The sequence below is a fragment of the Pinus tabuliformis genome, chromosome Q (assembly GCF_031772625.1).
Source record: "Pinus tabuliformis cultivar Carrire ecotype Pingquan chromosome Q, CPIR1, whole genome shotgun sequence".
Classification (NCBI taxonomy): domain Eukaryota; kingdom Viridiplantae; phylum Streptophyta; class Pinopsida; order Pinales; family Pinaceae; genus Pinus; species Pinus tabuliformis.
The window spans coordinates 467,929,312-468,001,400 of record NC_142296.1 but is presented as its reverse complement, the minus strand read 5'-3'; the positions used below and the strand labels follow the sequence as shown (position 1 = coordinate 468,001,400).

Sequence of the window (72,089 nt, the reverse complement as noted above, 5' to 3'; positions counted from 1 at the left end):
TCCGGGTCACAATTTTCTCAAAAATTCACAGTTTTTGCTCAAATCAGAAGCTATCAGTCAAGTACACACTAAGGGATGACAAGGAAGATGAAAAGCTATCACTAAGAGCTTACAAGGATCGTTGTAGATCAGCTCTTCAAATCATGAACATGCTCAGAAATGAGTTAGAGTAGCTGCCCTCTACTTCGCTTTTGATATAGTCAAAAGCTTTTCGATTTGGTACTCTTTTGTTCAGGAAATGAATAGCAAAATACTACAAACAATCAAACAGATACGATCCCCAGCGGAGTCGCCAGTTTGTTGTAGGGAAAAGTATCCGATTCGGATGACCCTATCCCACTCTAAGGGTGATAGTACCTCAGCAACAACTGAAAATAAAACTACTTAAGGTTTACTTCTTTATGAAAGCAAGAGAGAATGAAGAAATGCACTAGCCGTTGCCTTGCGCTTAATATTTGCTCCAATCTCTTCTCTTTGCTGCTTGCTCCTAGCTCTTTGCTCTTTTGCTGACCCAGCTACAATGAGATCCTGCAAAATAACAAAGAAGGAAACTACAAGAAGCATGCATTCATAACTGATTCAAGGATTAGCATAAATCAAATATACAATCATCACAATACATCATTGAAACAAATGCATATAGAAGAACCTCAATAGCTTTTATTAATGGAAGAAGTAAAATTCTGAGAAGGTTACAACCATTGAAGGCCCCAATCCAGCAACACCTCCCAGCAGAAAGAATTTCTCCTCTTCACCTCCTTCAAGCAATCACCCAATAGTTCTATAATGAAACCAACAGCATATCATTACTTTGCACAAAATTCCAGCCTCCTGAGCTCATAGGAGAGAGCTCAATATATAGATGAATTGAGAAAGGATGAGTCAGCTTGCAACTGATGTGTAGCTGCCTTGTGTCCTCTCTCTCTTCAGTTGATCTTCAGTTCTTGAGTCCACTTGGAGAACCTTGCTTCCACTTGGAGAAACAGAGCCTCTGACTCATCACAAGGCGAAATCCCTGATCCAAGTGTCATTTTTGGAAGATTCCAGAGCAATGACTCAGTGTGCCACTTGTCCCATCTCGCTCAGCGCAGGTGGCCTTTGTTCTACCTGCTTTGCAACGCAGGTACACCATGGAGGAGTTGAGTTTCAGTGCAGAAGCCTAGTGGAGCACCTGCTTTGATTTCAGGATTGCTTGTTTTTGAGTGTTTTCAGGTGGAGAACTGATCTGAGAGCTGTTGGTTTGCTGACCTTGTTCCTCTAGGGGTAGGAACATCATGTTTAGGGACTTTGGATCCCTTGGATTATTGACAATTCATGCCTGATGCTGTAAGGCACAAAATTGTCTATAACAGATATCCACGGCTCCATGAGCGACAACCTCAAAGGCCAAAGAAGGCTTTTCTTCTCTCTGCACAAAAGAAGCGAGACATGTGCTTGTTGTGAAACACATTACCGTGAGGGCTTGGTATAGCTAACCAGCGGCTTCTGTGAGATTATCAGTTTCGCTAAAAAGCCACTTATAGAATAACAAAGGTTTTTCATAACTGAGTGTAAAGAAACCCCTTCGAGATGCAAGCCAATACTATCAATCGACTTGAAGCATCATAGGTCCTGACATAAAACAACAATAAGATATCATGGAAATTTGCAAGTCTAAACAACCCTCGAATAAGTTATTAAACTCTAAATTGCTGGGACTACTGAAAACAGGTCGAAAGTAGCACCTGGAGGAAACAAGCACTGTGTATAAGCATGAGAGGCCCTCGAGAAGATTAGAAAACTCGCCCAAGAACCAGTCAGGAAATTTACCTGCAGAAAAATATTCACCGAATCACCACACTGATGGAATCAATTAGTTTGTTCTAGGCATGCAACTAAAAAAAACATTTGCTAGAGTTAATTTTGTAAACAAAAAGCCCCGCTTACTTATGTCAGACCTCCCATCGCCGTGTTGGTCTGCATGTAGCAAAGGGTGTCAGTGTACTGCAGTCACCCTCAACACAACCACCGAAGACTTTAACTGAAAAGAAGGTAGTGTGTCCGCTCATGGAGAGGCAAAGACCATAACTAGAATTAACAACAGAACTTGAGGGAGTTTGACTGTAAGATTCCCTAGAAAGCCTGTGCGGTTGATGGTCCTGCAGTCACTGCCTTCAATTCCGTTAAATGTCCAAGCAATAAACATGGAAGAACTGAATGGTTGAACAAATTTCGGAATAGGAAAACTCACCGTGGTGTAGCGACTAAATGGCAACCTCTAGTGTTGAACTCACAGTGAAGGAAAGTGTTTGAATACAAAACCTTAACGCAAGTTGCAGAGCTAACCTTCCAAACGATATGCATACTTCAACGATATCCAAACATCTGGCACACTTCAACCATATGCAAATATCTGTCCTGCATGCAGGACACGCAGCAGGTACCAAAAAGTTAGGACAAACTAAGTTGTGCTTAAAATGTTCAGCTCGGAATGTCCTGAAACCTGCGAACTTTGAGACAAGTGGCATATCAACCGTACTTTGGATAACATCATATTGCCCCCAATATTTTTGCGTCGGACAACGTGAAGCCTGTAATAAGACCCCAATTATTTTCCGAACCAAAACTTTGGTTAAAAGTTTGTTGAATGAAATTCCAAGCATTATTAAATGAAATTCCGAAAATTAAACTTAGGTTAAAATGCCAAAACACTGAAATAAAAACGGTCAAACTATGAACTAATGCTCGGTCAGCGATCAATCGATCGCTAATAGTCCCAGCCAGGGACTAATAATATTTATATTACTTATTATATTTTAAATTTATATAATTCTGCAGATAAATTTATTTATTTTAGAATAATATTTTTACCCATTTTATTAAAATATTTATAATTATTAAATAAATAATTAAAATTTAACTTCCACGAAATATCTTAAATTTTTATTTTAGCAATTTTCTCATTTCTAATTTTACACTTCTTAATTTTCAATTTATATAAAAAAAATAAAATTCAATTTTGTTTTGGTTTCATTACCCCATGAGAAGTAATAATGCACTTGATACATGGTAGAACTAAAACATCTTTTAAGTTTTAGTTTTGTTTTTTTTAAAAGATAATTGAAAATTATTTATTTGATAGAAAAACAACATTATTTCTCTTCATATATTTTAAAATAAAAATATATGATACGTTTAAATTATTATTTTGTTATTTAGTCCGTATTATGTTAAAATATGTATTCAACATAAACTTAGATTATTTACTTTATTTGCGAAAGATGTGTATTTTAACTCAATTATACAGTGGTGAAGAAAGTTTGGCTTATCATTAAAATTAACGGAAGAAAATAAAAATTATCAATAATAATAAAAAAAATGAAGTCATTTATATAATTTATTAATATAAATTTATATCATTTATAATATAATTTTAGTTTTATATAAGGTTTTTTTTTTGTCAAGTTGTCTGTGATTTTTTAGGTCTCACCTGTGGCTTGAGGGGTTGTGACCTAGCAACATCGAAATCGTTAGTCACTCGACGATCGCACTCGTCCTTAGCCATACTAGCACTTAGTTTGTTAGATCAGAGCATACATCACACACAACAGATTTATACTCAGAGATTTAGACGGCAATAGCAAAGAATAATTCCAGAGACAGACAAATGGAGAAACAATAAGATTACTCAATCAGAAACAACGGAATAGATAAAACAATCACTAGAGAACATAAATCACTTTGCATTACATAATGGGCTTAGGCCTTGGCTTGCTTTCCTTGGCTAGAGAAATTACAAATTTATAGAGGCAGAAGAAGGATCTAGAATCCTGCATCTGAGTTAGATGGAGATCTAGAAACTAATGGCGATGTAGAAGGATCTAGAATCTTGCATGTGATTTAGATGGAGATCTAGAAACTAATGGTGGTGTAGAAGGATCTAGAATCCTACATGTGATTTAGATGAAGATCTAGAATCTAATGGCAGTGTAGAAGGATTTAGAATCCTGCATGAATTTGGCTTCACACTTAACATTCTCCCACTTGAAGCCAAATAAGAGTCATGAAGTCACACCGAGTCCTACCATGCCTGTACATAACTCATGTTTATTGCGTGGTAGAATCTTAGTGAGCATATCGGCAGTGTTCCTATCTGTATGGATCTTTTCCAAGGATAGTTGTTCTTCCTCCAACACATGACAGATCCAATGGTACCTTAAGTAAATGTGCTTGGTTTTTGAATGAAATGCTGGGTTTTTCGCCAAGTGAATGGCACTCTAACTATCACAATATAACACATACTTGTCCTGCTTTATTCCTATCTCTCCTAGGAATCACTGCATCCACAACATCTCTTTACAAGCTTCTATTGCAGCTATGTACTCTGCTTTTGTTGTAGAGAGGGCCACTACTGTTGCACCTGCAAATATATACAAATAACCTGTAGTGGAATTTCTAGTATCCATATCTCCAACCATATCCGCATCTATAAATCCTTCAAGCACAGTCTCATCATGACCAAAACATAAACAATAATGACTAGTACCCTTGAGATACCTCAAAATCCATTTTACTGCTTGCCAATGTTGTTTCCCTGGATTGGCAAGGAATCTACTCACTACTCCTACTGAATATGCAATGTCTAGTCATGTGTATACCATGGCATACATCAAACTGCCAACTGCTGAAGCATAAGGAATTCTGCTCATCTCTTCTTTCTCTTTGTCATTACTAGGACATAATTCAGTACTCAGCTTGAAGTGGGCTGCAAGGGGTGTACCAACTGGCTTGGCATCCTTCATATTAAACCTGTCAAGCACCTTCTTGATATATTTTTCTTGTGATAGCCACAACCTTTTGTTTTTCCTGTCATGCATAATCTGCATGCCCAATATCTGTTGTGCTGGTCCCAAATCTTTCATTGCAAATTTGCTACCCAAATCTTTCTTCAATCTATTAATCTTATTCTTATCATGCCCAACAATCAACATGTCATCCACATATAACAATAATATGATATACTTTCCTTGATCATACCTCTTGATATAGACACAATGGTCAGCTTCCAACCTCTGAAAACCATGTTCCAACATGAATGAATCAAATATCTTGTACCATTGTCGAGGTGCTTGTTTCAACCCATAGAGACTCTTCTTCAACCTACAAACAAGGCCTTCTTTGCCTTTTTCTATGAAGCCTTCTAGCTGCTCCATATAAATTTCTTCCTCTAATTCACCATGAAGGAATGCAGTTTTTACATCTAACTGTTCACATTCTAGGTCTAAAGCAGCAACTAGACCAAGAATGACTCTAATGGATGACATTTTAATAATAGGCAAGAAAATTTCAGTGAAGTCAATACCTTCTTTTTGGGCAAAACCTTTCACCACCAGCCTTGCTTTATACCTCTCCTCCTTTTCGTCACATTCATGCTTAATCCTGTAAACCCATTTGTTTTGTAGAGCCTTTCTACCTTTTGGGAGGTTTACCAACTCCCAAGTTTTATTTTCCTGTAAAGAGTTCATTTCTTCTTCCGTTGCTTTCTTCCATTCTTTATTGTACTCGACTTTACAAGCTTCTTGAAAACAATTAGGTTCACCTTCATCAGTCAACAAAATATAGTTTGAAGGAGGATATCTTTGTGAAGGCTTATGAGGTCTAAAAGATATGCGAACCAACTGTGATGGTGCATTATTAGGTTGAATCTCTTGTAAAGGTTCCTACAAGATTCCTTCTTCTTGTTGTTCATCATTTTCCACTTGTTGTTCTTCATGCTCCTGAATTTGCTGTTCAGTTTCTTGTATTGGTGGAATGTTTTCCTGTCGCTCTTCAAACTTGTCAATAACCTTCTTGACCTCCAACTCACCTACAGTCCTCTTGAACATTTCTGACTCATTAAATATAACATCCCTGCTTCTAATAATTTTATGTTTGACTAGATCCCATAGACGATAACCAAAATCTTCATCCGCATATCCCAAAAAAATTCATTTCATATATTTATCATCTAGCTTAGTTCTATTTTCTTTGGGAATATGTACGAATGCTTCACATCCAAAGATTTTCAAGTGCGATAATTCAAATTCTTACCAGTCCAAACTTCTTCAAGGATACCGCCATCCAAGGCTGTAGTTGGAGATCTATTTATCAGGTAGCAAGTGGTCCTGTCTACTTCAGCCCAAAAATTCTTCTCCAAACCAGAATTGGACAACATACTTTACACCTTTTCCATAATGGTGCGATTCATCCTTTCTGCGACACCATTTTGTTGAGGAGTACTAGGCACAGTCTTCTCATGCTTTATGCCAAACCTGTTACATTATTCCTTAAATGAATTTCAGCAATATTCTCCACCATTATCTGTTCTTAAACACTTCAGCAATTTGTTAGTCTCTCTTTCAACTACAACATGGAATTTTTGAAATATTCCAAACACTTCACTTTTATTTTTCATAGGATATGCTCAAACCTTTCTGGATGCATCATCTATAAATGTTACAAAATATGATGCTCCTCTTAATGATTTGATGTTAACAGACCCAAACACATCTGAGTGTACCAATTCTAACACATTTTTCTCCCTGTCATGGCCACCTCTAAGGAATGAAACCCTTCTTTGTCTACCATATATACAATGCTCACAAAGTTCAAGATTGTAGGATTTTAAACCTGGCAATAGATTTTTACCAACAAGGACTTTTAAGCCCTTCTCGCTCATGTGACCCAAACGCTTATTCCACAGATCTACTGAATTTCCTTCTTTTGTGATAGCAGCCAAATCTGATTTTCCTATCAGTGTCTTCAATGTGTATAATGTCCATGTCTTGGGTCCTTTGGCCACGACCAATGCACCTTTGCTAATTTTCCAACCTCCTTTTCCAAAGCTCATCGAATAGCCTTCATCATCCAGTCATCCCATAGAGATTAAACTCGTGCGCATTTCTCGTACATGCCTGACCTGTTTTAACAATATATCTTGTCCATATTTCATCTTGATCTAGACATTTCCCACTCCAACAATACTACAAAAATGATTATTCCCCAAATGCACTCTACCATAATCACCAAGATTATATGAAACAAAACTATCTTTGCATTGGGTTACATGGTGAGATGCCCCAGAGTTAAGGATCCAATCAAAGATACTGCTAGATGTATATACACATGCATCATCTACTGAAACAGTAAACAACACATCACCATCTGTGGGTACAGCAGTAGTCTCACCTTCATTTGTGTTGGATGACTTGTGATTTGTATTGGACAGTCTTTGATCCTTTTATCCTTTATTCCAAAATCGACATTCTTTCTTCATGTGCCCTAGTTTTCCACAATGAGAGCAGATGATCCTGCCTCTCCTTGATTTTGATTGGCCTCTCGATCTTGATCGCCCTTGCTGGCCTCGATCCATTCTCCTACCACGAGCAGCTAGAGCTAGAGCTTCTGCTCCCTGGCTTTCTACAATTGACTTGCGTTGCAGTTCCTCATTCATTAAACTATCGCTGACATCATCAAACTTCAGGGTCCGTACTCCACGTTTTAGGATTCATGGCACATTTCACCATATGGCCACATCCTTTTTATTTCTTGCAATGACTGTCTTAACGTTCCTCAGCTATTTCCTGAATAGATCCTTTTCCTGGACTCTCTTCTTTGCAGGGATTTCCAATTTTCTGGACAGATCCTTCAACAACTCTAGAGGTAACAACCAATGTTTTAACGAATGCTCCCAGAGCAAGGCAATGGCACTAAGCAGCTTGCACAGTGGATATTCAACGTCCCTCTGACACCAGTTGTTAGATCAGAGCATACATCACACACAACAGATTTATACTCAAAGATTTAGATGGAAATAGCAAAGAACAATTTCAGAGACGGACAAATGGAGAAACAATAAGATTACTTAATCAGAAACAACAGAATAGATAAAACAATCACTGGAGGACAGAAATCACTTTGCATTACATAACAGGCTTGGGCCTTGGCTTGCTTTCCTTGGCTAGAGAAATTACAAATTTATAGAGATAGAAGAAGGATCTAGAATCATGCATCTGATTTAGATGGAGATCTAGAAACTAATGGCAGTGTAGAAGAATCTAGAATCTTGCATGTGATTTAGATGGAGATCTAGAAACTAATGGCGGTGTAGAAGGATCTATAATCCTGGATGAATTTGGCTTCACACTTAACATAGTTGACTAGATTTTTTAGCATGTCTCCTCCCCCTAGTAGAGGGCACAACCACCCCTTTGAGGTTTGATCTGGGGTCGTTTTCATGAACTCATTGAAGTGGAGAAATTTGTGTGAATTGTTGGAGAGGTGAGAGTTGTATTATCTTATTTAAAATTATTTGGGGATGTCATTAAATGAGCATTGGCTATCATGAATAAAACTTTGGTTATGAGCATTCTTTGCATATGGTTAACGTTGCATACTTAGCTTGGTCATATATTAAGTTAAGATTATAGGTGCATGGAAGTGGACATTGAAGGAAGAGATGAATTTTCCTGCATCAAGTGGTACCAAAGATGCTTAGCTCTTGCGACAAGAGAGTCAGAGAAGAGAGAGGAGAGTTGCGTAGCTAAAGAAGACTGGTGAATTGCAATAGTGAAATAGGTAAGATGGCCCTTATATTTTTGAATTGATTTATGCAAAGGAATTGATTTTTGTAAGTAGGAACTGGAGGAGAGTGATAGTGGATTTGACAGAGAGAACAAGTTAAGAAAGAATTGTGGTAGAAGAAGCTTGTAGTAGAGGAAGAAGGGAACAAGTAGAAGTTCTCAATAGAAGTAAACCGACTAAGTGAAATAACCAAAGGAGTAGAGGAGTGCTCAAGAATGTTCTAAGGAGAGAACCAAAGAAAATACCAAAAGGTAAATCTAGTGAAGAAAGCTTGATGAGGTATTTAGTAGTAAGAAGAGGAGACTTGCTACAAAGGAGAGGCTTGGTTGCAGTTCACAGGTGAACAAGGAGAGTTCGGGAAAGGAGGAAGTGAAAACGACTATTTATAGTCATGTCAACGGTTCAATGAGAAGTCACATCCAGATGAAAGAAAACACCAAAGCAATTGGCATGGGTAATATGAAGGATGAGGAATTTGAGAAAGAGATGACTAAGATGAAGGCACAGTTGAATGTGATTATGGAGATACTACAACAATATATTGAAGACCGTCGATGCGGATGGGTGCTACAGAAAAAGGTGAAGTGACACAAGTTGCAGGTGAAGCTGAAGCACAAGTTGAACATTCAATAGAGGGAAGAAGAGCACAGGGTGGCAAAGGTAGAGGTTTGCATTTGTGAACCAGAGCAAGGACCATTGCTTGGTGAAAATTAAGATGAGGGACTTTGAAAGTCTCATGAACTACTCTGATAGTTCAAATCAACATGTGGATGTTTTGATAGAGATAAAAGAGGTTGAAAATCCAAATAATTTTGAAACTGATATTTTTTGTATGGTTGCAGGTTATTTTGTGGATGATGATGGATAGTCACCTATAACTATCATGAAGGTGAAGGAAGAGAAAGAAATTTCTTGTCAAGGCATAAAAGGAAGACAAACTCAAAAATTTTATTCTGATTGAGGATGAAGTAGCATTCTCTAATGATGAAAACCATACATTAATGAATATATATATTGTTGATATATAGTTAAATAAACTTGTTGTTGCAGAGGAAAAGAAGAAATGGCTCATGGAGAAAGTGAAAGGAAGTATAAAGAGGAAGAGAAGCATTTGGAACTAATGCTAACAAATTTTGAAGAAGAGCTAAGGATGTTGGAAGAATGGTTGATTAATACAAGGATTAATGGAGAATATTGCATGAAAGTTGCAGGCATAGAAGGAGTGCTTAAGACATGAGATGAAGGGAAGAGTAAGAATTATGAAAATATCAAAGAAGAGAAAATGCAACAACAACCAATGAGGAGAAATAACAACAAAGTTCAACAAACAAGGAGCAACATGTACCAACTAGGAGATAAACTACACATTGAAATTGGTAGGACGAGAATATTGATGATGAAAGTGCATGAGAAATTGGACACTAATGTAAGAAGCGTAGTCAATCACTAAAGGAAAATGAATGTACAAGGGTACATTATCAAATAGAGCGGACAAACACAACATAAAATTTGGAAACTTGGAAGGTTGAAGAAGACAACGATAGCAAAAACCAAGAAGCAAAATAGAAAAGGAGGTGATCAATTACAACATAAAGTTTGCGATCCAAGAGGATTCGACAATTAATGACACATGACCAGGAGGTTATGAATTATTTTTTACCTTGGGAGTTTGATGCAAGAGCATTAGAGTTTCCAAGCCATAAAACTTTTTGAATAAAATCCCCAAAAGGGGTTTCAAAATTGCAAAGGAATTCTAATTCCTTAATTTTAAATATTCTTAGTTTCTTTTAATTATCATAGGATAGTTTTATAAAATCTATGTATAGGAGATATTTTTTCCATAAGGAAAAAGCAAAGTTTACTTCAAAAGTATGAGATATTTATGGTATAAATCATGAGAGCATTAGTGAATACATCATGAGAGCTTTAAGGAATAAATCAGGGAGCAATTTATGGATTTAGAAAAATATACTTTTCTTATAACTTTGTAATTAATCATTGTAAGCCTAAGGGGAAAACTAATGGCCAAATGAATGTGGGATGAGGCCAAGAGAGAAATGTATGATTGTGAGGTTATGCATCTACAACTTTTCTTTATTAATGGAAATGAAAATTTTCCAAAGGCTCTGTGTATGGCTCCTTGTATTATATTGTGTTATGTTAAATGCTTTGATTTTGCATGAAAACATTAATTTGAGTTTACATGAACTCATTGAAGTGCAGCAATTTGTGTGAATTGTTGGAGAGGTGAGAGTTGTATTATCTTATTTAAAAGTATTTGGGGATGTCATTAAATGAACATTGTGTATGAAGAATAAAACTTTGGTTATGAGCATTTTTTTCATATGAGTAATGTTGCATACATAGCTTGGTCATATATTAGATTAAGATTGTAGGTGCGTAGAAGTGGACATTGCTGGAAGAGATGAATTTTCCTACATCACATCCCAAAACTAAACTTTGTCCATGCAAACTAATAAATGAACCAATTCATAGCTCTCGGTGGTTATCCTTTCGGATCTCATGTGGTTGTGGATTAGAATCAATGGCTTAGCCCAATGGTGTTAAGGAATTTTGTTTATGTTATTCAACATTTTCTTGTTGTATCTAAAATCACTAAACTGCAAATTTCTCGTGACCGAAACACTTATCCTAAAGGAACTTAAACTCTTGCATATATTTGGGATCTATATGGAGCCACATATGTTCGTACTGAATCTAGTGATCTAGATGCATTCAGATCTACAACAATCCTACCATGCTTATGTGTTTTTAAAGACAAAAACAACTTTTTCACCTTGATGTGGGGTCAATGCCAGATACATGCTTCGACCCACTTGTCCCAAATATCCGCTCGAATATGGATTCATTGAGTCCTAAATGAACTTCATAGTCTCATTTTCTGAGGATGTGGATCCACATTAGTTTTTTCTTGGTTTGGAACAATCTGGTGATCCAGGGTTTTTGATAGGGAGTGATTCAACAAAGGGCCCAAATTTTGCCAAGTTCGGTTATTCTCTTTGCTAGGTCCCATGCTAGTTTTGTGTCTAGGACGTTTTACCTTGGGATATTTTCGATATCCATCAGACTATCAAAGGCCCAAATTTCTTCATCCAACAAACTTCATAATAGAATCTACCTTGATTTGTTTATTAACAGACTTTTTGCAAACTTTGAACATTAGACTAGATCCACAGTTTAAAACACTTCTTCCAGAAAACGATAAAGAGTTATGCAAGCGGAACTTAGGACTATTTTGCAAATCTAACACTTCAATCTAAGTTCATTGTAGCATAGAGGCATCTATAAAATTATACACTCAATACACAGGGCTCCTAAATGAACCAAAATTTCTGATTAGAAGAACATCACAAATATTTTTCTCGCTTACTGACCACGACACATTCCCTTCGTTGTCTCTTCTCCCGCATCTAAGAGGCTTTCTCTCCCGCAAACTTTTCACATGCACACTCTGTGATTCGAGCATATCCTAGAGCATTCAGATGATCACAAGGGAATAGAAATTAAGCTAACTCTATTGAACAAAACAAAGTAATTAAAGAGAATTTTACAAGTTCTTGTTGTCTGAGCATTATGAGCTACTAGAGTTATTCTCCTTGAACTCTTCTCTCCCTTATTTCCCCAATCTCTCTCTGGCTCTAACTATATATACATAATATTCTATTAACTACAAAATATCCTAACATGATAAAATATAGTTTTAACATATGTCCCAACAACCTAAGCCTCAACTTGACAATTGTCAAATTCAGAAAGACTCACTTGACCTTAATTTTCAACTCATAAAACAACCTAACAACCTAGATTCTTTTAGAATATGGATGCTTGTAATTACATCAAATTTCCTATTTTCACAAATTACATTTGAGGGAAATTCCTTTCCCTTTTCTAAATTTTCATGATTCCCCTGGGTCTAATAAAAATGGGTTTCCTAGAGTTGATGCTCCTATATCAAACACCCCAGGTTGAAAATTTTCATTACCTCCTATCCATGTGATTTGATTGTTGGATCGTCTAAGATCCCAAAAATTAAGTTGTTGCTGGTTATTGGCTTTCTTTCTCAGTTGTATTGAAATTGTCCTTGTCCTTAATATAAAGTTTTATTCGGATGTTTCCTTCCAATTGTTATGTCGATGTAGCCTTTTACAGTCAACCAAATTCAGTAGCTGACTATTTTTTCCTCTTTATTGTACCCTCTCTTAGGTACCTTCAACCTCCACAATTTCACAATTTTAGTGGCTAGCTCCTTTTCTTGTTGGGCCAAAATACTCTCACTAAGTATTTGCAGCAATAACCCCAAAAGCTCCATGGGTTCAATTGCACTTCTTTACTGCCATGGCCTTACTGCTTCCACTCTCCATTACAATGTATCGTTTTAAAGGAGGCTATAAGTTTTTCCCATGGCTTCTTCATGAAGGATGTACCCCTAGATTTTGCTCAAGATATGGGCTTATTAAAATAATTCTTCTGTTCATTTATGGCTAGTTCATATCCATTTATGCCCTAAAAAAATATGTAATGATACTATTTGCAGGTCGTTGGCTATCCAGAACAAGTTTCTGTTGAAGATGAAATAAATTGTCAATTTCATGAGATATATTGTCTCGTGTTCCCTTTTTTCTCCACCTCCTAACAAAATTTTCCATCCTTCTCTTACACACCTAATTATAATCCCAATAGTATATTCATCATGTAATTTATCAAAGAAAAATGATTCTTTAAGAACCTTGGCCTCTTCCTGTTTCTTGGATGCATCCTTCATGCAAGCTCCTTCAGGCCGTAAACTATCCAATTAGTCTTTCATGATTTTCAACAACATTTAATTCGAATGTTATTCCTCCCCATTTATGGGGTTATTCTCATAATGCAGTCCTTCATCCTTGCTTCCTTGTATAAAAATCATCGGTAGCTATTGATCTCCACCACTTGCGTGGTTTCCCTCCTCATCATTATTCTATTTTATAACAACTTTCCATGGTTTTCCATTACAAACTCTTATGAACTGTTTACAAGAATTTTCTTCATTTATTTTTCGAAACAATATTATTTCTCCTTACCACGGCTTTTGCAAAGTAGTCCCATAACTTTTTCCTTTTTTGGGACAATCTTTAAAGAATTTCCACCCTCGGCTAAATCCTTTTCTTCTTGGTATCCTCTAAGAAATTTTTTCTTATCCCATTCCTTTTGGAAAATATTCCCATACTCTAAACCTCTAAATTCTACAAATATTTGATTAGTTTAAAAAACATGAGGCCTTCCCGCCTCCTTCGATTTTCCATTAAAAAATCTTCCTTTTGTGTATGGGTCTCCTTCTGGTGGCGTTTATGAGACAATGTTGTCTCATCTTCCATTTCAAAAGATTTTGGATTATGTCCCCCATTCAATGTTTTGAAAAATCATTCTTCCATTTTCATTTATTCTTCTGACAATTCTAGATGACTCTTATTCTTTTTCACCCTCATGACCTGCAACCATACAAAAGTTGTTAGAATTAAAATGATGGGGATTTATAGCCCCATTTGGTGTCTACACCACCCCATATTCTATTATAAACTCCTTTTGTTGGTATGTAATCTTTATGTAGTCCATGAGACTCTCAACCGGTCTCTCTTCAACATCTTTATCATCCTCCTCTCCAAGGAGTTATTCTTGCTTTGGTTCACAATAGTTAACTTCCTCATACTCAGTTGCTTTGAGTTCTCCATTTCACAATTGAGCATTCAATAGGTGCATCAGTTTGCTCACATATAAATGTGTAATAGACTATTGGATCTTATTCTTCATATACTTCGAAATTGTAATTCCTACTTGTGTCAGTTGTGATTAATTCTATCTACAGGAGTCTGTTCGTATTCCTTAGGGTTGTTATATCTAGATTTTTCCTAGATTGGTGTGTGGTTGAGATATCCTCTCAACTAAGTGGTTGTGTGTCCAAGATAGTCTACATATCTTGAGACAACACTAAATGTATTTATATGTAATATTATTTGATGTGAAAGAATATAATGTGCATGGTAAAGACTTAATTTCGTATCAGAGCCCATATGGGCCTGGGGCTTGGCCCCTCTTGGGTCGAGGGAAATAAAATAGTGTATTATTTTTAGTTTTTGTTTGTCCATTCATTTAAGCGGAGCTTGGCGAAGTGTGGACGAGAAAGAACGATGTGAGAAACCAATGTGTTCGAAAGAATGGTGAGTGACCTGTTGGAGTTGGCTTTGTTGGAGTTGTGAGCTTGATGAGCTAGGGAGTGGTGTTTTGTCCGCGTCCTACCCCAGCTGCAAATCTATGACTTTGGTAATTCGAACTAGTCTAACCTACCTCTCTCGACCTCCGGTTTAGAGTTTTTTTTATATTTGATACGTTGTTTAGAGAAATACACTGTATCGGTGGCACCCACCGTGGGGCATGAACCGTTGATATCTATTGAGAGCTGCAAGTCTGGAGTGGAAGAGTTGTTCCAGTTTGTGTAGGAGGAATTTCGAAGGACAACTGTGCTTGGTACATCCCTGTGTGTGTGGCTGCTTGAGAACCTACGTAATCTTGTGGGTATGACACACGGGAGAATGCTCAATTAGCAGTGTTGGAAGTTTTGAGAATTGTACTGGAGCCTTATTTCACATCTACTTCCTGTATTGCCATTGACACTGTCCATGGAAATGGAGAGGATGAGTTTCATCTCCCACTGGTAGCAACTATTATGGAAGTCTAGCGGGCTGAGGACAATGTCAGTGAAGAAGATCATGGGACTCATAAGCATCCTGCCCACAAATGGAGGCATGCTTTGCAAATTCAACACGATGACTCAAGGAACATTTAATCCATGTCATCCCTGTTGATTTAAAGGAGATCGATTTGTGATGAGCGATGTTCGTGGAGTTTATTGAAGTAAGTCGCAGATTGGTGGGTGGCCTCAGTTAATAGTCTTATAGAGTTAAGTCTCTGTGGCATTGTCTCGGTGGAGCCTTTATCCAGGTGGAAAATCTACTCTACCAATTAGAAACGTGTCTTGTAAAAAGACTCGCGACCATGAGGAGATGTGTATTGCATGGAAGATGCTCGAGTGCTTGCGATTCTCTATTCCTTTGCACCCTAGTCACTAGAACAGGTAGCAAAGGCAATTGAATAGCGGAAGCCTAGTGTGATTTAGATATTGTTGTAGGGGAATATGGGGTCTTCATGGTAACCCTAAAGGAGAAGTGATTTGAACGTGTGAGCCTATGTTGATGTGGCATTCTCCAGGTTAGATTAAAGATGCATGTTGTCTATTCAAAAGTAAGTTTCCTCTAGAAAATAATGGTGCGGTGAGCGTGGAATGTCATTGGCTAGATTATATTGAAGATGTTCCAAATATATTGGGTGCCAAATCTTAACTACCGTCCATTAGGTTTTTGAGTTGGTATTATAGAAAGGTGTTTTCCAGTGGAAATTAATGGTGTAGATATATAGGAGTGCACTAACAAGGAAGACAGAGCCCACATGGGTGAATATTTAGAAGCCAACTTTTCCACAACAATGCCAGATACTAGTCTATGTGTTCTTGAATTTTGAGTTTTGTAAGTGAAGCTTGTTGAGCCTGATCAACTCAACATGTAAATGCAATTGGTTAGAATTGTTCACTCTAGCAATTACTAATTGAAGTTAGAAAAATTCAAGATGAAAGAACTAAGTATGATTATAGAAGAAGTTGGTTGATGTAGTAATAGATGGACAAACAAGGTAAGAGATTGTATGTTGAAATAAACCAGACTCAATATTATGTTGTATTATGAGTGACACATCTTAAGTGGAAGCAAGTCTAGGATGTTTTTTAGTAGTCTTTGTAAAGTATGTACCTTGTAACTCCAAGAATTGGAGTGTGAAACGTAAGCTTGATGAGGCATGTGTATCCCCATAAATTTTGTGGTAACATTAAAACCACTTTGTATTTGCAGTGTTGGAAGTGGATAGGGACTCCTGTAGGCATGGTTTAGGGTTAGTTGGCAAAACCCTTGGCATGGTTGAGGGTGAGCTAAGAAAACCGTGGGCCTAGTTAAGTTGGCTGAATTGAGTGCCTTGGTGGCAGAGTTGAGCCTTTGTGGCTGTGTTGAGCATTCATAGCTGAATTGACTACCTTGGTGGTAGAGTTGAGCCTCCGTGACTGTGTTGAGCCTTCATGGCTGAATTGACTGCCTTGGTGGCAGAGTTGAGCCTTGGTGGCTAAGAGCCCTTGTTGGCATGGTTGAGGATAATCCTATAAAACCCAGAGCATGCTTATGGGTAATCTGATAACACCCACGGTGATGATGATGGAGGGGGATTTTCAAGTACATGTAAATATATGCAATTATAATGGTTGACAAAACCATGTATGTGAAGGGCATCCTTGTAGACTAGTGGTTGCAGCGGTTGGGCACCCATGCATTCTGGTGGATGGTTTCTCCTTTTTATGGATTTCGACATATTCTTTTGTTATGTTTGACCACAACTAGACTTTGCAGATTGAGATCGAGACAAGTAGTCATTAAGGGGGTGAATTAGAAATTGTAATTCCTACTTGTCTTAGTTGTGATTCATTCTATCTGAAAGAGTTTGTTCCTATTCCTTAGGGTTGTTATATGTAGATGTTTCCTAGATTGGTGTGTGGTTGAGATATTTTATCAACTAAGTGATTGTGTGTCCAAGATAGTCTACCTATCTTGAGACAACACTAAATGTATTTATATGTAATATTATTTTATGTGAAAGAATATAGTGTGCATGCTCAAAACTTCTCATCCACATATCTAGTCTTCCTTCTCCCTCTCTTGCAACTGCATGCATATTACATTGAGTATCTCTGTCAACTTATTTGTCTCATTGTTAAACTCCTCTTGATTCATCTTTCTTCTCCTGATGCCATTTGATTTGGAATCCTTCTCCAGTTTCTTTTGGATTTCACTCGAACTGTTAACATGACCATAAGTGGTCATCTCCTTCTCTCTAAGCTTCTCCACACTCACTGTGATCTACAAATAAGCCTCCACATGACATCTCATAGAGCTTCCCTCCCCTGGCTTAGCCTTTTGGTATCACAAGTTCACCTCCTATGAATCCTCTCGAGCTTCCTCTGCTCCTCTAGTTGTTGCGCTCTTCTAACTTCTCGAGAAATTCACATGTTCTCTTCTCCTCTATTGAGGACTTCCTCTATCTGTTACTCTCTTCCAACCTTAGTTAGAACACTTCTTTATGCAACCTCTTTGCTACCAAGGTTTTTTTTTCATGATCCTTAAGAAAACTATTAGTTCTCTATTATAGCTCCCTTAGTTGTAATCAATGCCACCATATCGGTACTACCTCTGTAATTATTAGCTTCTTGCAAAAATTAATATAAATTTTGAAGTCAAACTACTTTCTACATTTCCTGACTATTGAGATCTCAAAATCTCTATTCTCTGAGCTCCATTTCATGGCCAACACTTCTTCAATATTCTCCAAATCCTCTACTCTATTCTAAGTCTTGGTGTCTCGATTTCCCCTACATTTTTTGCTTAGGTTTCTCACCTAAAATTCTTCATAGGTTTCTCTGCTAGTCTGTTATTCCTCTATCACCTGTTATTCTTGGACAATTCTCTCCGTGTCTCTCTCCTTGACAAGTAATCTTTTTAATTTTCTCCACCTGATACAAACTTCCTTTAATCACTTTTCAATCCTCAAGGAGTGTATTGTCACTCTGACACCACTTGACACAACCCTTCAAGTTTCTCTTGATTTTCTTCTTTATCTTTCTCTTTATGTACCCAACATTCTAGAAATACCAATCGTCCTTCATAGAAATTATGGGCATAATTATTCCATCCCAAAACTAAAATTCCATTAAATGACCTAGTTATTAGTTCTTGATGGTCATACTTTCATATATCGTGTGTGTGTTGACTGGAAACAATGGTTTTCTTCTTTATCTTTCTCTTGATGTAGCCAACATTCTAGATATACCACTCGTCCTTCATAGAAATTCTTGGCATGATTATTCCATCCCAAAACTAAACTTCCATTAAATGACCTAGTTATTAGTTCTTAATGGTCATACTTTCATATATCATGTGTTTGTTGAGTGGAAACAATGTTCGTAGAAAAAGTGATAAACCCAAAGTTCTCTTGACTGAATCACTTACCCTAAAGGCACTTAAGCTCTCACATATATCCATGACCCAGATGGATCTAAATATGTTCACATTAGATGCAATGATCTATATGGATCTACACCTACCACATTCTTGATGTGCTTGGATGTTTTGGAAGTCAGATATACATTTTTTCACCTTGGTCTGGGGTCCATGATGAATATAGGCTTCGACCCACTAGTCTCGGATATCCATTCGAATCCAAATTTTTTGAGGCCTAGATGACTTTAGTCATCCCATTTTCAATGTTCTAGGGTCCACATTGGTTTCATCTCGGTTGAGAACAATTGAGTGATTTAGGTGTTTTAATAGTGAATGATTCTACAAAGGGCCCAAATTCTACCATGCTCAAATCTACCATTTACTATGTCCCACGCTAGTCCAGATTTTGGGATGTTTTACCTTGGGATATTTTTGATATCTGTCAAATTGTCAAAGGCCCAAATTTCTTCAACTAACAGACTTGATAATAGAATCTACCTCGGTCTGTTTATTGAAGAACTTCCTATAAACTTCAAATTTCGATCCAAATCTGCAATTTAAACATTTCTTCCAGAAAACAATAAAGACTTATGCATGGGGAACTTAGGATTGTTCTGCAACTTGAACACTTCAATCCAATTTCATTGTAACAATCTTGAATCTATAAAAGGATATGCTCAAACATAAGGATCCTAAATGAACCACAATTTATGATTAGGAGAACATTACAAAGATTTTCCCTGCTTACGAACTAGCGCACATTCCCTTATTTATCTCTTCTCTCTCACCTAAGAGGCTTTCTTCTCTCGATAAATTCACACACGCACATTATGATTCAAGCATATCCCAGAGCATTCAGATGATTACAAGGGAACACAAATTAAACTCATTCTATTGACCAGAATAGAATAATTACAAAGAATTTCATATGGGCTTGTTTCTTAAGCTCTCTAAGCAACTTGAGTTATGATCCTTGAACTCTACTCTCCCTTATTTCCCCAAGCTCTCTTTGGCTCTAATTGTACATACTATTAACTAGAAAATATTCTAATAGAAGAAAAGACAATGTGGACATTTGTCCCAACAACCTACACCTCAACCCAACACTAGTTAAATTTACAAAGGCCCACATGGCCCAAAACACTACCTCATTAAGCAACCTAACAAACCTAGATTCCTCTATAATTTGCACACTTGTAATTACATCAATTTTCTTAATTTCGTAAACTACATTAGAGGGAAATGTATTTCCCTTTTGGAGATTTTCATGACCCCTTGGGGTCTAATTAAAATGGGTTACTTAGGGTTGATGTGCCTACATCACGAATACAAAATGACATCACAATGTGTCACACAACAAATACCATCACAATGTGATTCACAATAAACATTGTCACAATGTCATGAATAATAAACAACTTAGCAATGTGGTGAATAATAAACATCATCACAATGTGACACAAAACAAATGAGATCACAATGTCATGAATATCAAATGTTATCACAATTGGAGAAAAACATGATGTCGCAATGTGACTAAAACCATTAAAAACCATTGTCAACAATGTTTAACCAAGTCAATCATTGTCACATGTGGTCAAGAATAATCAATTATAAACAATAAGGCCAACAATCGTCAACATGGTCAAGATAGCCAACAATGGTCTACATTATTAACATGGTTAATGATGGTTAACCATGGTTAATGATGGTTAACCATGGTTAACAATGGTTAACATGGACTTCATGGTTAGTCGTATTCAACCAAAGTCCTATATAAGTAAGTGCCCAAAATTAGTTTCTACTATGTTTGGGCATCCTTATGTTGATTATAGATTCTCGGAATATCTTAGAATTTGATGGTTAGGAGAGAGGTCAGTTATTTGACCTATCTCTTGTCCATCAAATTCCAGGATATTCCTAGATTTGTAATTGACATATGTTTAGGAACTATGTTTAACCATGGTCAACCTTAGTTGAATAAGCTCAACCATGGTCAACCATCTTCATCCATGCCCAACCACATCCAACCATGGACAACATGCTCAACCATGTTGAACCATGGTCAACATCATTAAAAACCATTAACAATGATGATCAACATATGTAACCACATTCATGGTCAATTGTAACTCGACCATATTTAACCTTAATCAACCATGGTCAACTCTTGTCAATTATTTTTATCTATAGTCAAACAATGTCAGCCATAGTCAATCATGGTCTTCTAATCCACCCCATGCACATTGACCATAAACTAGCACAAACACTTCAATAAAGTGGTCAATATATGTCAATCAATGTCACTTTCCACCTTTTTAACTTATTTACATTGAAAAGCATATGTGAAAAGTGGAAAATAGTGTCAATTTGCCTCTCTCTACCACTTTTTTTTTTTTTTCTCAATTAGTCTACTCCTATATTCATACAAAAAAGTTACAGCGAGGCTGGCCTCGAAAATTCATGCCATGAGGTTGGCATTTAGCAGAAAAACTTGACATCCTGACTGTAGAACCGTCAAAATGACTTACATCAGAGAGAATAATTTCCAGGAACATTGAACAAACCAGACAGACTCCAAAAACTGACCCAAACAGCGATACCGGACTGAGTGAAACACTGTTGTATCGAGGACCAATTTTTACATAAACATAAACATAAATAGACCCTGACCTGTATCATGAACAAAATCCTGATACAGGCATGAACCCTGTGAATCAAAAAGGAGGTGAGCTTTATCTTCGGAGGCAAAACCATAAAACCAGAGGCACTGACTGACTCAATCTTCATCTGAAGTAGACGGTTGTTCCTCTATAACTCGGCACCCAAATTGACCGGAGTCCATGGAGTCAGAAGAGTGGACCGCAGAGCTTGAAGGCCCTCCTCTCGTGCTTGGGCCGACATTGGCCTCAGAGTGCATAGCAGGCATGCTTCCGGTACCTTGGCGCGGGGTGGCAATTTGACTTGCCAACCTCTGTTCCTCCGTAGCCCTCTGATGAACTGCTCCCGGACTCGAGTTGTGCTCACACCTTTCGATAGTCACAGATACGATGAAGGAGGAATTGGCCAGTGAACAGGGAATGCGGTAGCGGGCAGTGGGATGCACGTGATGCATACAGGCATCGCCTCTATCATGCCCTCGACCCCGGCCTCTGCCACTTCTGGTGGCTGGATAGACCGACGCATCTTCAGGGGGGTCCAGAGTGGTGGAGGAGTGCTGGGCGGTGGCTCGACCACGTGAACCGCCGCGCCTGCTGATCATTCTCAGCCTTTCTTTCGGCATTTTTATGAGATGGGAACTGTTAAACGGAGGAGGGAAGGCGGATAAACGACTGAGGGGCGAATGCACAGAGAGAGCCGGAGACTGAGCCCGTGAAAAGCAGTGAGCGTTAGGAACTGGAGCTAAAGGGAGACCGGAGAGGGTGAAGACGTATATAGCCCTGCAGAGCAAGTCCAACAGTGAAGAATTCTCAGCATGCACCAGTGCCGAAAGGAAGCAGGTAGGCGGACTGTCTCTCGGGGAATCGCCCAGGACTGCGACCTGGATGGAGCCGAAAGCGAACAAAAGAACAGCAACAATGAGAATGAAACGGAGCGCCATCGTGCCTATGACCAGAAGCAGGGAAGGCAGAGTTAATGCTGCCATTAATGTATATGTGCGAGGCCAGTTATCCAGGCCATGACTCATACCCTTGACGTAGATGGGCTGCCACTTGCCCATCTTGCGCGCCTCCAACGTACCCTTATAGCTGTCAATCACCCGCATCTGGGAGCGAGTAGTCTTGTTGCACTAGAGTAGTGCATTCCTGTTTCAGTTGTTCATCATCTGAGTCGCCTAGAGGTCCTGAGAAATAGGGAATCTGCTGGTTAACCCCTTGATTGGCCAGTCTATCTGCTACTTTGTTGGCATTGCGTCTTACATGCTTGAAGGTAATGCTTTCGGGATTTTGTAGCCGATCCTCCAAAAGTTCCAATCTACTGAGCAGCCTCCAACTAGAAGCTATCTTGGCTGCCGAGGTACCTGCTTGAATCCTGGTGGCTACTGTTATTAGGATAAGGGAGTCTCCCTCGACCTCTAAAGGGAAGAAGTTTTTTTGATCTGCAATGCAAATCCCCTTCCACAGTCCTTCCAATTCAGCAGCGTTGTTGGTATCTTTGCCAATGGTTCCATAGTAGACATGCAATGCTGCGCCCACATCGTTTCTGAAGACCCCCCCAAAGCCCGTCTGCCCAGGATTGCCCTTGGCTACCCCATCAAAATTCAATTTGTATGAGTTGGATGTTGGAGGAGACCAAGTGAGAGGAGAGGCAGAACTAATTGGAGGACGAGCTTTGACATGGGCCAAAAAGGACAGGTCCAAATTCCAGGCATTCATGATGAGGCGTTCCTGAGGTGATTCTGGCAGATCCGTGTCTTGCCAGTGTCTGATAGCTAGAGTTTCTTGGAGATTTTGCTTCAGAAGAAGCCACAGAGTATCAATTGGCCTGCTGATATTGTTAAAAATTTTGCTATTCCTTTCCTTCCAAAGAATCCAGTAGAGAAAGCCTGGGATTAGAGTCCACAGAGAGTTTAGAAGAGGGCTTTGAAAAGGGTGCTTTGGCCATTTTCTAATGGTATCTGTTATATCTCCCATCCGTTCTCCCGATCTTCGATTGCATTGTTCAGTTTTCTCCCATAACTGAGTGGCTAGAGGACAAGTCTCCATGAGATGCGTGATGGTTTCAGAGTTGAGATTGCAGTTGGGACATCTCGATGGGCCAATGAATTCCATTTTTTGCAGATTGTCCCAGGTGAGGATATGCCTCTTGCTTAAGAGCCAAAGAAAGGTGGAGACCTTAGGCCATATTCCTGGTTGCCAGACCCGTTCCCAGAGCTGATCCTTGTCTGTCTGAATGGTTGAGTAGTGAAGCTGGTAAGCTTCCTTGGTGGTAAACATTCCCCTTGGTGTATGTCCCCATCGCAGTTTGTCCTGCTGATCTGAGCATTTGATTCTTCTGTGGTTTAACTCCTGATCGATCTCGGTGAAGGTTTCCCCTTGCCAATTGGCCTGCCAAGTGCTAGCAGGTTTCCAAAGTTGAAAATCTTGGGGTGTTTGTTGCTGCCAGAATTGATGAACATGGGTGAGATTTGCTTGCTGCATAGAAACCTGCCAGATTGGCTTGTGGAAGAGAGAGGCTAGTTTTGGGAGCTGTTGCCAAGAGTCCTCCCAGAACCTAGCTGTGGTGCCTGAATGAATTTCCCAAAAGCTATGCTCTTGAATGAAGGCGTTGTGGATCTTGGCAGCATTCCATATCAAAGAGCCTGGTGTTGTAGTGCTAATTCTTATGAGGTCATTCCCTTGACTTCCTGGTGCATATTTTGCTTGCCATAGCCACGCCCAGGGTATTTGTGGTTTGGAGATCCAATTCCACCAAATACGGGCACCCATTGTGTTGTTGCTTTGGAGAGGATCCCTTAATCCAAGCCCTCCCTCTGATTTTGGCTGGCAGACCTCCTTCCAATTAACAAGAGCCCATTTCCTATTGAGACCAGAAGATCCCCACAGAAAGTTTCTCTGTAGATTGCGGATTGCCTTAAGGACCCATTTTGGCACTGCCAGAATAGAAAAAAGATACAGAGGCATGGCCTGGAGAACAGATTTGATCAAAATGAGTCTGCCGGCCATATTGAGAGAGCGGAAAGTCCAGGATGAGAGCCTTGAATCCAATTTGTCGAGAAGAGTCCTCCAGGAGGCGTGTTTTATGGCTGAGTCCAACAAAGGAGCCCCCAGGTATTTTGAGGGTAGCGCTGCTGTAGAGAATCCCAGAATACGAGCGATGTTCCTTTGAGTGGTGGCTAGGGTGTTAAAAAAGAAGAGTTGGGATTTGGAGGCATTGATAGAGGTACCAGAGGCTTCAAAGAAGAGAGAGAGTAGATCTTTGAAGGCTTTTGCCTCTTGAGATGAGGGGTGGCCAAAAAGCATCGTATCGTCTACAAACTGTTGATGGGATAAGGGATGAAGACCATGGAGAGAAATGCCCTTTAGAGCTTGAGAGGATACGGCAGAGTGAATCAGACGACTGAGCCCTTCTGCCATGAGGACAAAAAGGAAGGGGGATAGGGGATCCCCTTGACGAATGCCTCGTGAGGGGCGGAAGGGCGAAGAGGGGGAGCCATTGAGCAGGACCGAAAAACAAGGAGAGGAGATGAGATTCATGATCCATCTTGTCCAGGTAGCATTGAAGCCAAAAGCCAATAACATCTGATGAATATAATTCCAGCTAAGTTTGTCAAAAGCTTTAGAGAGATCAAGCTTTAGAATCATACCTGGCTTTTTTAGAAGCTTCAGAGAGTGGATTACTTCATTTGAAAGAATAATTCCATCCATTATCTGACGTCCTTCTACGTATCCAGTCTGCTCCGGCGAGATGAGAAGAGGGAGGAGAGGTTGGAGCCTATTCGCCAATACTTTAGAGATGAGCTTGTAGATGACGTTGCATAAAGCAATCGGCCTATATTTCTCGGGCATATTTGGTTCATCCCCTTTAGGTACTAGCACAATGAAGGTGGCATTTAGGGAGGGGAGAATCCAGTGTATAGATCTTGATTCCTCCACTAATTCCCATACCTCTGTCTTGATGAGCTCCCAAAACTCGTGAAAGAAATTGGCGGTGAAACCATCAGGACCAGGTGCCTTGCCATCCTTGAGTTGGGCCATCGCATCTTCTACTTCCTGCAATGAAATAGAATGGAGCAGTTTATTGTTGTGATCTTCCGTTATGATTTTAGGAATGTGCTGCATGATGGTTCTAATGGCTTGATATCTACTTCCTGGAGGCTCCCTTAGAGTTTCCTGAAAGTACTCCTTGAATTCCTTTTCCATGTCTTCATTCACTTCTAGTCTTTCCCCTTGACGATTGTTGATGAATGCAATATTGTTGTGCATTCTTATTTGAATGGTGGATCTATGGAAGAATTTTGTATTCTTCTCCCCTTCCTTGAACCACCGATTCTAGACTTTTGTCACCACAGGATTTCTTCTTGTTGTCTGCATGCCTCAATTTTAGTCCAAAGGGTTTGCTCCTGTTGCGCCTTCTCTTCTGTCTTGCCCTCCAAGATGATAGTCTGTTGCAGTGAGCACATTTGTTGTTCCAACTTTTTCCTGTTCTAAAAAATGTTGCCAAACTGAGTACGGTTCCAAACTTTGAGAACTTGTTTTAGGTTTTTTAGTTTCTATTGGAATTGGAACATTTTGGCTCCTTTAGGAGGGGTGAAGGATTTCCAGGCCTCACTGACCACTGCTTTGAAGTTAGGATTTGAGAACTAGAAGGCTTCAAATCGAAAAGGTCTGTTGCATCTTATACTCGGCCGTGACCATTGTAACATAATGGGCCAGTGATCTGAACCTCCATGTGGCAATATGGAAGCATGAAAGTCCCCTCCCAGGTGTATGGCATTATCCGAGATGAGGAACCGGTCTAGCCTAGAAGCAATATGTTGAGTACCCCTCTGCTTGTTGGTCCAGGTATATACACCATTGGAAGTCTGAATATCCATTAATTGATTGCTTTGAATAAATTCTTTGAAGCCGCTACTGTCACCTTCTAACCTTTGATCTGCTGTCTTGTTTCTCCTCCAACGACGTTATGATGTTGAAGTCGACGCCACTAATCCAGATGGGGAGCTGCCTGTTAGAATTGAGAATGGTGAGAGTATCCAAAAGTTCCAGTTTCTGCTATAAATTTTGCGGAAAGTATACATTTGAGAGATGCCCGTGAATGTTTGTTCCAATGAGATGGAAGGACGCTTGGATGAGGAAGTGGGTAGCATGAAAGTCTTGAAGAGTGAGAACCTGCGGGTTCCACATAATTGCAAGCCCTCCGAAGGCATCTGTTGAAACTGAGCAACTGCCTGACCAGACCTTGTTACTGATTCTTTCTATAGCATTGTTATTACTTTTCGTTTCTTGAAGAAAAACTAATGATGGTTTTTCTTGCTGGATCAAGTTTTTTAACATTCTGTGTTTTGAGGGGCTATTGAGCCCTCTCACATTCCAAGAGATGAGCTTCATGAGGAACTGTGGGGTTGGGGTTTATAGAACTTTGTCAACTTAGGGAATCGACCGGATTCCATTAGTATTTATCCTACGATAATGGTCCTTTGCAAATCTGTTTTACGCCCTCTTTTCTTCGTTTCTTTTAGAATTTTTTTACCATCCTAGGGGCTTCCTGCTTGTATTCCTAGACATTTATTGTGTTGAAATTTGGTGAGAACTCCTTCCAACCTGTCGATTTTCCATGGGGGTATTGAATTGTATTCTTTTTGCTTGCATGTTGTTTCCAATTTGAGGATATCCAGACCTTCCAGACTAACATTCTCTGGATCTTCGTCCATTATTGTGGGAATATTCTGATCTTCCATGGATGCGTTGTCATGCAAACTAAGAGCTAGAGCAGCATCTAGCTCCATTGAAGAGGACTGCTGGCCGGTTTCTGGAACAGTTTTCTCCAAGGTAGAGGGATTTGAGCCAGTATCTGGAACAAGTTTTTCCGCGACAGAGGATATTAGAAGGCTGGAGGGAGCGGAGGCTGAGGATGGCCAAGAAGCTTTGATAATCTGGGAGGATGAGGGTGGGGAAGGGATCGCCTGAGGATCTAAGCTTTGATTCTCGGAGGGATCTTGAGAGGCGAGAATTATAAATCTATTATGGGATTCAGGCTTTTTGGGGCTTTCTGGGGCTGCGGGATTTTTCTTTGCATGCCGCCGGTGATTAGGGACTTTTATGAATCCTTCAGTGTCTTTGGTAGCTTCATTTGCAGAGGTTTTGGGGAGAGTATTCAGAGGACAGTCCCGGAAGAGATGGCCATGTTCATGGCATTTTCGACAGCGAAAAGGAATATGCTCGTAGTCTAATGGTTGAATCCATTCATAATCATCATGAAAGAGACTTACCGAGTCTGCAAGAGCTTTGGTCAGATGCATTTGGACGCAGATCTTGGCGTATGATGTGTATCTTCGAGTTTTGGTTTCCTCAGCAACTTTGATGAAAACCCCCAAGCTGTTGCCGATGTCCGTTAGCGTTTCCTCTTTCCAGTATTCCACAGGAAGGGAGTACATACATATCCAGACTAGAGCCCAACTGAAATCTTCCTTATCTGGGTTAAACCTAGCTTTCCAGTCACGAAGGTACAGACCTGAGGAGTTAAAGAAGTACGGGCCGCCTTCAAATATGCGAGATTTGTCCTCCACGCAGTGGAAAATGGCCGTGAAGAAGCCTTTGGGGCCAAGCTGCAGAGTGACTTGTCCTTTGGGTTTCCATTTTGAAGCGATCCAACCCTGCAAAGCCTTTTCAGTTGGCCAAAATCCGAGGAATTTGCCTATGAGCGCATGGTCCTGCATAAATTGAATTTCGTTGTTGATTCGATGACTGGGGAGATCGACTTTGATTCGTTCTGCAACTTTAGGGATGCATGTCGCCGAGGTCGCCTTTGGCTGTGACATTGAAGACTTTTGGTTCACGCCCTTGTCTTTGGCATTCGCATCACGTACTGCTGAGGGGTCAGCTTCATTATTGACTGGTTCATATCCCTGATCTGTTTCTAGGTAAGCGCCAGGAGGGAACAAAGGTACTGCAGGCCTGGGAATGTCAGAGGCGGAAGCGCTGAAAGGAGGGGGGAAGATCCCGCCCCTCTCGTAGGTGCATCCATGGGAGAGAGATCAATAGGAGCGCGGCGGCTTGAGCTTTGAAAACCAGGAGAAGGCAGGTCTTAGGGTTATCTCGAAAGGAGCAGAGCGAGGCATGAGCCTCTCTACCACTTTGTTAATGTGGTTTTGTAAATTAATTTTAAAACAAATAACAAATTTGTAAATTTGACATAATCAAATATTAAAATTTTTAATATCCATTTTAAAGTTGTTTTAACGAAATTAATTGAATAATTGATTTTTTTGGAAATTTAATTTAGTTATTATATAAATATTTTCTAAACCAATTTGCTACGTTAACATTGTATCGAGAATTTTTGTTGAATAGTTATAAATTGTCTATGTAATTTGATTCACATCTTTCTCTCTCCAACCAAAATAGTTGTTGCATGGCCATCAACTAAAGCATTTGGAAAAATGGGGACAACAAGGATATGGGACACGTAACACACAAAGTGGTGCCAACAAGGCAGCAAGTCACTGTCAGCTCTTCTATTGATTTAATTATGAAGACCGTTGGTGTTTACATGGTTGATTTTTATTATATATTATCCAAGAAAAGTAAATAAATACTTATGGAGGCGTTAGATGATGATTTTGGACTCTTAATTTTATATATGGATTTATATTGATATTATGGAAATTTATTCCCTTTGCTTTTTAATGGTGACATCATTGAATAGTCGGCAAAATAATTTTCTTGAGAGAATTGGGTAGGCATTTACTCGTCTATAAATAATTTGGAAAAGATACGCGATTTCAACTCTGGAGGATTTGCATCCATTGTGGTGCTGCTCGTTGCTTGAAACCACATGTGAGTATAAAAGTCGGTAATCTATGATGTTACAAGCCTTGTAAAAATGGTCAAGAATCCGGATTTCCTCTGAACCTTCAATCAACCGCCTCATATTTGAATGGAACAATATTCCACTTTCGTTCACCATTTGAGGCAGACTCTGATAATTAAATTAACTGTCTCTTGGTTACCAAATTCACTTATACAAAATCAAAACAACTGCTGCTGCAAGGTGCCAACTAGAGAGGAAGAATCTAAACTAGGGTAGAGAAGGTCAGGTGAGGATGGATATTTCGTTCACCATGTGAGGCAGGCTCTGATAATTAAATTAACTGTCTCTTGGTTACCAAATTCACTTATACAAAATCAATACAACTGCTGCTGCAAGGTGCCAACTAGAGAGGAAGAATCTAAACTAGGGTAGAGAAGGTCAGGTGAGGATGGTGTATTCATTAGAGAAAACCAATTTTTCATTAATGTCGGTTTATCTTTCTGGCAGTTGGTGAGATTGACTTTTCTATCAATGTCTATATGATATTCAAAAGTTGAGGACCCCAGAGTACGCGTATTTGGAGAGACTGTAGCTGGAAGCCATTTTTCTGGGCTTCGTGCAGAACGACTATCTTTATCATAGATAACGTGGGGTTGGTGAGATTTATGTTTGTATGATTATCGAAAGAGTCATGAAAGATCGACGACCCAGTGTATACGCGGCGCCTGCAGAACGATACGTTTGTTTATACACCACGCAGTGTTAATTAAATAACAATAATGTTGTCATTATCGCATTTCAGTGCAATTTGAGACACGAGAACCACATAGTATGACTGTTGACAGCGAAGAGAATTTGAATATGGACAATGGAAGCAGGCCATAAGTGGCGTCACGACTTTTTGCGTATTGAGGTGATCCAGAAATCGAAAATAAATTTAAAATATAGAGATCCTCGCTCAATACCTTTTAATTATTGAAGTTCTGAACCAATGCAACATGGTCATGATCTACTGTATTTTTAATCATCAATATTGTTAAACTAAGTAGTTTAATGGCCATGTTTTTATGTTTAATTAAAATAACTGATTATGTAATAATATATTTAACATGCCAAGCAGAGTGATGTTATTGTTTTTTTAAAGCATGTGCATTTTCGCTTGTAACAAATACAATGACAAGTGGTGACAGAGTCTGCAAGCTGATAATATGGCCAAAAGAAAATACAGTAACACAAGTTTGAAGGATAATGAACCTGAAAGGGAACGTATATTAGAGTGAAAGAGAAGCCCAATGAACCTGTTTTGTGCTTCAACAAATGAATGGAGTTGGAGATTCAAAAACTCCAAATTATTCAGCGAGGATGTGAAGAAGCAATTGGTTGAATTAAAAAGATTGTTGGCCTCATTAGTAGTTGGTTTCGTTAAAAGTCACAAATTCAAAATCACAACATATTCAAGATCAACGTGATGATTCCTTTTATATACACATAAAAACCAAATTGAATACCTATAACATTATTGAATATGAGTCTTTGTTTAGAAAGGTGCTCTCTAGTTTAGTATGATATGCATATTTATAAAAACTAAATTGAATACCTATAATATTATCGTTTATGAGTTTTTGTTCAGAAAAGTGCTCTCTAGCTTAGTATGATAGAAATATTATAATGTCTTGTAAACATTTTGACTTAGTTATAAAAGAAAATTAAATATAAAAATAACACACTTTGTTTGGCAACTATCGGGGATCGACCCCGTGCCATCCGAGTATGAAACCCGAAACCCGGTTAGTTATAGATTCTAAAAAAAATACTAGGTGAAAATAAAAATAACTTCAAATTAAAATAATAAAAATAAAAATTTTAAGTTATTATTATTGTTTTTATATTTTTTGTTGAATAGTTAAGGTAAGCTTGACTTGGTCAAATTTATGAGAATTCATGGTATTGACCCATGATATTCATGTGAAATATACTCTTTTAAAGAGGGAAATTAAACCAACCTAGATTCATCTTAACTGTCTACCAAGTATGGAGAAAGATCAAATCTCTTGAGATACAAACCTTTTTTAGAGTCAAAAGAGATTTGATCTCTGACAAATAAATAACTTCTAAAATATATTATAAATATTTCAAATATGATAGAGAACCTTTTCCAAATTAATTCAAATTTTTTCTACTAATTAAAATTAAAATGCAAATTGGAGTTCGAACTTGATAAGTATGGTGCGGAGGTGTGTATTACATGGAAAGCAGTGATGGTGATGAAAGCGGGGCGGCTATGGTGCAAAGGTGTGTATTACATGGAAAGAGGTGATGGTGATGATAGCGGGGCGGCTAGGGGCTGGAGGTGTAGAGGTCTTGTAGTGATAGGATATGGTGGAGGAGGCATTGGGTTGATCGAGGTGGAGATTTAATAATAATAATAATAATAATATTCATTTTTAAGGTCATAGCCAAGCCAGACACCAAATTGGTGTATGAGACCCCCTTTTTTATGGGACAAGGTTCTTGTAGTGATAGGATATGGTGAGTAGGCGTTCGAGGTGGAGATTTAATAATAATAATAATAATAATCATTTTTAAAGTCACAGCCAAGCCAGACACCAAATTGGTGTATGAGACCCCCTTATTTGTGGGACAAGGGTCTTGAAGTGATAGGATATAGTGGAGGAGGCGTTGGGTTGATCGAGGTGGAGATTTAAAAATAATAATAATAATATTCATTTTTAAGGTCATAGCCAAGCCAGACACCAAATTGGTGTATGAGACCCCCTTGTTTGTGGGACAAGGGACTTTAACAATAATATTCATTTTTAAGGTCACAGCCAAGTCAGACATCAAATTGGTGTATGAGACCAATAATATTCATTTTTAAGGTCACATCCAAGAAGATTGTGAATATTTAATTAAGGGGGAAAATGTGAAGTAATCCCCAAAATATGAGATTGTTGCTACCAAGTTATTATTAAGAATGTCTTCTATCTGCATGGACATAAAATCTAACAAGTCAAAAGGATGTAGTTCAATCTTTTAAAGATTTATAAGAGAAAAATGAATTTGTGTAGCATATGGTCGAAGACATGGCAAGACTCTGAAAATGTGAGATGGTTGGGACCAAGTTATGATTAAGATGGCCTTGTAGCTACATAGAGGTAAAAATTGAACAAGCCAAAGGGAGGTAGTTCAATATTTTTAAGTTTTTTAAGAGGAACATGAGATTATGATTAAGGAGGTCTTGTAAGAGAAAGATGAGGTTCTCATTAAGGAGGTCTTGTAGTTGCATGACATAAAAGTTGAACAAGTTAGAAGGAGGTAGTTCAATCTTGTAAGGATTTATAAGAGAAAGATGAGGTTGTGCAACACATGGTGGAAGAAAGGCTAGGGATGGTGGTATTTGTGCCCAAGGATCAAAGATTCAATATTTATTTCCATAGTTGCAAATAGAAATTTTAATTGCAAGTAAAACCTAGTGAGACATGCATACCCCTCATAGATTAGAGTGATAAGGCATGTGGGGTTTCATTATTGAATCCAAAGAATTCCCCAAGTCAAGTTTAAAGAAAAATTGTTAAATAAACTTAACTCAATCATAAAATGAAAGTTATTTAATAACAATTATAATTCATAGAATGACCAATAATATAGCAAGTAATAAGCCTATAAATAAACTTGGTATTCTCCATTATAAAATACCTTTTAACTATATAATAATTTTGTTACAATTTATTTTATAAATTATATCATAACTTATTTGTTTTACATATTGTTATTGTATATTTTATAATTTTTATCACATTTTTAATATTACCTAATTATTCAACGCATATAATTTATGTATTTTAATTGTCAAAGAAATAGTTTAGTCCCCAAGGTTTTATGTTCAAATAAAAGAATGAAATTTGTAATAATATCCGTCACATACCTTTTCTATTAAAAATTAAACCACTAATATAATATACAATGTTGTTTCTTAGTATCTAGCTTTTATACAAAAATTATTTGATAGCTAAATTAAAGTAAAAACAATAACATATACACAAGTATTTTCAACAATGAAAAATATAAATGTTAAAAATGAAGTTGTTTTGTTACATAGTTATATGTTGCTTGAATTGATAACCAGTTTAATTTATTATTAATATTTCTTATTGATATAAAGTAAAATTATATAGCTAAGTCTGCATATTTACATTTTAATTTCTTAATATTTGTTGAGGAAAACATAAATAATGGAGAGTAGTAAAGACTCATACTAAGAATACTTGCTTAAATTATTGTGAAAAAAGTGCAATAAATGACCCTTACATTTTATATTTTAATAAATTTTTTATATTTGAATTTAATTTAAAACCACATAAAAAAGTCATCAATTGATTTAAAAACAACTACCAAAACCAAAAACAATATAACTTGCTTTTGGCATTATAATAACTTATCTCTCTTAAAACTAGAATAATCCCAGTATCTCTTAAAACTAGTGTAATCCCACTATCCATTACATGAAATTAGTGTTTTGGAAATAAAGAAATTATCACATAAAATCTCACTATCTCCAGTAGTATAGAATTATCTTAAATATAGATTTATGCTGAGATGCATTAAATATCTTGATACGCAAACTTCCAACTTTTTTTAGAATGCAAAATCATATGTAAACATTTTTTAGATTGCAACATTTGAAAAGAGGTTTCAAGAGATTGAACTCTTTTTACTACTTTACTACCTGATAAATCTGTGATTAAAATGAATGTCCAATAGTTTTTTCTCTTTCTCTTCAAAACTTACAACAATAAAATATTCAAAAATACAATTTAATTACTTTTGAGTATTAAAATAAATTAGTAATTTCATACACATTATTATATATATATATAGATATATATATTAACTTCCATATATATATTAACTTCGATTTATTTTATCAAATCGTGATAAAATAATACAAAATTATATTAATTAACATATACATCGAAATATTTTATTTAAAATTTAAAATAAATATATATATTTTTATTATAATTAACATTATTTTTTATTTAATATTTTTGTTTAAAGAAAACATTACACAAACTAGGCTGTATACTGCACCTCTTGGCCTAATTACGTGAAACTCTTATTTTGGAAAGTTCTATTTGCACATCAACATCAGGTAATCCGGCAGAAACCATTGCCTGAGAAATGAATTGTCGTCTCATGAAAGATTTTTTAAATAATTTTAAACTAAATGACTATTGTTAATATTATGAAATATATTTTATCATTCAAAATTTGATAATAAAATAAATTGTATATTTACGCGGAATATCAAAACAACCTCATACAACAATTCATCAAACTTTATTTGGCGGGAAACAAAAACTGTGTTAAACAGTTACCGCTCACCCCGAATAAATAGGTTCAATGAAATATATAAAACTCACCCTCATTAAATGACGCCGGGCAGCATGATGTGTGTATAGATATATATTATGAACTTCACTTTAGAATTATATTAAACTCATTCTGAATGGATAGGGGCGGCCGGATTGGGGACGTCACCCTTAAAATGCCTTCACTATTTTAGTCAGAGCAGCGACAACCCTACGGTACAACTATTATAAATGATTCGTAAAAGGATATGCGAATTCAACAGTGAGCAATCTTTATTTTGGTTTGTCGTGACAAAAAAATTGAAGATACAGAGAGGTGGATATGACAGAAGCAGACCTGGCCACCCAAAGAGTTCCACACAAACCCTAATTGGAACACCGAAACCTATAATGGACTCACTTAAGCAAATTTCTACATTGTCAATTGCACAAAGGATGACACTCTCTCTTTTATCGAAAAACATGGAACAAGAATGACATAAATGGGCCATTTTGACTACACACTTAAATAAATGGCCCTTATGATTCGCCTGCAGTCCGCTGAGGTGCAGAGCTCAGAGAATAGTTTTGATGTTGCATCTTTTATAACCTCACCAAACCATCACACGATCTACCACTTCATCAATCCATTGCCTGCAATGCAAAAAATAATAGGATGAATCTCAAATACAAGTTCTCATATAAACAAGAATTGCAGCGATGTAAGCAAATGCAAGAAAGGAGTCGTTACCGAGAATTGATGATCATGATAATTTTAACGGTGGTGAAGTGTAGTTCTAACGGTAGGGAGGAGGTGGCGGAGACTTGTAATGATACGGTGGAGGAGGAGAGTGGGATGGGGGCGGCGGAGAGTTGTAATGGTACGGCGGAGGAGGAGATGGAGATGGAGATGGTGGTGGGGGGGACTTGTAGTGATAGGGAGGAGGAGGTGATGGGGATGGTGGCGGTGGAGACATGTAGCGATAGGGAGGAGGAGGCGATGGAGATTGTCACGCCCCCAAGCCTACGGTAGTCTTTCAACCGTGCCGGCGAGGTGCGGCACCACCGAACACTTTCTTTTCACCAATACTCGTGCACATGGACTACGCCTAATTCACTTGTCCTTACTTAGTTTGTGTTTCGCAACCAAGTAAAATGCATTTATCCTTTATACTTAATGAAGCCCATACTCATTCATTATCCAAATGCAATTAACCAAGAACAATAACAATTGTACACAAGTATAAAAGGAGGGGCAACTCCCGAACAAGTCTGCCCAACAATAATATATTATAACGGTTCTTCAATAATACATCATCAAGTATACTTGGCAAAACTCCAAGTCTATACTTAGAAATATTTACAACCAAGGCAAAGACAGCCTTTACAATACATGTGCCAACCTCACACGGTAGGAGGGTGCTCACCCGAGACACCAAGAACTCCTCCTTTAAGTTCTGCACACAATCACCTCAAAACCGTACCTCTGCACCTACACTTGTCTCCCGGTAAAACTGCGCACTTCTACGGTAGAGCGCATGAGTTATGCGCACTCTACTCTATTTCTGCGCCTCCCTTTTACCCCTATCCAATGCGTAGAGAGAGATGCGAAGTTGTGTGTTCAAATGAGGCTCTGCGTTCACATATATATACACTAGCTTGCTCAAGTGTAAGGGGTGTCCAGCCTTAAGGCCGACCCCCTAAACTCTGTCATAACGCCCACACTTTAACCAAAGTGTAAGTCGGCTTTGCCAATGTGCAAGCCTTCCAACGCCAAGGTATAAAGCCTTTCGCTCCACTTCATTTTCGCACTAAGTGTCGTTCTCTCATAAGTATCGTCGCACTTAGCTCCAAACGTCGCATATTATTGTCGCATGAGGTTCGGATGACCGTCGCATAAGAGCGCCCGCCCGTCGCACCGTCCGCCCGCTCGTCGTGCACGGAGCACCCGCTCGTCGTGCAAGGAGCGCCCGCCCGTCGCGTTAACCGCCTGCTCGTCGTGCATGGAGCGCCCGCTCGTCGTGCAAGGAGCGTCCGCCCGTCGCGTGCCTACCCGAGTCGCGAAGGCCTTACAGAGATGGTGGCGGGGGAGACTTGTAGTGGTAGGGAGGTGGAGATGAAGAAGGCAGTGGCGGAGACTTGTAGTAATACGGGGGAGGAGGCGAAGGGCTTGGTGGTGGTGGGGATTTATAGTAATATGGAGGAGGAGGAGACGGGGATGGTGGTGTCGGAGAGCTGTAATGATAAGGCGGAGGAGGGGATGGGGATGGAAGAGGCGGGGACTTGTAGAGATACGGGGGAGGAGGAGATGGGGATGGTGGTGGCGGAGAGCTGTAACGGTAGAGAGGAGGAGGGGATGGGGATGGACGTGGTGGGGATTTGTATTGATATGGGGGAGGATGGGATGGGAATGGAGGTGGTGGGGACCTATAGTGATACAGTGGTGGAGGAGATGAGGACGGTGGTGGCGGGGAGCTGTAGTGATAGGGAGGAGGAGGGGATGGGGATGGAGGTGGTGGGGATTTGTATTGATATGGGGGAGGATGGGATGGGAGTTGTAACGCCCTGGCGATTTGGGCAGAGGCGCGCCTTCACCCGACGGGCGACCCGGGTGGGCGACCTGTGGCCGACCCGTGCACGACGGGTGGGCGACCCGGGCGGGCGACCCGTGAGCGACCTGCGGGCGACCCGTGCACGACGGGCGGGCGCCGCGACCTGTGCACGGCGAGCGATGACAGGTTTGGCGAGCTGCGACATCCGGCGAACAAAGGGCGAGCTGCGAACGAGCTGCAGCAGGTTTGGACGCGGGTGCAGCTACCCGAACCGGCGGACAATTTACGGTTGAGGCTCGGGCGAGCCGAAACGGAGAGTCGACCCAAGGGCGACCCGCGCCCGATGGGCGGGCGACCCATGGGCGGCCCACACCCGATGGACAGACCACCCAACAGCGACATGGCAAACGGCACGACATGGGCGCGAGTTGGTTCAACACGGGCGTGGCACGATTGAGCGCGTAGATGTGGGCGAAGGGAGGGCGACCCGGGCGGGCGCCCCTCCATACGGCGGACGGGCAGAACGCGACCACAACCGGACGTGCGACAGCAAACGACAGTGCGACGAAGGGTGGACAGGTGCGACGTTCCTACGAGCCGGTTGTGACGTTTTGGGAGCACTTACGAAACACTTAAGAAATAATGCGATGGAGTGTAGACTTTATAAGGGCGTAGGGAGGCCTTGCCCTTAGGCAAGGGCCGACCTGCCCATAAGTAAAGAAGGGGCTCCAACGTATGTATTTTGTGGGTCGGCCTAAAGAGCTGACACCCCTTCATCATAGAGTTGAGATGGCTATATATTCAAGGCGCAGAAGGCTCATTTGACAACAAGCACTTCGCTCTCCTCTTGTGATCGATCTAGAGATAAAGAGGACGCAGAGAAGTGCGCATCTCTCATGCGCATAAGAGAATAAGTGCGCAGTTCTACCGGGGATTGGTTTGAGGACGACGGTTCACGGTGAAGGACGATTTGGTGCAGAATTGATTTGGTAGAGTTTTGGAGGCTCGGGTGAGCTCGCTCTTACCAAAGGTAATTGGTACCGAATTGTAAAAGGCTCTCTTGCCTCGTTGTAAAAGTTCTAAGTGTTGGCCGTGGACTTGCCTGGCACACTTGTGATTGTATTATTGAAAAGAGATTCATAATATATCTTTGGGCGAACTCGTTCGGGAGTTGCCCCTCCCATTATCATTGTGTGCAATTGTTATGTGCTCGGTTTTACATTGCATATTGGTTATGATTGTATATGAAGATTAATGCCTTGTCTTAATTAAAGAAGATGAATTAAGCATGTTAATGTGTAAGGCGTAGTCTATATGTACAAGTATTACGAAAAAGAAAGTACATGGTAGTGCCGCACCCCGCCAGATAACGGTTGGAAGACTACCGTAGACTTGGGGGCGTGACAGGTGGTATCAGAGCTCGGTCTAGAGCTGGTGAGCAGGGTTGCTCGTGAAGACTTGGATAAGGTTATCTTGGTTGAAATTGAAGGTGAATCTGCTTGATCTAAAGCAGGTGACTCGGTAAAGATGTCTCTCTTGGAAAAATTGGGTTTTGCGACTATGGAAGAATTTGAGAAGGAAATACTTGAAGAATCGGAAAAGCTAAGGCAAGGATACATGGATTGTGGCAAGAGGTTGTCTGAAACAAAAAGTGCTCTTCGTGCCTTGGTGGAAAAAGGGGCCTCGGACCTGGATGAGGATGAAGCCCTTCGACTTACACATGAAGGAATCTTAATTGAAGCAGAACTCAAAGAACTAAGGATAAGACATGCGCTGAATAAGAAAAAGAAGGATTGTTTAGTCCTTGAAAAACATCTCGAAATCTTGAAGGAGGAAATCAAGCTTAGAGAGAAACAAAAGGAAGGAAGTGGGGAAGGAACCTCACGAGTTCAAGAAGACTTGGTGATAGAAATTTCTTCTACCGATGATCCTCACGATGAGGCTGCAAGTGAAGAAGGCCCGAGTGCTACTTCAAAGGCAGTAATTGATGAAGATTGCAGGGAAGAAGATCCAGAAAGAAACAGGTTGGAGTATGTTCAAATGAAGATTGGTGGAGCCGATGTACTCACTATGGTTGATAGTGGGGCTTCACATAACTTCATGAGTGTTAGTGATTGTATGACTTGGTGGAGACGGGACCTTATATATATGTTGCAGAGGTATTGCCTTATATGGAGGAGTCTACATCATGGTCGATATTAGTCTTGGTGAAAGTCACTAAGATGGTATGTTGTCGGGACGACAACGTCTTCAGGTGGAGGAGAGTGTAACGCTCTGGCGATTTGGGCAGAGGCGCGCCTTCACCCGACGGGTGACCCGGGTGGGCGACCCGGGTGGGCGACCCGTGCACGACGGGTGGGCGACCCAGGCGGGCGACCCGTGGGCGACCCGTGCACGACGGGCGAGCGCCCCGGGCGCCGCGACCTGTGCACGGCGAGCGATGGCAGGTTTGGCGAGCTGCGACATCCGGCGAACGAAGGGCGAGCTGCGGACGAGCTGCAGCAGGTTTGGACGCGGGTGCAGCTACCCGAACCGGCGGACAGTTTACGGTTGAGGCTCGGGCGAGCCGAAACGGAGAGTCGACCCAAGGGCGACCCGCGCCCGACGGGCGGGCGACCCATGGGCGGCCCACGCCCGATGGACAGACCACCGAACAACGACATGGCAAACGACACGACATGGGCGCGAGTTGGTTCAACACGGGCGTGGCACGGTTGGGCGCATAGATGTGGGCGAAGGGAGGGCGACCCGGGCGGGCGCCCCTCCATACGGCGGACGGACAGAACGCGACCACAACCGGACGTGCGACAGCAAACGACAGTGCGACGAAGGGCGGACAGGTGCGACGTTCCTACGAGCCGGCTGTGACGTTTTGGGAGCACTTACGAAACACTTAAGAAATAATGCGATGGAGTGCAGACTTTATAAGGGCGTAGGGAGGCCTTGCCCTTAGGCAAGGGCCGACCTGCCCATAAGTAAAGAAGGGGCTCCAACGTATGTATTTTGGGGGTCGGCCTAAAGAGCTGACACCCCTTCATCATAGAGTTGAGATGGCTATATATTCAAGGCGCAGAAGGCTCATTTGACAACAAGCACTTCGCTCTCCTCTTGGTCATCGATCTAGAGATAAAGAGGACGCAGAGAAGTGCGCATCTCTCATGCGCATAAGAGAATAAGTGCGCAGTTCTACCGGGGATTGGTTTGAGGACGACGGTTCACGGTGAAGGACGATTTGGTGCAGAATTGATTTGGTAGAGTTTTGGAGGCTCGGGTGAGCTCGCTCTTACCAAAGGTAATTGGTATCGAATTGTAAAAGGCTCTCTTGCCTCGTTGTAAAAGTTCTAAGTGTTGGCCGTGGACTTGCCCGGCACACTTGTGATTGTATTATTGAAAAGAGATTCATAATATATATTTGGGCGAACTCGTTCGGGAGTTGCCCCTCCCATTATCATTGTGTGCAATTGTTATGTGCTCGGTTTTACATTGCATATTGGTTATGATTGTATATGAAGATTAATGCCTTGTCTTAATTAAAGAAGATGAATTAAGCATGTTAATGTGTAAGGCGTAGTCTATATGTACAAGTATTACGAAAAAGAAAGTACATGGTAGTGCCGCACCCCGCCAGATAACGGTTGGAAGACTACCGTAGACTTGGGGGCGTGACAGGAGTGGAGGTGGTGGGGACTTGTAGTGATACGGTGGGGGAGGAGATGAGGACAGTGGTAGCGGGGATCTGTAGTGATAGGGAGGAGGGGATGGGGATGGAGGTGGCGGGGAGCTGTAGTGATAGGGAGGAGGAGGTGAAGGGGATGGTGGTGGGGGAGAATTGTAGTGATAAGATTGGCGTGGAGGAGGTGGAGACTTGTAGGAGTAGACGTCTGCGTGAACAGAGTGCGGCAGTGCTGAGGCCAGCAAGCCAAGCAATGCCATAATGAAGAGTGCCATTGGAGTATTCTCTTCCATTGTTGCCTTGCGGGTTACTTGAAACCACGCCTCCTCTATATATATAGAACGGGCAAGGCGAGCATCGTCACCGAGATGAGTATAAAAGTCAGTATTCTACGCTGTTATATGTTTTATAATAAATTTCAAGAATCCATATTTTCTTTTCTTTGAGCCGCCTCGTGATTTGAATGGAAGCATATTCCACGTTCTTCCTTGTGAGGTGGATTATAATAATCAAATTAGTAGTTTCCTGGTTACCGATATACTCGACGCAAAAGCTTTACTGCCTATGCTGTAATGTACCAACTGCCGACTACTGGGAAGATTCTAACTGGGTAGAGCAGGTCAGGCCAACGTGAAGTATTCATTAGAGAAAAGCAATATCGTTAACGTGAGATTATGTTTTTAGGAGTGGTAAGAATAATTTTTTTGTCACCGTCGATCCGATGACCAAATGGTGAGGACCAGAGACCAAGTCCACGCGTAATTGTAGAGACTTGGTGAACAGAGTGATTGCTGGACGCCATTTTATGAAGCCTTCTGCAGAACAACAATCTTTGTCATAGAATAGTCTGTCATTGGAGAGACACGGCGAACAAAGTGATAGCTGGAAGCCATTTTAACAGGGCCACCGCATGATGATAATATTCAACATCAAATAATAAAAATTTTCTCTTCGTCCTACTGTAGCTGAGTATGAAACCTAAGAGAGGTTGAATATGGGTATTGGAAATCGACTTTGAAAAATGGGCATTCGAGTCGCTAGATTTTAGGTATGGGTATCTCTTTCTAAAAAAAATCTTATCCATTTTTAAAAACAAAGTGTATTATAATATAAATGCTCTTATCTACACTTGGAAACAAGAAGCCACTGTGTGACGTGATCGAGAAACAAAAATTAATTTTGAAATCTGTACCCGGTTACAGATTCACACTGATTGCGTTACTTTTGAATCAACCGTACGTACGTGGGAAAATCCCTCAGTTCACAAACAAATAAATTGAAGACCAGTGTTAGTGTCGAAAAGAACGTACTGGGTTAGATGCTCTAACTTTCACTTGAAAATTTTTGATGGAGTTGTTTATAGTGAGATTTTTTCAAGTATTTTTGGTGTGTTTTTTTGTTGTAATTTCTCTAAAATTTGATAGGCATTTATTGAAATCACAAATTTAATAAATAATTCTTACACAATAAAAATACCTTAGAAATTTCCTCTTCTAAAATATCTTCCTATAAATTCCGGCTCTCCCCGTAATAAGTCACAATTCAGGCGAAACTGATAAATAGAAATCAGCAACGGGATTAGACTTGTAGTTGACAATGGAAGATGGATACTCAGATCCATGCATGATGTACCATCACACTACATACTAACCCGCTGCACCACTTCATACACAAAGATCTATGCTCTTTATGGACTCATAAAGATTTACTTCTGTCCAACCTGATGGCTCTGATACCAAAATAAGAATGATTGAAATGGAATATATTTCACACAATGGTATTTATTTGTACACATTTTTACATTCATATATTATTTTAATATATAGAGTTTAATTTATTTTTACTATAGGAGTTTTTAGATTTTTTCAGAATTTCTCAATCATCACTAACACTTTACAAACCAACTTCTCATATAGTATGTAAGTATTAATTCTAACTAAAAAAATTAAAATAATAATTTCTCACACAACATAACCTTACATTGATCTCTATTTCTTCCATAACATATCACGGGTATAAAGGCCAAAGTGGCTTTGTGCAAAGGAGATTACAAGAAATTATGATATGATATGTTATAAATGACATACAATTAAGATTTAGGATCTTCTAGAAAACTCTCATTTTCTACAATAATATTACCATGACACTTATCCATCTCACATGGGAATTGAATAGTTCTCTCAAAATAATGACCTCCTCAATGCATGCTTTAGAGAGTCCATATTTTCAAGAGTATTCATCCAAACTAAATGAATTAAAGAGGTCTCTCAATTTCAAAAACATTTCCCAAAAAAAATTCTTGAAATCAATACATTGGTAGATGAAAATGCAACATTAAATAGTCAAAATTGGAAGTTGATTTTCTTTTTGTGCTAAAAATGGATAGTAATCCTAAAGACATGTTAAATATGAACTGAAATATGCTTATCAATTGAAGAAAATTAAAAGAATTAGGCATATCATTTACATGTAATTAATTGACATGCCTTTGTTCTTATTGTATTGATAATATAGTCTATGAAACAATGTAATTCCTAACACAACAAAAATATCAAACATAGTCAATAGTGTTGGGAGAAACCATGCCTCATTGTTATTATTTGTGAATACTACTAACTACCGTAGCCATATAAATGGTAAATGCCTATAAACATCAATCCATAATAAGCATCAAAACACTTCATCATACATCTCAAGTTGTTAAAATTAATCATAAAAATCAACTAAATTATAAATTTATTTAAAATAACAATTATTGTTATTAATGATAAAAAATTATATATAGGTTAAAAATACATACATTTAAAGAAAACATGTAACAAGATTCTTAACCATGGATATTCATGTCACTTTATTATGAATATTTTTAATTTGTAAATAGACTTTGTTACAATACCAGAGGTCAATTCTATCACTCATGAATACCGCAAGCTTAAGAAAAAGTAATTCATTTCATATGATGCTTATTCATATGACATTTTTTTTAATTAATAAATTGAGTTAAATTCACATTTTTTTAATTAATAAATTGAGTTAAATCAATAAAAACAAACATAACTACTTTAAAAATAAATCTCAACCTTTGATTTGTGTATACAATTAAAAATAAAGTAAATTCTTACTCTCTATCTTATAATTATTGATAATTAAATTAAAACTATGAAAAACTTATTTAAAAAAAAACATAAAAACTTTTAGAATAGTCCATAAAAATTAAATCCTACCCTACCTCTAATAATTATTTAAATTAAAACAATATAAACACTATTCTAAATTAAACACATAATCTAAAATTAAACACTACTATAACACTTATTTAATAAAAATAAATTCCCGTGTTAAAAAAAATGGATAAATAAACTTTATAGTTAATCAGAATATCAAAACAACCTATTATTTTTCAAAAGAATCAAAACAACTTATTATATTTATTCGGAATATCAAAACGACCTCATCCAACAAAAATGAAACTTTGTCTCGGGGTAAACAAAAACTCTGTTTAACCGTGAAGTCTCACCGAGATTAACACTGAATAAATAGGGCCAATGGTCATATAACTTGACCCTGAATTAATCAGGGCGGGCCAGACAGTGTGTATATACTATATATGTATATTATGGACTTCACTTTAACATGATGTTAAATTCACCCTGAATGGATACGGGCGGGCCGGATTACGGACGCCCCCTTTAAAGTGCCTTCACCGTTTTAATCAGAGCGGCAACAACACAAACGCTACGGCACAAGAATTATAAACGATTCGGAAAAGATATGGGAATTGAACAGTACGCCATCTTTATTTTGTTTATTCTCACTTTATACTTCTGAAGTTACTTACTACACAGTCGAATTTATTTTTCATATATATATATGATACAAAATAAGAATATTATGCTTGTATTACGGAGCTCGTGCAGCACACTGATTCTCAATGTTGCTGTTATCATTAGTGCAAAATCGACCATGTTATATGTATTCCACTCAAACCCATGAACCAAAATGAAGTCAAGTCCATGAGAATTGATTTTTTTTTCCTTTTCAAAAAATGAATATGCACTGAGGTAGATATGACAGAAAAAGACGTGGCCACCGAAGGAGTTCCACACAAATCCTAATTAAAACACGGAAACACATAATGGACTCATTTGAGGGATTTGCTACATCGTGAATTGCACAAAGAATGTCACTATCTCTTTTTATTGAAAAACTTGGGAAAAGAATGACATAAATGGGCCATTTCACTACAAACTTAAATAAATGGTCCTCACTACCATTACAGATTCCATATGATACGGTGGAAGCCTTATTATATCTTTATTATGAGCCTGCAGCCCGTTGAATTGCATCTTTTATAACTTCATCAAACGATCACACGATCTTTCACTTCATCAATCCTTTGCCTGCAATGTAAAAAATAATAGGATGAATCTCAAATACCAGATCTCAAAATAGAGTAGAGTAATTATATCTTTGTACCTCATTTAAACAAGAATTACAGCAAGTTAAGCGAATGCAAATCCAAGAAAAGAGTCGTTACCACGAATTCACGATCATGAGAATTTTAATAGATTGACGGTGGTGAAGTGTAGTAATTCTAACGGTAGGGAGGAGGTGGTGGAGACTTGTAATGATACGGTGGAGGAGGAGAGGGCGATGGGGGCGGCGGAGAATTGTAATGGTAGGGCGGAGGAGGAGATGGGGATGGTGGTGGTGGGGACTTGTAGTGATATGGAGGAGGAGGCGAGGGAGATGGTGGCGGGGGGGACTTGTAGTGATAGGGCGGAGGAGGCGAGGGCGATGGTGGCGGGGGAGACTTGTAGTGATAGGGAGAAGGAGGCGATGGGGATGGTGGCGGTGGGGACTTGTACTGATAGGGAGGAGGTGGCGATGGGGAAGGCGGCGGCGGAGACTTGTAGTAATAAGGGGGCGGAGGCGAAGGGGTTGGTGGTGGTGGGGATTTATAGTGATATGGAGGAGGAGGAGATGGGGATGGTGGTGGCGGAGACTTGTAAAGGTAGGGAGGAGGAGGGGATGGGGATGGAGGTGGTGGGGACTTGTAGTGATAAGGGGGAGGAGGAGGTGGGGATGGTGGTGGCGGAGAGCTGTAATGGTAGGGAGGAGGAGGAGATGGCGATGGTGGTGGCGGAGAGCTGTAATGATAAGGAGGAGGAGGAGATGGCGATGGTGGTGGCGGAGAGCTGTAATGATAAGGAGGAGGAGGAGATGGGGATGGAGGAGGTGGAGACTTGTATGAGTAGAAGTTAGCCTGAACAGAGTGCGGCAGTGCTGTGGCTAGCAAACAAAGCAATGCCATAATGAAGAGTGCCATTGGAGGCCGATTCTCTTCCATTGTTGCCTTGGCTTGCGGGTTACTTGAAAGCACAGCTTCTCTCTATATATAGAGCGAGCAAGGTGAGCATGTCCATATCTTGTTCTGGCTGACCTGTATTTTATTTGGCACCGAGATGAGTATAGAAGTCAGTATTCTACGCTCTTATAAGTCTTGTAATAATATTAAAATATCCGTGTTTTGTCTGTATCTCTTTTCAGCCGTCTCGTAGATTTGAATGAAACTATATTCCACGTTCTTCCATGTGAAGCGGACTATAATACTCAAATGAGTAATTTCCTGGTTACCCACATACTCCATGCAATATCATTAGTACTATTACTGCAATGTGCCAACTGCCAACCACTGAGGAAGACTCTAAGAAGGGTAGAGCTGGTCGGACCAACGTGAAGTATTCACTAGAGAAAACCAATATATTTAAGGTGAGTTTATGTTTCCGGGAGTCGGTAAGAGTGTATTTTTTGGCACTGTCGATCCGATGAGTAAATGACGAGGACCAGAGACCCAGTCCACGCATAATTGGAGAGACTCGGTGAACAGAGTGATAGCTGGATCCAATTTTACAAAGCCTCCTGCAGAATGACACTGATTGTCATAGATGACGTGAAGTTGGTGAGATTAAATTGTTTCTCATTGGTGAGACGCTACGAACAAATTGATAGCTGGAAGCCATTTTTACAGGGCCGCCGCCTGATGGTATTATTCAGCATCTAATAATAAAAATGTTCACTTAGTCTCACTGCTCAGTATGAAACCGAGGAGATGTCGGATATGGATATTGGAAATAGACTTTCTAAAGGGTATTTCGAATCGCAATATTTTAGGAGTGGGCATTTTTGTCACTGGGCAACGTTTAATTTTATTTTTATTTTTAAGAGAGTTATGATATGTAATTTAATTTTAATTTTTTTTTGGGAAAGGTTGCTTATTTTAAATCTGGGGACTTTTCAGAAAAATCCTTTCCATTCTTAAAAACTTCTGTATCATGATGTAAATGCTCTTGTCCAGCTTTGGAAGCAAGCAACAACGTGAGGTGATCGATAAACGAAAATAAAGTTAAAATGTGTACGGGGATACAGATTCCCTACCGACCGCATTACTTCTGTAGCAAAGGAAGGTACATGGAAAAATCGATCGGTCAACAAACAAATAAAATGAACATAGGAGATGATGTTGAAAACGAACGTACTCGGTTAGATGCTCTGACTTACATATGGCGATGTGCTTCAATACTTTTACAATACAATAATTGATGGTGTTTTTTCAAATTTTGACAGTTTGTATTCTTATTCTTATGTTGGTAATTTTTATTATTTATTATTATTATTTAAATTTATTTATTTATAAGTTGATTGTTTGAGATTTTATTATAAGATGTTTAGTAATTTTTATTTTTATTAATTATTATTATTTTTAATTTTTTTATTCATTTATTTAGCTTTTTTTTATTATTTCCATTTTCATGAATTATAGTTTTTTTTCCATATTTTCAATTTAATATAACAAATTTTAAAGAGCTAAAAAAAACTACATTTTTTTTCAGGGTTTTTTTAGTTTTATTACATTTTAACTTGATTTGTATTTTTTTTTCTTATGATTTTTTTTCTTATATTTTCAATTTCAATTAACATTGTTGATTCATATACAGCTTTAGTGGGCCTAATGGTTAAGAGCATATGTTTCCTCTTAAGAAGTTACAAATTCAAAACCATAGAGGTAGAGAGTATGGTGTGATAGATCGATAGAGAGACAGATAGATAAGGTAGAGAGTATGGGGTGACAAATCGATAGATAGACAGATAGATAGACCAACCTAAAATGCAAGATTGATATCCGCACATTCAAAACCAAATATTTAAATTTCATTATAGTGATAAACACACATGTTAATGCCTAACATGTAACTAGACATTTATTATCAATGCTTTAACGTTAACATTAAAACAACAATAATCCAAATAAAAATTTAGATGATTGTCTTTTTTATTAATTTAAATTTCATTAATGGTCCTTTTTATTAATCTAAATTTTAGAATGAAGAATACCATTTAAATTTGTTATGGCCTTGATATGAGGCCAAATAAGACCATGGTTTTTTTTATGGGTTAAAACGAAAATTCTTATTAAAAAGCAAAAACATTTCATTAATATAAAAGGAACAAACAAAGACATAACTTGGGTTATATAAGAAAAAGATTCATCGGTATCCGTGTGAAACTAATGGTCTTTTTAATGGCTTAAAACGAAAAATCTTATTAAAAAGCAAAAACATTTCATTAATATAAAAGGAACCAGCCAAGGCATTTCATTAATATAAAAGCTACTTTGGTTAAATGAGAAAAAAGATTCTTGGGTATCCGTGTCAAACTAATATGCATTGTGAATAACAATAACTATAGTCCCTGCAGCCCGAAGGGGCCGGGACTAATAAGGCAAAGACTATTAAGGAAAGCAAGACATGTGACACGAGGGAGGTGTAAATGTGTGCAGTGTCAATAACACGATCAATATATTCTAGGCTTATAATACTTACAATTGGCATCCTTATAAATCGCTTTGTCTTTATTAAAATATGTGAACATTTTAATTTATTTATTATATTACATCTAGTATTATAATTAAAATAACATATGATTTAATTTATTTATTATATTAAATATAGTATTATAATAAAAAGACCGTATGATTTTAATAATTAAAGAATAAGGATGGCAGATAACTATTTATATGGAGAAAGTTTTGTCTTACTTTTACTTAAGCAAACGTTTAGAGTATATAGTTTTGTTACAGAAATGTGCTTTTCATAAATATTATGAACATGTTATATACATTTTTGTGACGGAAACACTTAATCATTGTGTTTGTGTTTAGGCCAATTCAATTGAATTATTGCGGGGTTCTGAAGATTTGATTTGATTATATGTACGGTGAAATGGAATGGTATAATACATGCACCACAATGCAATAGCCATAAGTAAACTTAGAGACAGTCATGCCATAATGGGAAATTTTAATTTAAAAATTGAACCATTTAATGAAATGTCGTTTATCTAGACCTACAACTCGTCAATTTCACAGTGGCCTCGTCCATCACTTGTTTCTTTCAGCACTCTGAGAATTCCTGTTCTTTTTCTCAAGGAGAAAGCCTTATGGAAGTATGAATGCTCATCAAGATTAACAGAGAAAGCACCATTTTTCTCCGATTCATGGCTCCAGAAATTGCATCCATCGCTCATTGGACAACTTAACGACCCCCAATAGTTGTTTAACTCTTCCTCCGTATCTTAAATCTGCAAATTTTGTGACAATATATACAAACACAAATGATTATACAAGGAATTTTACAACAAAAGGATGGAAGTTTTCAACCAATGAATAGCTCCAACATATTCAACCATAGCAACTATTGTCTTGAGAGTTATCCCAAGAAAATTAAATGTTTTTTTCTCCTGCAAATTTCCACAAAATTCACGGTTAATTAGTCTTGTTCCATTTCACCGAAATAAAAAAAGAAAATTTATAAAATGCATATAGAAATCTTAATAAAAGTCTAGCAATGCTGATGGGAAATTACCAGAGCAAAAAACCATGGATATTTCAATGCAAACATAGCATCAGATATATGGTAAAATTAGTGAAAATAAACTAATCACACATTGTAAGAATTTACAGGGTAAGTCCCTCAGATAGAACACCAAAGAACACCGCTCACAAACAGATCACAGATCAATACACCAGTATCTTTGACGTGGTTAAAACCCTCAAAGAGGGAAACAATCCATAGCCTGAGCCAACACAACCACTTCAGGCAATTTATTAATGTAAAAGAAAGAAAATTTACATAAACTTCTCTCATGAATGGTTATCCTACAAATGACCCTTCATGCTCTTTAAATAGAGATCATGGACCAATCAGGTGTTAAGCCACGGATCAAGTGTCGATAATACCGAGAAGAGTATGAACCGTCAGATCACTTCATCTCTAGAAAATATCATGACCGTTGGATTGTAAGTTACAAAAGTACATAATAGAGAAACCCACTTTACTTAACTCTACATTAGACCAAGTTATACTTAACTATTTCCTATGTGTCAAAATATCCTAACATCCCCCCTTAAGAACAACTTGGGATAGGATTGAAGAATGTACAAATGTGACATAATAGGAGAAGGAAGAAAGCATTGGAGCCTATCTCCCCTAGTGACAACTCCCTGAAATCCAACCATAAATCGAAGTTTAGTAAACTTCGCCTCTATGAGAGCGTTTGTAAATATGTTTGCAACTTGATCATCAATTAAACAATATTGCACTTCAAGGACATAGGCATGAATGAGATTTCTGATGAAGGGCATGTGTAGTTCAATGTGTTTGTCGCGCCGATGTTGGACTAGATTTTCATAGTTGAATGGCGCGTTGATTATCACACCAAAGTGTAGTCGGATGCTGCTGTTGAAAGCCAAAATCTGACAGGATCTGACGAAACCACAGGGCTTCCTTACTAGCTTCTACGATGCCACAATACTCTGCTTCTACTGAAGAAATAGAAATGTCACTTTGTTTCTTGCAAGCCCATGTAATAAGTCCAAAACCAAGAGTGAAGACATAACCTGGAGTAGACTTCTGATCATCAGGGTCACCAGTCCAATCGGAACCAGTGAAACCAACCAATACAGGAGATGCTTCTACACTGTAATGAATCCCAAACTTAATTGTACCTCAAACATAACAAAGTATTCTTTTGGCTTCTTTCCAATGAATTTCATGTGGGTTTTTCATAAGCTGAGAAATAGGGCAAACAACAAAGGAAAGGTTAGGACGGGTATGGGTCAAATACAAAATTTTTCCTATAAGTTGACGGTATAAGGTAGCATCAACTTTAGGGGAAGTACAAGTGATTGAAAGTTTGGCTCCAGACTGAAAGGGAGAAGGGGCTGGCTTACAGTCTTCCATGTGAAAGTGGCATAAAAGATCACAAGCATACTTGGACTTGGAAAGGGAAATACCATCTTTGGATTGCAAGGTTTGAAGACCAAGAAATAATGCAAGTGTCCTAAGTCTGCCATTTCAAACTTATTTTTAATGTTGGACTTCACATGGTTTATAAGGTTGAGATCACTACCAGTAAGGATAAGATCATCAACATAAAGAACAAGAATGATAAGAGACTTACCCACTTTCTTGGTGTAGATATAAGTATTGTCAGAATGACACCTAGAAAAGCCAATATCTAAAAGAAAGCTATCCATTTTGGCATACCAAGTCTGAGGGGCTTGCTCGAGACAATAAAGGGATTTCTTAAGCCAGCATACAAGGTTGGATTTTGTTCATATAAGGCAAGGAGGTTGGTCCATATAGATTTCTTCATGCAAGTCCCCATGCAAGAAGGCGAATTTAACATCCATCTGATGGACTTCCCATTTGAAAGAGGCAGCAAGGGAAAGAAAAAGGCAGATAGAGTTCATTTTGGAAACATGAGAGAAGGTTTCAGTATAGTCAATGCCTTCAACTTGTAAAAAAAACTTAGCAACAATATGAGCTTTATATTTATCAACTTTTCCATCTCGTCCAAACTTGGTTCTGTAAACCCATTTGCATCTAACAAATTTTCGTCCCTTTGGAAGAGGAACAAGGTCCCATGTATCGTTTGCCAATAGTGAATGATATTCTTCATTCATAGTTGTGTCCCAATCTGGATGGCCTGAAGCTTCTGCAAAAGTGTCAAGATCATAATTCCCTGAAGCTTGAGCCATTAAAGAAGAGGCTCTATCAAACTGAGAACATGTACGATGCTAATTAGTAGGATCACCTACAAGAGAGCCTGCTGCGTCCCGAGTAGTGCAAACCCATTTAGGAATATCAGGAGCTGAAGGAGGGGGATGATTGTCATCCTCACTATCATCATCTGAAGAAATATTTTCAAAAATAGAAGGGATAGAGAGAGGTGGCACATCCGCCGAACTAGGCTCGTAGGCTGATATATTTTAAGCAAACTTTACATCTCTTCTAATGATAACCTTTTTGGATTTAGGTGGAAGAAGTCTATGTCCTTTGACATCTTCTGAATATTCAACAAAAATACATTTTTCACTCTTAGGTTCTAAGGCTTTATGTTTCTCATCTCGAAGATAAGCCCAAGCTTCACTTCGAAAAACAAAAAAGTGACTTACATATGGTTTAATTGAGCTCCATGCTTCTTCTGGAGTGATATTCTTTAAAACCTTAGTAGTAGTGTGATTTACTATGTAATTTGCATAGTTAATTCCTTCTGCCCAAAAATTAAGACCAAGTCCTTTAGATTGAAACATACAATTAACCATTTCCTTTAATGCGTGATTCTTCCTTTCAGCTACACCATTTTGTTGTGGAGTATATGGAATAGTATGTTGCAATTAAATTCCATGCTTAGTGAAAAAGTTGATGAATTTGTTGTTAACATATTCTCTGCCATTATCAGATCTTAGCTTAAGAATTTGATGTCCAGATTGTTTCTCAACAAAGGCCTTCAAGGAAAATAACATGTTAAAGAATTCAATCTTGAGTTTTAAGAAGTATACCCAAGTGTATCTAGAGAAACCATCAATGAAATTTAAGAAGTACTTGTAGCTAGAGAATGAAACAACTGGAAGTGGACCACATAAATCACCATGCAAAAGTTGTAAAGGGGCTGAGGTGTGCCAAGAGGCACATTTTTCAAAACTATCCCAATGATGTTTTTTTAGTACACATCTGAAACAAACACCATCTCTGCAAGATACCATAGGAAGACCTGTCACCATATTTTCTTTACATAGGTTTTGAAGGGAGCGGTAGTTTAAGTGACCAAATCGTTCATGCCAAACTTTGCTCACTTCATCATTATGGGCAACAAATACCGAGGGAAGAGTTGATAACCCAAAGTTTTTAAACTTATACAACCTTGTAGAATCATCAGTAACGCGAGTAGCTAAAATATGTCTAGGATATCTTAGATCCTTAATTACAACATCATGAGGTGAAAATTCAATGATTTTACCTTCACCTGAATGGGTGATTTGATATACAGATAGAAGGTTTCAGGATAAAGTAGGAACACATAATACATCATTAAATTGACCATTGTCTAGATGAATAGTTATAGTCCTTACAACACTAAGAGATTTATCATCACCAACATATATATTTTTGGTGTTACAATCATTTAAAGAAGAAACCATGGCTTTGTTTTTTACCATGTGATAAGAAGCTCAAGAATCAATGATCCACTCATGAGAATGAGAAGAAGAAGACACATTTAGTGCATAACCAGACCAAGATGCTTGACGACCACATGCAGAAAGTGTTATTCCTAAAGATGAAGTTGAAGTTGAAGAGTGCTCTAAATGGATGTTATTCTTCTTCATTGATGCTTCCAAGGCTTCCAACTTCTTAAAGCATTTGGATTCTAAGTGACCATATCGATTACAAAAGTTGCAATGTCTATCAGTCTTCTTGCCTTTGTTTTTATTTGCCTTATCATTTTGTTGAATTGACTTTTCATTTAAAACTGAAATTGCTTAAGACCCTTGTTTGGTTTAGGACCATTCTTTTTAGGATATTGCTTCTTAGGATTCTTTGAATGTGGTTGTTGTTGGGCTACTAAGGCTTTCTTAGAAGAGTTTCCAGTATTAAGAAGACCAAAATGTAAGAGTTTTTCTTATTCTCTTATTAAATAACGACAAAAGGAATCAAAAGAGGGGGACTTGTAGGCTTGTCCTTGAGAAATAAAGGCTTCTCTAGTAGAATGGAAGGTGGAAACAAACACAGAGTAGGCTGGTCCTAACTTCGTAAGAATGGAATAGATAAGGCTACCATCTTATTTCTTAACCTTAACACCTTCCATGAGAAGTCTAAGGGTCTTGAACATGGACAAAAAATATTCAATGGAAGAAAAAATATTGGGGTCCAACATAAGCAACTCATTTTTGAGTTGATGGGCTCTAATTTCATTTTTAATTCCAAAAACTTTATTGAGTTGTTTCATTGCTTCATTAGGGGTATCAAGTTCTGCGATATGGAATCTAGGGCCTGGAGAAATAGACATCCCTATCAACCCACGTGCTTGATCTTACTTATTTTCCCATTTGGTCACCTTATATTCATCTTTAGGTTTAGATTCTTGGCCTGAGACTATTCTATACACACTTTCACTTCTAAATAAATCTACAATGTAGGACAACCATTGCAAGTAGTTGCTGTTGTCAAGAATAACTTGCATGGGCTTTCCATTTTAACAAAAACAGAAGTTGTAGATACTAAAACTAAGCATTCCAATGGAAAGATATTGAAAAATTAGGCCGATTAAAAAAAACGGCTCTCAAAATGGCTTGTGGATGAACAATTTATGGTTTTTTCAAGACAAGTTGTTGAAGATGCCGACGAAGTACGTGAATGTTTGGAAGTGAATGATGATCTTATATTTAAAAAAAATTCCCCCCCTTTCCAAACTTAATTTGATTAGTTCAACTTTTAAAAAAAATTACTTTATGTGACCCACTTTTATAAATAAGTGAAAGTCACTTTTACAAAGGTATTTTAGGAGCTACCCACTAAATTGTAACTTAAAAAAAAAGATAAAGTGACTTTAGAATTATAAGTGACTCGCTCTTTATAATGGGTGAGAACACTTTTACATAAAGTAATTTTAAAACATAATTTACATATGTTTTTTGAAAAAGTAACTCAAGAAAAAGAAATACTTGAACCCAAGACCTCTATTCTCATAAAGTAACTTTGGACCAAGTGAGCTAGCTTAAAAAGTAAGTAATTTTGGGAAAAGAAGAAGGTTTTTTTTTTTTACTCACTGAAGCTTTGGGGTGTGTGCTTACTTGAAAAACCCATTTTTTCCTACAAACAAAGCAAACCACACGACCAAAAACGAACATGAAAAAAAAAACAAGCCTTATGGCTTAAATTTAGATTTCGCAAGAAACTAAATATTTTCCTCAATGTTTTTGATTTTCCGAGATCACATTAAGGCGCGACGGAAAAAATCATATGCATGAGAAAAATCTTTCCTTTCTTTTTCTAATTTGCCTAGATCACACAAATTTGCGGGGCAAAGAGCATACACAAAAATGAAAGGCATAGATCCGACAATAAAAATAGAGATAAATAAACCAGAATAAACAGAGAGATAAATAACTAAAACTGCAAATACAAACTATATACCTCCAGATCTTAAAAATGACGTAGGTAGGGCTACTAGAAACCTTTTCGCATGAAACGAGAGGGGTTCCTCATTGGAACAAATGCTCCTAACACAATAGAGCAGTCCCCTCAGCCCGAAAGCAACTAGAAACAATAGATCTAGGAAACGATAGTCAGATGTAGTTGTATCGGCTCTGGATTTAGATCATCAACGGATGCGTCCCTTAAATAGCTCTGATACCATGTAGGAATTTACAGGGTAAGTTCCTCAGATAGAACACCAAAGGACACCGGTATAAAAAAGATCACATATCAATACACCAGTATTCTTGACGTTGTTAAAACCCTCAAAGAGGGAAACAGTCCACGGCCTGAGCTAATGCGGCCACTTCAAGTGATTTATTAATGTAAAAGAAAGAAAATTTACATAAGCTTCTCTCATGAACGGTCACCCTACAAATGACCCTCCATGCTCTTTAAATAGAGATCATGGACCAATCGAGTGTTAAGCCACGGATAAAGTGTCAGTAATACCGAGGAGAGAATGAACCGTAAGATCACTTCACCTCTAGAACATATCGTGATCGTCGGATGGTAAGTTACAAAAGTACATAGTAAAGAAACACACTTTACCTAACTCTATACTAGACAAAATTATACTCAACTATTTCCTATGTGTCGGAATATCCTAACACATGCCATAAAAATTGTGGATTATATATAAATTAAAACAACTTCAAAACTTCCTACAAGGAAAACCCTAATAGGGCATGAAACATGCATAGACGCTCTTGCTTAGCTTGGCAAGGACATGAAGAATTTTAGAAAAACTTCACTACAAATGGAAATTTAAATTGCAATGAATAGTTCCATTCACCAATTCAAGAATTGAAAAGAAGATTTGATGGCTAACTAAAGGAGGATTGAAACTACACGAATTGATACTAGATGAAGCGAGAAGCATTACATATGAAGGAACAAACTTTACAGATCAATGTGGAGGAATGTAAACTCCAAATGAAGTGACAAATGTTAGAGTTGAAGCCATAATGTGGAGGAGTTTAAAATGAATGCCAGCAGAAGAGTACAACTGTACAAGCCCAAAAGAAATTAATTAAAAACTAATTTTTCTGTTGGAAACGACATAGAGAAGAAACACAAATAATATGAGTTGCTGATCTTTTCTATTGATCATACAAAATTGATTTGACATGAATTTATTACAATGAACTTGGTGAAGGGTATTTAACCTTTTCCGATTAGAGACTTGCTTAAAATACCTTGACATGCACACACTTACCAAATTCAACCTTTCCAAATATAGAGTGAACTCAAACAACTAATATTGGACTCGATTTAACTGACATTGACTCAACTCAACTCGGACTCTAAATATGGATTTTACTGCATGCGGGAGTAATTATTATTTCCAACACTCCCCCTTAATTACGACTGTATGACTCAACATAACTCAAACATGATTTAACTTTGTCTTCTAGGCTTACAATAGAAATTCACTCAATTATCACTCAAACATGTCTGATGCTCTATGTCTTAGCTAAGCTTACAATGACTCAAAACTTTGAAAATTTTTCATTTTCTTTTTCTCTGCTTCCATATTCTATATCCTCGAAACTGCTTCATTCTTAGTTTCACTTTCTTGTTGTAGGTTCCATATTTCTTTACTCGTTGTTGCTATAATTTTTCTTTGAATTTTCTTGAATTTGTGCTAAAACACAATCTAACTTTCTCTTCTACACCTTCATCTTCAAATATTTGTTTAACCATGGACTGTTGCCACAACTCTCCATCTTCAAACTGTCTTCTTCCCTTTGCTTCATGTGCTTCATATTCCTATCTTTCTTTCTTCCATATTTCTTTATAGCAGAATCTTATCTCTTCTTGACTCCATTGCTGAAAAATGGTTTCGGTGCATTCATCTTTATTTTCATAAACTTCCATATCTTTCTTTTCATCATCAGGTACTGCTTCTTCTTTTCTGTACTTTTCACACTCAAAATAAAAGTTAAAAACAACTTCATTATGCTCTTCAATGAGAACGTCCTACTTATGCTCTTCCTTCTCTGCCTTCTCTGCCTTCTCTGCTTCTTCACAAACCTTTGTTGTTGCAAACATGTTGTCTTCCACTTAGCTTCTTGAAGCAAGTGACCTTATCTCACCAAATAACAACATATCAATACATTCTTTTTATTGCATCATGTGAAATGTCTCATCACCAGTTAATGGCTCTTCATAAAATTTAATATAAACATAATTTTCATCCACTCTATTATGGGATATTTTAGCTTGCATGTGCTCAATAACAAATTTAGCTTCACTAATCCATCAGCTATGGTTGGATTCACCAATTCACATATCACTTTGTAGTCATCATCCACATGTGCTTCATCACAATGTGATTCACCTTCATTTGTACCTTCCACGCTATAGCAGAGTCTTTGAGCATTTATTGCTCTTGCTCTGTTTCACGCACATAGGCTTCAGCTTCTCTCTCCACAATATTTACTGCATCTTCTTCATCCATATGCATGTCTGCCTCATGTGTTTCACTTTTATAGTCTTCACAACCATCATCCACTTTTGAGTGGGATTCTTCAAACTCTGATATCCTCTCAGAGTCTTGCTTATCTAGTTTCAGAATTGCGGCTGACTCAACAGACTGTGACACATCTTGCTGTTGCATGTCACTCCCCCTTGCACCAAATTTTTCTTCCAAAATCTTCCATGCTTGCTTGGAATATGTAGTTTTTTCTACCTTTCACAAAACCGTTTCACCCATTTCTTGTTGAATGAAACTCAAAACCAAGGCATATAAAACCGAAATATTGTCATGCTTGACAAAACACCAAAAAAATTTGCAGATGAATTAACATTGGCAAAGTCCTAAACTCTCTTTTCAAAAAAAATATATTATTTCTTTAATTCTCTTTTAATAAAAAAATCCCTTTAAAAATATTCCACAAAAGTTTCCACTTTAAAAACCTTACCTTTCCTTTATAATTTTTTTGATACCATGCACCATTTTTCAATACAAAAAAACATTTTTTTACAACCTTCAAATGTTTTGAATAACCTTTCGAAACCTTATAAAATAAATTTCCAAATATATTTGTTTTTCACAGGCCTATTGTGTTCTTAAAAATAACTCAAAAAAAAAAAACCATGTCACTAAAAAATTGACTTTTAATCCCTTTGAAACACTAAGATTTTTTTTTAATACTTGCCCACCGATGGCTTTAAACTTATCCACTTGCCCCATGTTAACCTTGAAACTTGTTCTCAGAAATTTTGGTTGACTTCTCGTTTGCGGGAATTTTTATGTTCTGGCCACCCTATGATTTTTGCGATTAAACCTTTGACTTTGTAGGCTAAGTTTCAATTGGATGCTGCGGTTTTTTTCATTGTTCTGTGCAAATAACACTGTCATGTCTGAAATGAACTTCACTAAAGATGAATCATTATCTTTTATTGATCAAACACATGAATTTATACATATGAAGAAATAAAGGGAGATAGTTAGATTGCAAAAAAAAAACCTAAACCTCATAATATACAACAAATATTGTAGGATTGGTTTAACTTCCCTCCTTAATCCGAAGGGATATCTGACATGGAAATTAAATATCTGAGCTTTTCAAATTTTTCACTTCCTAATGCTTTAGTAAATATATCTACAATTTGTTCTGAAGTAGGAAAATGTGTCTGATAAATTGTTTTGGCCCCTACATGATCTCCAATCAAATGATACTTGGTGTCGATATGTTTGGTTCGATCATGGAACTTAGGATTCTTGGCCAATTTAATTATAGAAGAGTTGTCAACAAATAGAGGAGTTAAAGCTTTTTGTCTCTCCTACAAATCTTCAAGTATTTTTTGAAGCCAAATGATTTCCTTAGTGGCTTGAGCTGCTGCTACATATTCAACTTCAGTGGTAGAATCAGAAGGAATAGATTGCTTTTGTGATCTCCAACTGATGGCTATTGATCCAAGATTCATCAGAAAGCCCGAAGTAGGGACTCCATTCTCCTTATCTCCATCATAATTAGAATCTGAATAACCAACAAGATAGAAGTTTGAAACTTTGGAATATTTGATGCCATAAGTTTGGGTTCCTTTTAAATATTTCAAAACTCTTTTTGTTGCTATCCAATGCCCCTCACATGATACATAAATCTAGAAAGTATTCTAACAACAAAGGTTATATCAGGACGTGAAATAGATAAATAAATCAAACTTCCAACAAGTTTCTTGTACTTTGTTAGATCTTCAAATGATTTTCCCTCTTATGAAGCGAGCTCCAAATTCTGCTCCATTGGTGTAGCAACATGGTTACAATCCATCATACTATATCTGTTCAATAACTTACCAACATATTTCCTCAAAGAGATGAAAATATGTTGTGGTTTATGATCAACTTCAATTCCAAGATAATAATGAAGTAAACCTAAATCTCTCATATCAAAAACCTTTTTCAATTCCTTCTTAATGAATGATATATATTCATCATTGTTTCCTCTGATCATCAAATCATCAACATATACAACTAGATATACAACTGATCTTCCAACTTCCTTAACCAAAATAGTTGCATCATCTAGGTCAAAATGTTTATAATTTAAATTAAGAAGATGTTTAGTTAGTTTCTCATATCGTGCTCGTGGCGCTTGTCTCAAGCCATACAAAGACTTCATTATTTTTCAAACCTTTTTTTATTTCCCTTCAACAAAAAAACCCTCCTGTTGAAACATTTACAAATCTTCTTTCAAATCTCCATTTAAAAAGGCAATTTTGACATCCATATGATGAATTTTCCATTCTTTCTGAGCTGCAATAAAAAACAGAGATCTAATAGCCATTTAGTTGTAGGAGAAAATGTCTCTATATAGTCAATACCCTCTTTCTATGCATATCCCTTTGCTACGAATCCTGCCTTGTGCTTATTAAGTGAACCATCAACTTTATACTTAGTTTTATAAATCCATTTGCAACCAATAGGTTTGATGCCAACAAGAGGATCCACCAGCCTCCATGTGCCATTTTTTATGAGAGCATCATATTCCTTTTCCATTGCATCTTTCCACTGATCATAACTAGCAGCTTCTTCAAAACAAGTAGGTTCAAAATCCACAAAAAAGTTAAATTCACAATGAGAAGAGTTACCTGAGGAACTTCATGTGTTAAACTCATCATATTTCTTTGGAAATGTTCTAATACGAGTTGATATTTGCAAAGGTTGTGTAGGAAGTTTCTCATATTCTTCATATGTCTCAGTTCATGCCGTCTCTTTCCCTGTCATCTTCTTCCACACCAGTCATTACAGTTTTATTGTCGGTTGTTCTTCAAATTTCCACTTTACCATCAAATATGCGGATGGAATGTCCATGTTGTCTTATTTGTACAAGAGATAATAAATTCCTTTAGAACCGAGTAATGTAAAGAACATCATTCAAAGTATAATTAGAAAGTCTAGGAATTTTTAACTAAATAGAACCAATCCATGATGGTTTGATTTGAGACTTATCAGCAAAATACACTACTCCATCAATATTGTCACTGAATTGTTCAAATAAATTCTAAAGGTCATATGACAAGTGTCACCTGTGTCTAAAATCCAACTATCATGCCATGAAGAAAAAGAGGTACTCAATATATCTTCCATATGAAAATTGCAATGAGAAACAACATGATGTGCATTCTCGGAAGTCTGTCCTTTTTCTGGAATTAGATGATCTTTCATTTCAAGCATTTGTTCTCTTCCTTCATTAATTTTCTTCTAGGGAATTCTACAATATGTAGTAGTATGTCCATTTTTTACCACATCTAAAGCCTTTTACAACTATTTTATAAGAGAAAATTATTTGTTTATCATTCTACTATCTATCTCCCTAAATATTTCTACCCGCTTGCCTCTATAATTCGTCCTATCTTGTCCTCTATTACCCTTAGTATTTCTGGCAGATTCTTCTTGATGCTTTATTTCTTTTTGAGCAAGACATAGGATTTCAGTACTAAAATATTTATGTGATGTTTCTTTCTTGCCAAAAGCCTTCTCTCTTTCTGCAATTTTCCCTACTAATTTGTCAAAGTCTAAGCCTTTTAATTGCCCACAAGCTTGGAGAGATTCCAAGTAGTGTGAATAACTAGAGTAAAGAGAGTTTATAAAGGAAGTAAGTTGCAGATCAACTTTAACTCCAGTAGATTCAATTTCATGATTGATGGCTTTAATTTCGGAAGCAAGTCTTAAAGGATTATTATCTTTCATTTCCACATTAAATAACTTCAACAATAACTGAATTATCTCCAATTCAAAATGTGAATCATAAAGCTCTTTTAGTTTTGTTATGGCATCATACATTGTGTTACGTTGAACAGTGTATCTACTTACCTCTTCTGAAACTGCAGTGGAAATTTAGAGTAGACTTAGTTTCATATATTAATATTGATGTAAAACGATCTATATCTATTTATTGATGTAATTTTTTTGACAATTTATACTTTAATTTCAAAAAAAATGAAAAACAATTTTATAAAAAACAATTTTGTGTTAATATAAATCACCTAACTAATCCATAACATTAACCAATAATGTCATCTCTACCAATATCACTATCCATTACAACTATAAATATTCAAAATATAAACTAGATTTAGCGTAAAACAATCTATATTTATTTATTGATGTAATTTTTTTGAGAATTTATGTTTTAATTTTTAAAACTATAAAAAACAATTTTATAAAAAAGTTATATAATATTTTTTAAACAATTTTGTGTTACATTTTTAATTCTCCTATAAAATATTTTCTATAAAATTAGAATATTTCAATTTAAAATTTAATAAAAACTAAATTCTATATAAATCAACTAACTAATCCATAACCTTAACAAATAATGGCATGTCTACCAATATCACTATCCATTACATGAAACTTATTTTTTGGAAAATTTGTATATTCATAACAATTATCACACATCATTATAGAAAAACCATTTCGTGAAAAGGAAACTCATAAAATCAATGAAAAAATTAAAGACGGATTGTAGATTTTTTTATAAGACAATCGTTCACTTGCATTTACCAAGCCACAATCACTTACATATATAGGATTACAATCTAGTGAATTGATTCTTAGAAGATATGAACTGAAAACAATCTAAGACTAATTAGGAAAAAAATTCAACCAAACATTATATCTATGAGAATATTATAGATTTCTCCATTATTCCAATACTCCCCTTAGTGAAGAAATAAGTTTTGTACCACATCCAATTGATCATTACATATTTCAATTTTTTCCTTTCCAAAAGGCTTTGTAAAGATGTCAACCATATTTTCATTGGTTTACAATAGACTAAATCAATTTCCTTGGACTACTTTTCCCTGAAAAATAGTAATGTGTCTCAATATGTTTTGATCTTGTGTGGTATACAATATTGTTTGATAGATTGATGGTGCTTTGATTGTCACACTCAATAATAGTTAACAAGTATACTCGTGCAGGAGGAAGAAAGGCGTAGGAACCTTAAACATCAATGTTTTGATTTGTCACTGATGGCGAAATGTGGAACCACATTTAAAAAAGGAAGCCTTGGGAAGGTAATCAAGGAGGAAAGTCACCACAAGGAAATGCATCATCTGGTAATCCACCATTTGCAAAATCACAACTAGTATGTCATTTCCAAAGTTCGATATTAAATGTCATTATTGTGGCAAGTTTGGAAACTATTCTAGAGATTGCATGAAAAGGAAATATCATGAGTCCACACATAGAAATAACATACACTGGTATTTTTGTTGATAGAGGAGAAACAATTAATGATGACGTCAAAAATTTCAGATTATATTTTAGTTGAAATAGATGATCCAAATACTTGGTTTGTTGATTTTGGAGCCTTCATCCATATGTCTTGTTGTATGAAATATTTTTCAAATAACTTATATATATATATATATATATATATATATATTAGCTTAGTCATACAATTGAAATGGCTAGTACATGTTGATAGTCATTAATTCATGATAAACATTAAAACACTTACTTTATAAAATCTTGTTTCATGATTATCTCACATTGCTAAAACTAAAAATTCGTAAAAGATAACTAAATTATAACTTTATTTTAAGTTACTAATATTAATTATAAAAAGAATTAATATATAACTTTAAAATGTAACAATTTTTGCTAATGGATGTTGACCCTATTATATCCTCGATATTCTTCATTTTTAAATATGTTTTGTTACAATACAATGGACCAATTCCATGGCTTATTAATACCACATGCCTAAATAACAATAACTCATTTCATATGATACTTGTTCATATGATCTTTTTTTAACCAATCAATTTAATTAAAAAGTTAAATTAAACATAACTATTTTGGAGGTAACCTACTATTTGTGAATACTACTAACTACGGTAGCCATATGAAAGGTAAATGCCTATAGACATCAACCCATAATAAACATCAAAACATTTACTTCATCAAACATCTCAAATTACTAAAATTAATCATCAAAATCAACTAAATTATAATTTTATTTAAAGTAATAATTATTATTATTAATGATAATATATATATATATAAGTTAAAAATACATACATTTAAAAAAAACATGTAACAAGACTCTTAACCATGGATATTCATGTCACTTTATTATGAATATTCTTAATTTGTAAATACATTGTGCCACAATAAATAGATTGTGTTACAATACCAAAGATCAATACTATGACTCATGAATACCACAAGCTTAAAAAAACATAATTCATTTCATATGATGCTTATTCATATGACATTTTTTTAATTAAAAAATTAAGTTAAATGAAGAAGAAAAAAAGTATAACTACTTTAAAAATAAATCTCAACCTTCAATTTATTTATACATTTAAAAATAGAGTAAATTCTTACCCTCCATCTAATATTATTGATAATTAAATTAAAACTATAAAAACCTTATTTAAAACAAAACATAAAATATTTTAAAATATTCCATAAAAGTTAAATCTTACCATATATCTAATAATTATTTAAATTAAAATATTATAAACATTATTCTAAAATAAACACATAATTTAAAATTAAACACAACTATAACACTTATTTAATAAAAATTATTTCTCTTATATTAAAAAAAAAAAAAAAAAACTTTATACTTAATCAGAATATCAAAACAACCCATTTTTTTTTCAAAAGAATCAAAACAACTTATTATATTTTTGGAATATCAAAGCGACCTCATCCAACAAAAAGCAAAGTTTATCTCGGGTAAACAAAAACTGTGTTTAACCGTTGAGTCTCACCGTGAATAACACTGAATAAATAGGGCCAATGGTAATATAACTTGACCATGAATTAATCGGGGTGGGCCAGACAGTGTGTATCTATATGTATATTACGGACTTTACTTTAAGATGATATTAAACTCACCCTGAATGGAAAGGGGCGGGCACTGAATAAATAGGGCCAATGGTAATATAACTTGACCATGAATTAATCGGGGTGGGCCAGACAGTGTGTATCTATATGTATATTACGGACTTTACTTTAAGATGATATTAAACTCACCCTGAATGGAAAGGGGCGGGCCGGATTACTGCCGTCACCTTTAAAATGACTTCACGATTTTACTCGAAGCAGCGACAAGGCTATGGCACAAGAATTTTAAACGATTCGAAAAAGATATGCGAATTGAACAGTACGCAATCTTTATATTTCTTTATCCTCGCTTTATATTTATGTACTTACGCTACACCGGGGAAGTTATTTTTGTAAGAAAGATACAGGAAAGATAGAGAGACAACGCATAAATTCACATAAAATCACACAAATTGTAGTACTTCTCCTGATCATATAAAATTTGATAATTACAATGAATTCGGTGAAGGGTATTTAATATTTTTGGACCAACTATTTGCTCAAAGTAATTCAACATGAACACATACGTAATTTAGTTAATTCGCACTCTAAATATGCACTGCACTTAACTCTTCATCAATCACTCTACTTGACTCAACGCTCAATTCTCAATTCATTGATTCTCTAATTTTAGTCAACTCCTCATGCGGGAATAATTACAATTTCTAACACTCCCCCTTAATTACGACCGTATGACTCAACATCAACTATGTCCGCTAGGCTTACAATAGAAACTGAGTCAATTATCACTCAAACATGCCTGCTAGTCTATGTCTCAGCTAGGCTTACAGTGACTTAAGACTTTCACAATTTTGCATTTTCTTTTTGTTTTTTTCCAAATTTTATATCCTCGAAATTGCTTCATTTTTTGTTGCGCTTTCTTGTTGTAGGCTCCATATTCCTTTATTTGCCGATGGGTCAATTTTCTTTGACTTTTCTTGAATTTGTGTTGAAACACAACATGATCTTGTTTACCAAATCTTCTTCTTCAAATATTCGTTCAACCATGGACTGTTGCCACAACATTGCAAGTTCAGACTGTCTTATTTTCTCTAGTTCTTACGCTTCATATTCCTATCTTTCTTTCTGCCATATTTCTTGATAGAAGAACCTTATCTCTTCTTGACTCCATTGCTGAAAAATAGTTTTAATGCATTCATCTTTGTCTTCAGAAACATCATTTCATTATTTTCACTTTCATCATTAGGTACTGATGCTTTTTTCATGTAATCTGTAGACTCAAGATCACCATTCATCATTTCATTAAACTGTGTTATTCCAGCTGTTGCTTTAAGACTCACATCAATTTGTTCTATTGGTTTCTGAATCCATTCTTCAATGAGTTTCAAATCCGCATCAAATTTATTAACAACCTTGTTTTCAACTTTTTTGCCCATGCTATTTTGAACACTTTCATATTCAAAAAATATTAGAAACATCTTTAATATGACTCTCTTCAGTGAGAGCTTCTTGCTCTACATCTGCCTTCTTTTCAACTGCATGGAGGTTGTCTTCCACTGTTATACTATTAGTGGATACTTTCATCAAAAACTCTTCAACCACTTTATCCTGTTCTTGATCATCAACTCCTGTTAGATGACATACTGCTTCATGAGCAGTTCTAACTGCTTCATATCTTGCTGCTATAGTGGCATCTTCAACCTCTAATTCTTTATCAAACATGACGCTTATCATATTTCCACAACCAATCCCTATTTCAAAAAAGAAAGCATGCATATCATCAACATAATTTTCATCCACACTATGGTGGGATATCCGAGCATGCATGTGCTCATTGACAATTTCAACTTCACCAACTCCATCAGCTACAACTGATTCACCAATTCACATATAACTTTGCAGTCATCATCCACATGTGTCTCATCACAGTGGGATTCACCATCATATGTATCATCCACATTATAGTGGTTTCTTTGAGCATTTATTTTTTCTTGCTCTGTTTCAGACACAGAGGCTTCAACTTCTCTCTCTGCAATTTTTGTTGCATCTTCTTCATCCATATGCATGTTTGCATAATGGGTTTCAATTTTATGGCCTTGACAACCATCATCCACTTTTGAGTGGGGTTCTCCAAGCTTTGTTTTCCTCTCAAAGTTTTGCTCATATACTCCCAGCTCTACGGCTGACTTCCTTTGCTTGTGACATACCCTGATGTTGCATGTCGCTCACCCTTGCCCCAAACGCTCATTCCAAGAACTTCCATGCTTCCTTTGAGGTTGTAGCTTTTTCTACCTTGCACAAACACTTCTCATCCAATGTCCGTTTTATAAAATTCAATGCTAAAGCATCATATACTTTATCATATGGGTTATTAGACTCGTACTCAATTAACTCTTTAGCTCGAAGAGAAGTTAACATCTTGATAACTCAATGATAAAAATATTTATCTCTAAAAATATTTACCATGACTGCGGTCATTCCTTTGTTTTATAGTTTATTACTTGATTGCGTGAGGCTATCTTCCATATCACCCCCGAAAAGATATATGGTTTTCAATATGTGCCCCCGTAAATCACAATATTCACACAAAACACTATCATAATTGACAAAAATCAAATAATTTTGTAAGCAAACAAAATTTATAAAGCCCTATGTTCTTTTTCCAATAAAACTTTTTCTTTTTTTTCTTTTTCTCTTGAGAAAACCTTCTTCATAAATCTCTCCCATTTTTTTTTTTTAAACAACCCTTACAATAAAAAAAACTTTTAATAAAAGAACTTCTCAAAACCACCACGTACTCCTTGACTTTATTCACATCGTATGTTCGTACCTTTAAAAAAAAATGATCTTTGTTCCTATCAAAGAACTTGACTTCGTATTTTTTAAAATATGAGCTTTGATCTGTTAACGCGACAGAAGTGATGACCGTGCGATTGCTACTCACAACACTTAATTCTCGCATTAGTCCTCTAACTACGATAGTAAAATTGTGTTTTATCGAATCGCGCTAATTTTATTTGTTGTAAGGTGGTGCTTGTTGGCACTGGCATGCGTTATAACGCCTTGTGTATAACTTACAAGGTGTGTTATAGCATTAATAAAAAAAAAAATCCATTTCACACAGACTACCGCTAATCGGTTTTTTCTCATTTTTTGTAATTTCACTCTGATATCAATTTATAGGAAAGGCAGAGGAGACAAAACATAAATTCACACACAAATCACACGAGTTGCAACTCTTCTATTAATCACACATAACTTGATAATTACAATGAACTCGGTGAAAGGTATTTAACATTTTTGGACTAACTATTCGCCCAAACATGCACACACACTTAATCCATTTAACTCACGCTCTAAATATGGACTCCACTAAACTCTTCATCCATCACTCTACTTGACTTAACGCTCAACTCTCAGTTAATTGATTCTCTAATTTTAACCAACTCGTAATTACAATTTCCAACAATTTTTATATATATATATATATATATGATACAAAATGAGAATGTTATGCTTATATTACGGAGCTCGTCACTGGTTCCCAATGTTACTGCTTTCATTAGTGCAAAGGCAGAGGAGACGAAGCATAAATTCACTGTGATATCAATTTATAGGAAAGGCAGAGGAGACAAAGCATAAATTCACACACAAATCACACGAGTTGCAACTCTTCTATTAATAACACAAAACTTGATAATTACAATGAACCCGGGGAAGGGTATTTGACATTTTTGGACTAACTATTCGCCCAAATATGCACACGCACTTAATCCAATTAACTCACACTCTAAATATGGACTCCACTAAACTCTTCATCCATCAGTCTACTTCACTCAACGCTCAACACTCAGTTAACTGATTCTCTAATTTTAACCAACTCGTAATTACAATTTCTAACAATTTTTAATATATATGATACAAGATGAGAATTTTATGATTATATTACGGAGCTCGTCATTGGTTCCCAATGTTGTTACTTTCATTAGTGAAAAATCTATATTCCACACAAACCCACGAACCAAGATGAAGTCAATGAGAATTGAATTCATTTTTTTTTTCTAAAAATGAATATGCACTCCGGTGGATATGACAAAATCAGCCCTAGCCACCTAAGGAGTTCCACACAAATCCTAATTAAAACATGGAAACACATCATGGACTTAGTTGAGCCATTTGATGCATCGTGAATTGCACAAAGAATGTCACTATCTCTTTTATTGAAAAACTTCGGAAAAGAATGACATAAATGGGCCATTTGACTACAAACTTAAATAAATGGCCATATCTACCATTACATATTCCATATGATATGGTGGAAGCCTTATTATATCTTATTATGAGCCTGCAGCCTATTGAGTTGCAGAGCCCAGAGAATAGTTTTGATGTTACGTCATTTATAACCATCAAATGATGACACGATCTTTCACTTCATCAATCCTTTGCCTGCAATGCAAAAAATAGTAGGATGAATCTAAAATATACCAGATCTCAAAACAGAGTAGAATAATGATATCTTTATACTTCATTTAAACTAGAATTGCAGCAAGGTAAGCAAATGCAAATGCAAGAAAAGAGTCGTTACCACGAATTCATGATCATGAGAATTTTAATAGATTGACAGTGGTTAAGTGTAGTTCTAACGGTAGGGAGGAGGTGGCGGAGACTAGTAATGATACGGTGGAGGAGGAGAGGGGATGGGGGCGGAGAAGAGTTGTAATGGTACGGCGGAGGAGGAGATGGGGATGGTGGTGGGGGCGACTTGTAGTGATAGGGAGGAGGAGGCGAGGGAGATGGTGGCGGGGGAGAAGTGTAGTGATACGGAGGAGGAGATGGGGAAGGCGACGGTGGAGACATGTGGTAATATGGGGGAGGAGGTGTCGGGGTTGGTGGTGGTGGGGATTTATAGTGATATGGAGGAGGAGGAGATGGGGATGGTGGTGGCAGAGACTTGTAATGATAGGGAGGAGGAGGGGATGGGGATGGAGGTGGTGGGGACTTGTAGTGATACGGCGGAGGAGGAGATGGGGATGGTGGTGGTGGAGAGCTGTAATGATATGGAGGAGGAGGAGATGGCGATGGTGGTGGCGGAAGCTGTAATGATAAAGGAGGAGGAGGAGATGGTGGCGGTGGAGGTGGAGAGCTGTAATTGTTGGAGATACTACACACCTAGGACCTTCATTACTGGCACATACAGACACTTAGTTAGAGAATGGGACTACATGCAAGATCCTTTCTACATGATTTACTCCTTGATTTGCTCCTCCTTTCACTCCGCAACTGGCTAGTTCTTCTGCATGATTTACTCCCTGATTTGCTCCTCCTTTCACTCCGCAACTAGTTAGTTCTCTCTGGAACTTGCTGTAGGTGTTGATTCCTCTCATTGATCACCACTATGGCGCATTACCTTGGGATCTTCACCCAGTAATGCTATATCATGAGCATTGTAACCTATTTTCTGAATCAATCATTCTTTTTGTTCTTTCGATTCTTTTAGTGTTTTTGCTCTGCAAAGCTGTGTGTTCAACCTTTACTAGCTAGATTCATTTGTGCAGGTTTTCTAAAACATTTACATGGTATCAGAGCCCACAGGTTGCTAGATAAAAGGTCTAGTGTTCTAGCTAGGGTGCTAGACTAGACTATATTTATTATCGACCAGGATGCGTAAGCTTAGAGGCATGCGTCTAAAGTATATAGACATAAAGGATTGTTGGCTAAGTGGTTATGATGTAGGTCACAGGGCTTCTTTACGGAAGACTGGGGTATGTCACCTACCATCCAAACACTCAGGTCACTCTGCTAATATACCTGATTACAATACTATCATTAAATGCATTTACCAAATTACACACTGAAACTAAATACTGTGTATCACTGCAACAATGATCTCAATCTCCTTACAAAGACATTACACATAAAAGCCTTGTTCAGTAAACACCCAACATTCACTAATATTTATACAATATCAAAATATACAGAGATCATAAATGGATTATGAAATGAAAACAAAGTTTATGACAGTGCTTTTAAAAGACAACACAGGGATCGAATCCCTTACAGGACGCACTTCCAGATCTCAGTGATGCCTATTCAGCATTACCATAAACACAAACCATATACATTCGATGGAAATCAAGAGCTATGGAAATCGAAATCGATTAATTGTAACTGCTGTGCAAACCATATAATACCTATTGAAATCGAAATCCAATCAATCGTAACTACTGTGCAAACCACACGATAACCTAAGTGAAAATAAAATGAAAAGAACAGTATATCGGTTGAACGCAGGGCCCGTCTGCGTTCCAGAGGTACACTGGACTATATTCGAACGGCTATCAAATCAATGCACGAGACACAAGTCGTAACTGCAACTGGGTTCTTAGTATTAAGTTTCAAAACTCTGTTTCAGAATGATACAACGAATAACCATTACATCCATTACTCGGACTGTATTTACATATGTTTTGCACAACCATGTCATTTCGATAATGAGTGTACATTCGGAATTTGGCTGTTGCCGCTTTTATTACATCGAGCTTTTCAAAATGTTTCTATCCTAACTGATTTCAAAAAGAACAAAAACTAAATCAAAATAGAATGAGCTGTTGTTTCTGCCTTTGTCGCCAGTATGCCATGCTTTGACCTGAGTTGACCGCGCATGTAGGAGAGTCGATCCGGCTGTAAGATAGGTGTTTGTCCATGCTTTGACATTCTACTTTTCATCCATGCCTTTCTTTCTCGCCTAGCTGTTGTGCCACATGTCAAACAATGAGCTAATTACAGGATGTTGGAACTTCCTGTAACCATTTCACCAAAAACTTCTAATTCTTCAACATAAAATTCCTAAATCAATTTCAATGCATTTTAATAACTATAAGACTATTAATAATTAATTTTCAAGGATTCTAAGGGATATATGATGAAAAGGAATGGGTAAATGATATGTTTTTAGGAGGAAAAAGGGGTCTTGGGATGATACCAACATCTCTCCCCGACTTAAGGAATTAGCATGTCCTCATGCTATCCCCGAAGTGCTCCCCTTGAACTCTGTCCCTGCCTGGATCTCTGCTGCCTTGAGCAATGTGTCCACATTCTTTTTCACCTGGTTATCTTTCTGACCCTTGAGCTCCTGCTTTAACCTTTTGTATTTTTCTTTGAGGGTCTTCTTCTGATTGTACCACTTAGTGGCCCAGTTGGAGATCTCAGTTTGCTCAGCCTCCAATTCACTGATTCTTTCCCTCAACTTTTAATTTTTCTTCTGAGTTTCTTTACTCTGCACCCGGAGCATTTCATTTTCTCTCTTGATAACTTTTTCTAGCATATTAGCCTCCATGAGCTCTTCCTTTAATTCTTCAATTTGTTTTTCCAGTTTCTT

General features: G+C 37.4%; 1 protein-coding gene and 1 long non-coding RNA gene across 2 annotated transcripts; both read right to left on the bottom strand.

Moving 5' to 3' along the window:
- Positions 1-34,843: 34,843 nt before the first annotated feature.
- On the bottom strand, positions 34,844-35,560 carry LOC149220217 (uncharacterized). Its single transcript, XR_016248739.1, has 2 exons — positions 35,319-35,560; positions 34,844-35,221 (listed from the first exon to the last, which is right to left on the bottom strand). It is a non-coding gene; the product is annotated as an uncharacterized LOC149220217 (long non-coding RNA).
- Positions 35,561-44,961: 9,401 nt separating this feature from the next.
- LOC149220216 (uncharacterized) lies at positions 44,962-46,212 on the bottom strand. Its single transcript, XM_089382758.1, has 2 exons — positions 45,330-46,212; positions 44,962-45,192 (listed from the first exon to the last, which is right to left on the bottom strand). Exon 1 carries the CDS (start codon positions 46,140-46,142, stop codon positions 45,387-45,389), a length of 756 nt encoding a protein of 251 aa, XP_089238884.1. The 5' UTR covers positions 46,143-46,212; the 3' UTR covers positions 44,962-45,192; positions 45,330-45,386.
- Positions 46,213-72,089: the final 25,877 nt, after the last annotated feature.

Coding starts and splice junctions, on each gene's coding strand:
- LOC149220216 (XM_089382758.1), bottom strand. CDS start 46,142: ATGGAAGAGAATCGGCCTCCAATGGCACTCTTCATTATGGCATTGCTT.